Source organism: Pristis pectinata, chromosome 16 (genome assembly GCF_009764475.1).
Source record: "Pristis pectinata isolate sPriPec2 chromosome 16, sPriPec2.1.pri, whole genome shotgun sequence".
NCBI lineage: Eukaryota > Metazoa > Chordata > Chondrichthyes > Rhinopristiformes > Pristidae > Pristis > Pristis pectinata.
This window is the reverse complement of record NC_067420.1, coordinates 40,206,716-40,278,804: the sequence shown is the minus strand read 5'-3', so window position 1 is coordinate 40,278,804 and position 72,089 is coordinate 40,206,716. Positions and strand designations below refer to the sequence as shown.

The 72,089-nt window shown below is 45.4% G+C and overlaps 1 protein-coding gene across 1 annotated transcript; it reads left to right on the top strand.

The window, feature by feature from the left end:
* Window positions 1-16,427: 16,427 nt before the first annotated feature.
* Window positions 16,428-45,978, top strand: LOC127578877 (neurensin-1-like). The gene is made up of 3 exons (XM_052031409.1): window positions 16,428-16,741; window positions 30,903-31,099; window positions 43,332-45,978. Exons 2-3 carry the CDS (start codon window positions 30,911-30,913, stop codon window positions 43,725-43,727), a joined length of 585 nt encoding a protein of 194 aa, XP_051887369.1. The 5' UTR covers window positions 16,428-16,741; window positions 30,903-30,910; the 3' UTR covers window positions 43,728-45,978.
* Window positions 45,979-72,089: the final 26,111 nt, after the last annotated feature.

Below are 72,089 nucleotides of genomic sequence, written 5' to 3'. Positions count from 1 at the left end.
TACAAAGGACCAGATTATTGATCAAATCCCAAATCCCACCACTGAAACAGTGGAATTCGTAACCATGATTGTGGGACTGAAATAAGAATACAGAATGCTGGAAATACTCAGCAGGTCAGGCAGCTTCTGTGGAGAGAGAGATAGTTAACACTTGCATTGATGATCTAATTGATGGACAGTCAACATTTCAGGTCAAGAACCTTCATCTGGACTGGAGTCTTGAAGGGTCTCGACCTGAAACATCTACAGTCCATTTCCCTCCATAGATGCTGCCTGGCCCACTGAGTTCCTCCAGCGTTTTGCGTGTTGTTCCAGATTCCAGCATCTGTAGCCTCTTGTGTCTCCACCCTGCTTTTGAGAGGTTGATTGGGGGATGAATGAGGGCAAGACACCTGAGCAAACTCCCCTGCCCTTTGTAGAACCAGTACCTTGGGATCTTATACATATGCCAGATTCATTTTCAAGTTTCATTTGAAGGAACTGAGTTGTGTGGGTTTTCTAAACTCATTATTCTTATTTTAGTTCCGATGATAAAGCTCAGTGTGTCACAGTCCCTGCCACATTACGGAAATGAAGCTACAACTTCCTGCTTCACTTTTACATTCCTGCTCACCAGCCAAGAACATAATTTTTCAGTGCATTTCAGAGCATTGGCTGCTCTGACTTAATCCCTGTTCTTAAATGTTTTGCATTTTATCACTTCCTTTTTTTGTGTGTGTGTAAAAATGCAGCCCACAGAAATCAAAATTAGTTGGGAGAAGAGAGAAAGGGTGAAGCTTGCATACCTGTGCTATGTTGAGAGGTTTAGCTCGGCACAATGATGTTGCTAGGTGATTCAGACTGATTCAGAGGTGAGTCAGTGTGACCCATGTCCTCCAGCCAGCAATGTTTGAACTGTTGTGAATCCAACAGTCCAGAGGGATGCAGCCTGGTCCTAAATGGGGCCAGTCCTGCAACAGACTGCTGCAATGCACCGCAGAGGGGCGCAACTGGTAGAGATGCCTCACTGCTCCACCAACCTGGGTGCAGTCCTGACCTCAGCTGCTGTCTGTGCGGAGTCTGCCTGTTCTCACTGGGACTGGGTGGGTTTTCACACAGGGACCATCACTATGCTGACTGCCATGGTTTGAGAATGTGACCTCTGGTTTTAGACACCTCTGCCATGTGGGAGAAGTTTCCTTCTACCAACCCTACCGATGTCCCTCAGAATTTGGAAACCTCAGTCAGGTGCTGCCCTGAGCCTTCTCCACTCCAGGGCGAACAAACCCACCCTCAAACATTCCGTCCCAGGCAACATCCTGGTGAATCTCCTCTGCACCGTCTCCCATGAAATCATGTCCTTCCTATAGCGTGGCGACCAGCATTGCACATGGTACTCCTGCTGTGACCTAACTAATGTTTTATAAAGTTGTACCATAACCACCCTGTTCTTATATTCTCTGCCCTTTGGCTGTAGAAAACAAGTATCTCATATGCCTTCTTAACCAACTTATCTCCCTATGTTGCCTCCTTCAGGGATATCCACACTTGTACACCAAGGTCTCTCTCTTCCTTGAAGCTCCCTCGGACCCTGCCATTCATCGTTTATGTCTACTCTTGTTAGCCCTCTCAACCTGCATCATCTCATGTTGATCAGAATTATATTCCATCTGTCCATCTTGCCAATTCATTAATATTATCCTGTAGCTTACAACTACCTTCCTCACTATCAACAACAGCACCAATTTTCATGTCACCTGCTGAACTTACTAATTCTACCTCCTGCAATCACATCCAAATTTTTAATGTATATAACAAATAGTTCGGGTTAAAGCATAATGTTAGATGTCCTGTCCGTCCTTCTGGAGGGTTTTGAACCTCAACAGTTCCTTTCCCCTCACAGATGCTGCTCAACCCACTGAGTTCCTTCAGCAGATTGTTTGTTGCTCCAGATTCCAACATCTGCAGTCTCTTGTGTCTCCAGGGTCAAAGTATTAAACCCTGTGGTAAACCATTGGTCACAGGCTTCCAGTCACAGAAACAACTCTCCGTCATCATGAAGGGTCTCGACCTGAAACGTCGACCGTCCATTTCCCTCCACAGATGCTGCTTGACCCACTGAGTTCCTCCAGCTCCTTTGTGTGTTGCTCCATCATCACCCTCATCTTCCTATTACTAAGCCAATTTTGGATGCAGTTTGCAAAATTGGCTTGGATCCCACGGGTTCTCATCTCTTGGGCTAGTGTTTCGATGGGCCGACTCGATGGGCCGAATGGCCTACTTCTGCTCCCTTGTCTTGTGATCTTGTTTCATGTAAGATCTTGTCAAAGTCCTTACTGAAGTCCATGTTGACTACATCAACCACACTGTCCTCATCAATACACTTTGTTACCTCACTGAAAAATTGGTCAGACAGTACTTTCCCCTAACAATGCCACGTGATTAATCCCTGCCTGTTCAAGTGCAAGTTAATTCTGTCTCTCATTTTTTTTTTCCCAGTAACTTTCCGACCACTAACTTTAGACTCACAGGCCTGTATTTGCCTGGCTCATCCTTGTCACCCTTCTTGACCAAAGTACTGTGCACTTGTCTTCTGTGGCCAGCAAGGGTTTAAAAATCTGTCAGGTCCCCAGTAATACTAGAGAAACAAAGGACTGCAGATGCTGGAATCTAGATGAAAAACATGATGATGCTGGAGGAACTCAGCAGGCCAGGCAGAAAAGCAGGTGGTCAATGTTTCAGGTCAGAACCCTTCTTCAGGACTGAAGATAGGAAAAGGGGAAGCCCAGTATATAAGAGGGAAAAGTGATAGGTGGACAAAAGAGGGGAGGTGGGGTGGAGATGGCGGAAGTGGCGGAGAATGATATGTTGGCTACGTAGGCTGGTGGGATGAAATGTGAGGACAGGGGGGACTCTGGGAGGGGTAGGGGTGAGAGCAGAGGTGTGGAAAATGGCAGAGATACAGGTGCGAGCTCTCTCAACCACTGTCGGGGGGAAGCCCCATTCAGAGAAGAAGTTGGACATCTCGGATGTGCTGGAGTGGAAAGCCTCGTCGTAGGAGCAGATGCGGCGGAGGCGGAGAACTTGAGAAAAAGGGATCGCGTCCTTGCAAGAAGCAGGGTGGGAGGAGCTGTAATCGAGGTAGCTGCGGGTGTCAGTGGGTTTGTAGAGGATGTCGGTGGATAAGGAATCTCCTGAGATGGAGACAGAAAGATCGAGGAAGGAGAGAGAAGTTTGTCAGAGATAGTCCAAGTGAATCGGAGAGCCGGGTGAAAATTTGTGGTGAAGTTTATGGAACTGTCATGTTTGGCACAGTTGAGTTCCCCTGTAATCTCCCCTCTTGCCTTCCATAACAGCCTGGGTTACTTCTCATCAACCCTTGGAATTACTATGGGGAGAGATTAAGTAGGACTGAGCCTGTACTTCCAGAGTTTAGAAGAATGAGAGCAATCTCATTGAAACATAAAATAAACAGGCTTAATGGGGTTACAGCAGGGACAATGTTTCCCTTGGCTGGAGTGACTAAAACAAGGGGTCACCGTCTCAAAACAGGATGAGAAGAAATTTCTTGACACGAAGTATTCTCTTGCCATGAGGGTTATGGAGCTTGAGTCACTGAGTATACTTAAGATAAAGGTCGACAGAGTTTTGGTTATTTAAGGAATCAGGAGACATGGGACCAATGCAAGAAAGTGGGACTGAGGTAGAAGAGCAGCCTACTCCTGCTTCTATTTTTTATGTACTGACTCAGCCACAGCCATAATCTAAAGGCAGCTTCTGTTAAAGAGCTGCCACACAGCCATACTTACCTGCAGGTGGCGAGGTTACCTAATCCTGTTTATCAGTAATTTAAAACGGGTGGAAGTGCTGATTGAACTGACGGATCAGGACAACATTCAAAGGACATCCCAAGCTTCGTCGCATTTGATTCAACTACCATTCTTGTACGTCACTGTCAAAATCCTTTCACTGAAATGTTCTGTACATCTCCCTTCAACTCATCAACCTCTCTCCAGCACAACCAATCACTTTTCTCACTCTATTTCACAAATAATTCTATGATCACTATTTCTTTAGTTTCTTCCACTTAATTCTCCAACAACAAGTACAAACCAAAATGTTGACAATTCTTTCCCCCCCCCCCCCCCCCCCCCCCACAGATGCTGCTCGACCTGCTGAGTTCCCCCAGTGGATGTTTATTGCTCCGGATTCCTGCACCTGCAGTTTCTTGTGTCAGTAAGTACACACCGCTGTGCACTTAAAGATGTAGATAAGAAATTTTCCCTACTTTTTTTCATTGCTGTTCTGCAAATAGGTAAAAGTCTCATTCATCAAAAGCTGTGGGAGATTAATTGGTCACTGTAAATTGCCCCTAGTGTGTAGCTGAGTAGTTGAATCTGGGAGTAGTTGATGGGAAAGCAGGAAGAATAAAATGGAATTAGTGTAAATAGGAGCTTTTAATGGTCAGTGCAAACACAGTGGATCAAAGAACCTGTTTCCGTACTGAAATACTCTATGACCCTGTATTTCTCCAGGTCCATCATGGGCACAACCCTCCCCAGCATCGAGGACATCTTCAAGAGGCGGTGCCTCAAGAAGGCGGCATCCATCATTAAAGGCCCTCACCATCCGGGACATAACCTCTTCTCGTTACTACCATCGGGGAGGAGGTACAGGAGCCTGAAGACCCACACTCAACGATTCAAGAATAGCTTCTTCCCCTCCGCCATCAGATTTCTGAACAGTCCATGAACCCATGAACACTACCTCATTATTCCTTCTTTTTGCACTATATTTATTTGTAATTTATAGTGTTTTTATGTCTTTGCACTGTACTGCTGCCGCAAAACAACAAATTTCACGTCCTATAAGACAGTGATAATAAACCTGATTCTGATTCTATTTATTCACCAACGTTCTTGGTGTACCCCAATGTCAGCAGATGTTTAACAATTGATAAGTAGATCTAGGATTGTCAGTTGACTTTTTCCAATCAACTTGAAAGATGTAAATGATTCCAAACCAATTCATGCATGTTAAAACTGCTTGGTGAGTCTTATCTATTATTGAAAGTAATATTAACACAAAAAATACACTGCAGCACTTTAAACACAGGAATGCCACAAGGAAAAAGCTGGAGACATTCAGCGGGTCTTCAAACTGAAATTCTAATTCTGTTGACAGGAGACACAAGAGGCTGCAGATGCTGGAACCTGGAGCAACAAACAATCTGCTGGAGGAACTCAGCGGGTCAGGCAGCATCTGTGGAGGGACATGGACAGTCAATGTTTGGGGTCGAGATCCTTCCTCTGGACTATTAATTCTGTTTCTCTTTCCACAGATTAGAATTGGAGGTTGCAGAGCTCTTGCTGGGTTGAAGAGCTCACGGGGCTATTGAGATCGGGAGAAGGAGAGGTCATGGAGGGAATTGGCTAAATGTGGTGTAGACATTCTTTTGGTTTCTTGAAGGGTGAAGTAAGATAGGGATCTGTTGCTATGTTGCAGTGGTTCAGGGCTGCAGGCTGAAGCGTCTTCGATGATCAATGATGTGAGCCATGGCAACATGAGTTGAGAGGACGAGAATATAAAAGCAAGAATGTACAGCTGAGGCTTTATAAGGCATTGGTCTGACTGCATTTGGAATATTGTGAGCAATTTTGGGCCCCATATCTAAGGAAAGATGTGCTGGCCCTGGAGAGGGTCCAGAGGAGGTTCACAAGAATGATCCCGGGAATGAAAGGTTTAATGTATGAGGATCACTTGATGTCTCTGGGCCTGTCCCCGATGGAGTTCAGAAGGATGAGGGGGGATCTCATTGAAACCTACAAAATACTGAAAGGCCTGGATAGAGTGGATGTGGAAAGGATGTTTCCATTAGTGGGAGAGTCTTGGATCTGAGGGCACAGCCTTAGAATAAAGGGATGTCCCTTTCGAACTGAGATGAGGAGGAATTTCTTCAGCCAGAGGGTGGTGAATCTGTGGAGTTCATTGCCACAGAGGGCTGTGGAGGGCAAGTTATTGTGTGTATTCAAGGCAGAGATTGATAGATTCTCGATTAGTCAAGGGGTTACAGGGGAAGGCAAGAGAATGAGGTTGAAAAAAAGATCAGCCATGATTGAACGGTGGAGCAGACTCAATGGGTCTAAGGGCCTAATTCTGCTCCTCTACATAGAAACACAGAAACATAGAAACATAGAAAAGCTACAGCACAATTCAGGCCCTTCGGCCCACAAAGCTGTGCCGAACATGTCCCTACCCTAGAAATTACTAGGCTTACCCATAGCTAAAATATTCAGCTCCATGTACCTATCTAACAGTCTCTTGAAAGACCCTATCGTATCCGCCTCCACCACCGTTCCTGGCAGCCCATTCCATGCACTCACCACTCTCTGAGTAAAAAACTTACCCCTGACATCTCCTCTATATCTACTCCCCAGCACCTTAAACCTATGTCCTCTTGTGGCCACCATTTCAGCCCTGGGGAAAAGCCTCTGACTATCTACCCGATCAATACCTCTCATCATCTTATACACCTCTATCAGGTCCCCCCCTCATCCTCCGTCTCTCCAATGAGAAAAGGCCGAGTTCCCTCAGCCTGCTTTCATAAGGCATGCTCCGCATTCCAGGCAGCATCCTTGTAAATCTCCTCTGCACCCACTCTATGGCTTCCACATCTTTCCTGTGGTGAGGCAACCAGAACTGAGCACAATACTCCAAGTGGGGTCTGACCAGGGACCTTATGGTCTTATGTTCTATGAGGTAATGTCAACAACGGACTGAAGGAAATGGATGACAAGTTACAACTGATGTAGTAACTGGACAAAATCCATGGGTTTGAGTAGAGCTTTCTTAATGGATGGACCCTGAAGATAGGGGGCAACTCTGAAGGAAAGAGATGGCTTGTAATTATCATAGAACATAGAACTTTCACTCATCATGGTGGTGATGGGTCAAAGTGGGTTGTCCAGAGCTGGATTGGAAGAGATAGCAAGCCTTTTAGGAGTAAGGTGAGGGTAAAGAGTGAAGAGGGATGATGCAGGGTCTGGACTGAGCGAGCAGAGAGCAGGAGGCAAAGCCAGAGCAGGACTTCACCAGTCAGAGTACACGGTTCTGCCCAGAACCCAATTCAGACACACAAAACTATCCTCAAGGACTGCCCGTTTATCGCCAGACGAACAAAAAATTAAAAACTTTCCACTCTGCAACTGGTGGCCACCTGGAACAGCCCAAGGAGCATTAAGGCCTAATTCATAATTACAGTCAATATTTCTCTCCACAGCTCTTCATCAATAACCTGACTTAATGCACCTGCATGTAAAATTTTAGTTGCTGATTGATATAAATTGGTAACTTGGTTTGTTGGTAAATTGATAAATTGGTTTATTATTGTACCGAGGTACAGTGTATAATTTGTCTAGCATACCGTCCATGCAGATCATTTCATTACAACAGTGCATTGGTAAAACAATAACAAAGTGCAGGATAAAGTGTTACCATTACAGAGAAAGTACAGTGCAGGTCCATCTTATTGTACTGGGGAACCGTTCAATAGTCTTATAACAGCAGGATAGAAGCTGTCCTTGAGCCTGGTGGTACGTGCTTTCAAGCTTTTGTAACTACACCAGTTTCAAGAAAGAGAGGCTACTGAGCCACTCACTGCTGAGAAAAAAAATCCAACTCCATTTTTATAGGCATGGGGTGGGAGAGTGGGTGGGAAAAGCAATGGAAAATGCTCCACTTTTGTGAAATCTAATAGCACCAACACTAGGGAGTATATAACTGAAGCCGTTCAGTGGCTGGCAACAATGTGATAAAAACTCCATTATAAGCTTTTATTATTTCACTGTTCCAAGGAGACTAATCTGGAAGAGAGATTTGATATTTTCTGAGATAAAGAAATATCTCAGCCAGTTCTCCGATGATGTCACCTGGTCTGCAGTCATCATGTACGCTCTGATATGGACCCCAGGGAGAGGCAAGAACACAGATAACACCCACTTAAATTGCAGGACGAACTTCAGAAAATTGCTGCTGAGTTGGGGAGAAGACAAATAAAATCGCGGAGAGGTAATGTTTACTTTTATTGATTGTGGTAATTTACAGAAGTCCGTAGGCTTCTTCATTGCTGGGGGGGGGAGTGAAAAGCAGTTTAAATAATGTACACTTCTTCTACCTTTTTAAAACATTTATGTCTTGCAATTAAATTGTGCCTGCAAAATATTTTACCTCAGTAACTAATTGCATTTCTTTTTCAATGCACGTCTCTTGATGCTTTGCAGTGAGTTAGTCCAGTCCAGGGAGGTGGCTAATTCTTCACTGGGTCTGCAGCAGAAGCAGGTGATCTGGGGCTTGGGGTTGGGTGGGCGGATGGAAAGCCCCGGGAGTGTCCAGGAGGGGAGCAGAGGCCAGAGATGCCGAGGGTGATCGAGAGCAAGGCTGGAGACCCCGGGCATGGCTGAGAGGTATTCCCACAGATGCTGCCCAACCCACTGAGTTCCACCAGCATTTGTTTTTTTATGCTCCAGATTCCAGCCTCTGCAGTCTCTTGTGTCTCCACCTGTAAGAGTTTTATCAGTTTCCTTTGTTCAATGTATCCGAAGGTTACATAGAGGTGGGTGATGGATGTTTGGGCTAAGTGCTGATGCGAGGTTCATCAGTGGATAAAGTACAGATGTGAATGGATCTGTTGATCTTGCGCAGATCACAAGGGGTCTCTCTCAATGTGCAGGGACCAAAACGGGGTTTACTTTGCATGTTTTTCTCTCTTCAGGGTACCAAACTAGTTTTAAACTAGTTTTAGGGTGGAGTACCAAAGCTAGTTTTAGGGTGTTGTGCTCCTGGAGCTCTCCGCCGTCACTCTGGTCTCCTTCTTTGCTCACAAGTACTGGTATTATCAATATACCTATCTCTGAACTGTTAGCATAAGCCATATCCATCATTCCCAGTGTAGCCATAGAAACCATGCACATTAATAATTTGTCCTCACATATGGACTGTGAAGTTAGAGGTAGAATTGTGACCTAAATGTTCTGGGTTAAACAACTCTGAATAACTTAGAGAAAACTGATATCAGAGCCCACTGTACTGTCCCATTGGGAGCAGGTATTCACAGCAACATAAAGTGTGCAGTATTGAGAGGAATCTGTCATAGTCTTTTTAAACATAAGAACATAAGAAGTAGGAGCAGAAGTCGGCCATCTGGCCTGTGGAGCCTGCTCTGCCATTCAATAAGGTCATGGCTGGTCTGGCCGTGGACTCAGATCCACCTACCTGCCGTTTCCCCATAACCCTTAATTCCCCTACTGTGCAAAAATCTATCTGTGTCTTAAATATATTTAATGAGGTAGCCTCCACTGCTTCCCTGGGCAGAGAATTCCACAGATTCACTACTCTCTGGGAAAAGCAGTTCCTCCTCATCTCTGTCCTAAATCTACTCCCCCAAATCTTGAGGCTACGTCCCCTAGTTCTAGTCTCACCTACCAGTGGAAACAACCTTCCTCCTCTATCTTATCTATCCCTTTCATAATTTTGTATATTTCTATAAGATCCCCTCTCATTCTTCTGAATTCCAGCGAGTATAGTCCCAGGCGACTCAATCTCTCCTCATAGGCTAACCCCCTCATCTCCGGGTTCAACCTGGTGAACCTCCTCTGCACCGCCTTCAAAGTATATCTTTCCTCAAGTAAGGAGACCAGAACTGCACGGAGTAGTCCAGGTGTGGCCTCACCAGTACCCTGTACAGTTGCAGCATAATGATTACACTAGGGGTATGGCATAAAGTGGATAAGTTACTGGTCTCTCAATTCACAGCCCTAGACTGAAGATCCAGAGAAACTTGGAAGTTTAGAAGGGGCAGGACAATTGAATTAATTAAACATAAAATCATGGGAAAAACTCATATCAATAAACATGACCAGGAACCTACTAGAATGTCTTAAATACCTATCCAGTTTATTAATATTCTTAAGCAAAGAAAATCTGTCCTTATCCAGTTTGGTATATATGTGACTGAAGTGGCCCAATGTTACTCATTCATTTCAAGAACCACTAAGGCTGGGCAGTAAATACCGACCTTGCTCACATCGCACAAATTACTTTAAAAAAGTTCAGAGAAGGAAAATGGCATCTTTAAAAAGTCCCCAGAAGGACGGGGTGCTTCACACCTTCTATATGGTGGACATTTGCATATTGTCTGTAAGGAGTCGGTATCAGGTTGATGGTTAGGATGCCAAATGTGAAGAGAACATTGTACCCCCATGGAAATTTGGAGCCAAATCTTTCTCAGGCAGTCTTCAATTGGAGTAAAATTTCAATATGGTGCCTCAAGCCATCTTTCGGGGCATTTCATCTGTTCACTCCCAGTTCCAATCTTGGGTTTGGAAAGCTTCCTAATGAAACGGCAATGGTTTGATTCCTCAACTTCCTGTCGCTTGCTCCCTTTCTGATTGGTGTTTACCAAACTGTATCAAATAACTTCTAACTCATTTGCATGCAGTTCTTTAAGCCAACTGACGCCTGGAAGTTTCAGGTGTGCGTCTTTTGAAAGAGAGTGCAAAGGATTCCTACTAAGTGAAAACTCTTCTATTAATAAATGGATATATCAGAATATTAAGATGTAGCGTATTAATCTATCTGCCTGTGTAATCTTGTAAACACAATGTTGATTAGGTATAGGCTGTAAGTGTGATCTTTTTGCCTTGATATATTGCAGAAGTGTCATGTTGAAATTCATAAACATATCACCTGGAAACTAACAGAGAGAATCATTGCTTTTACTTAAACTGAGGTGATTTCATGAACCAGTTACACAAACATAAAATACTGCAGATGCTGGAAATATCAAATAAAAGCAGAAAATGTTGGAAACATTCTGCTGATCAGGCAGCATCTGTGGAGAGAGAAAAATAAGGTTGAAATTTCAGGCTGATGACCCTTTAAGCAGCCAAGTTACACACCAGCAGCTGTAATGGGAGCTTGGGTGGGGATACTGAACCTGACACCAGAAAAGTTTCACAAGAATGATTCCAGAAAGTCAAGCTTAAATCAAATGGAGAAAAATGAAAAGAAATGGGTCTGTTTTCCATGGAAAGGAGAAGGAGTTTTTCGAGGAGGTGATGAAGGCGATTATTGAAGGTAGAGCTGTGGATATCGTCTTCATGGATTTTAGTAAGGCACTTGATGAAGTCCCTCATGGGAGGCTCATCCAGAAAGTTAAGGTGCATGAGATTCATGGTGAGTTGCCCATTTAGATTCAGAATTGGCTTGCCCATGGAAGACAGAGGGCAGTGGTTGATGGGATTCATTCTGGCTGTAGGTCCGTGACTAGTGGTTTCTGCAGAGATCCACACTGGGGCCTCTGCTGTTTGTGATGTATATAAATGACCTGGATGAAAATGTAGGTGGGTGTGCTAGTAAGTTCGCAGATGATACGAGGATTGGTGGTGTTGTGGATAGTGTAGAAGATTGACATAGGATACAGCAGGATATAGATCAGTTGCAGATATAGGATAGGGACAGTACACTATTAACGGCAAGACCCTTAACAGTATTGATGTACTAAGGGATCTTGGGGTCCAAGTCCATAGCTCCCTGAAAGTGGCTGCACAGGTTGATAGGGTGGTAAAGAAACCATATGGCATGCTTGCCCTTGTTAGTCGAGGCATTGAGTTCAAGAGTTGGGAAGTTACATTGCAACTTTATAAAACTCTATTTATGCCACATCTGGAGTATTGCATTCAATTCTAGTCAGCCCACTATAGGAAGGATGTGGAGGTTTTGGAGAGGGTGCAGAAGAGGTTCACCAGGATGCTGCCTGGATTAGAGGGCATGTGCTATGAGGAGAGGTTGGACAAACTTGGGTTGCTTTCTCTTTAGCAGCGGAGGCTGAGGGGAGACCTGATAGACGTTTATAAGATTATAAGAGGCATGGATAGAGTAGACAGCTGGTATCTTTATACCAGGGTCGAAATGTCCAATACTAGAGGGCATGCATTTAAGGTGAGAGGGGGTAAGTTCAAAGGAGATGCGCGGGGCAAATTTTTTACACAGTGGCAGGTGCCTGGAATGCATTGCCATGGGTGGTGGTGGAGGTATATACAACAGAGGAATTTAAGAGAGAAACAAAGGACTGCAAGATGCTGGAATCTAGATGAAAAAACAACAAGATGCTGGAGGAACTCAGCAGGTCAGGCAGCATCCGTGGAGAAAAGCAGACAGTCAACGGTTCAAATAAAGGGGCTCTTAGATAGGCACATGAATGTATGGAGAATGGAGGGATATGGATATTATGCAGGCAGAAGGGATTAGTTTAGTTAGGCATTTAATTCCTGGTTTAATTAGTTCGGCACAACATTGTGGGCCAAAGGGCCAGTTCCTGTGTTGTTCTGTTCTATGTTCTATGGTCTATGTTCTCAGGATGAAGGTGATATGATGGTGATCTTCATAATTACAAAAGAGTTTTTGACAGTATAAACAAAAAAGATATGTCTTCACTTATGGGTATTCCAAAATTTGATCTGTAAAAATTAGATATTGAATAATAAAGTAAGAGCAAATTCACAAGGAACATCTTTCCCCAGAACTAACCCCTGTACAACCAGACCAAAATTTCCTCACTTTCATACTCGAATGATGTTGTGATAAAAGCCAATATGAATGACTTCTGAATGACCTGCTGTAGTTCTCTGTTAATCTTGTGTGCTGCATGAACCAGCACCCTCTATACCAACATTTACTAGTTTCTAATCAGAATCAGGTTTATTATCCCTGACTTAGATGGCGTGAAATGTGTTGTTTTGCGGCAGCAGTACAGCGCAAGACATAAAATTACTATAAATTACAAAATAAATAAATAGTGCAAAAGGAAGGAATAATGAGCTGGTGTTCATGGGTCCCTGGACCAATCAGAAATCTGATGGCAGAGGGGAAGAAGCTGTTTCTAAATTGTTGAGTGTGGGTCTTCAGGCTCCTGTACCTCCTCCCCGATGGTAGTGATGAGAAGAGGGTATGTCCCGGGTGGTGATGTTCCTCAGCGATGGATGCCACCTTCTTGAGGCACTACCTCTTGCAAATGTCCTCAATAGTGCGGAGGGTTGGGTCCATGATGGAGCTGGCTGAGTCTACAACCCCCTGCAGCCTCATGTGATCCTGTACAATGGGAACTCCATACCAGGTGGTGATGCAACCAGTCAGAATGCTCTCCACCGTACATCTATAGAAATTTGTAAGTGTCTTTGATGACATACCGAACCACCATTTGAAAATGTTGTGCTTTTAACTATTCAATGGAGAAAAGTGAATAATCTTACATTTGACATTATCTTTCATCATTTAGCATCTTCCACTGTAGACTCTTTGAGTTCTTCACACATTCACCCTCCCACCTAGCCTTGTAGAAAAGCCCTGGGGTATATGTTCCTCAGCTCTCTCTAAGAAACAAGTAGGCTAGAGCAATTTGTGATTTAAGATACAGAACCCTCTGCACTGTACCTGATCAAGGTCTTCGTGTTATTGTCATCCGCAAGTAGCTACTGTGAAAGAAAATCAATACAAGTGGTTGCTTCTTGTGACAAGTCTTGTCAAAGAACCAACAGAATGTTGATTTGCAATTTGTATCCTGGCAACTTGTTTGATTTGCACTGTTTCATGACCTGATGCTTCAGGGTGAGAGATTGTTTTCTTCCTCTTTATTTTCATAGGCTTAAAGTTAATTGGAAAAATGTAAAGTTAATCGGAAATCAAAACTCTGCCGGCCAATCCTGAATTGCACTAAGTCTACCCTCACCCTCGTTCCTACCAGCACTGGCTCCCTGTCAAGCATTTAAGATTCTCATCTTGTTTTCATGGTTTTGTTCCTCCCAAGCTCCACTTCCTATGTCTAGACTTATGTCCAATCTTCTGAGCTATCTGCAGTTGTCCAGTCATGGTCTCCTAAAGATCTCCAGATTTAATTGTTTTTGTCTTGGCACCCATTCCTTCAAATTGAATTGCCTTATGTTCTAGAATTTCCTTCCTGTGGTTGGCGCTGTTGTTTAATCCTGACCTCTGGTGCTGCCTGTGTGGAGTTTGCACATCCTCCCTGTGGCTGCATAGGTTTCCTCTAGATGCTCCAGTTTCCTCCCATAGCTCAAAGACATGTGGATTCGTAGGTCAATGGGTCACTGTGAATTGCCTCGAGTGTGCAGTGAGCAGTAGAATCTGGGGGTCAGGGTGAGAAGAGGTTACAGAGAGAAAATAGTTAGGAGATGGAATTGCTCTGCGAGCTGGCATTGACTCGTTGGGCTGAAGATCTCATAAGGAAATATGGAAATATGTAAAAAACCTCTACTGCTCTCACCTCTTTTGAGAAGTACCTTAAACCAATTCTTGATTAAGCTTTTAGCCATCTCCCCTAATGTTGTCTTGTGTAATTTGAAGTTGATTTTGTTTGATCACATGCTCAGAGATGAGTTGCTATGTTAAAGGTGCCATATAAATGGAAGTTGTTGTTCTTCTTGCTAGTAAGACATAGAGTGGACTAAGTTGATTGTGACCAAAGTGACAAGGTAACTCCATACACACTCATCTATTCTCCACACCTCTTTGTATCATTTTGGTTAACAAGGGTCTATCAATTACAGAGTTAAAATTAACATTGGCCACGGCAACAAATGCTGTTTGTGGCAAATGGGAGCGGAGTGTAATGGGATATGATGATGCTTGGTTCCTCTGTAATGGGAAAGGGGAAAGTATGTGCAGTGGATGGTTTATCACACTATAATGTGAAGTGGAACGGTAGGGTGAATTAGGTCCCTCTGCAATAAAGATGAAACCTCCTGAAAATGATTTTTAATGAGAAAACATTGTGCTACTAATAAGAGTTGCAACTTTGATCTCTGATTATTAACCAGAGAAAATGTTGATAAAACTAGTGGAGATTATAAGATAAGATTTCTTTACACACAGTGAAATGCATCTTTTGCGTAGAGTGTTCTGGGGGGCAGCCTCTAAGTGTCACCACGCTTCCGACACCAACATAGCATGCCCACAACTTCCTAACCCGTACATCTTTGGAATGTGGGAGGAAACCGGAGCACCCGGAGGAAACCCACGCAGACATGGGGAGAACATACAAGCTCCTTACAGACAGTGGCGGGAATTGAACCCAGGTCGCTTGCACTGTAATAGCATTACGCTAACTGCTACACTACCATACCACCCATATCTCAGATTATCTCAGCAATACACAAGAAATGCTGGAGGAACTCAGCAGGTCAGGCAGCATCCATGGAGGGAAATAAACAGTTGATGTTTCGGGCCAAGACCCTTCATCAGGACTGGAAAGGAAGAGGGCAGAAGCCAGAATAAGAATTTGGGGTCTACCGGGAGTTAAGCAGGAGCACAGCAACTCTGCGTTATCTGGTCACTGGCAGGTTGCTGTTACAGAGACCTTACTGTGTGCAAATTGGTATTGGTTTATTATTATCATTTGTACTGAACATCGAACATCAAACACTACAGCACAGTACAGGCCCTTCGGCCCACAATGTTGTGCTGACATTTTATCCTGCTCTAACATCTATTTACCCCTCCCCTCCCACATGGCCTTCCGTTTCTCTATCATTCGTGTGTCTATCTAAGAGTCTCTTCAATGTCCCTATTGTATCTGCCTCCACAACTTCAGCCGGCAGTGCGTTCCACGCACCCACCACTCTCTGTGTAAAAAAACTTACCCCTGACATCCCCCTTATACTTTCCTCCAATCATCTTACGATTATGCTCCCTCGTGTTAGCCAGTCACCCTTTGGTACAGTGAAAAACTTGTCTCGCATACCGTTCATACAGATCAATTCACTACACAGTGCATTGAGGTAGTACAGGGTAAAAACAATAATGGAATACAGAGTAGAGTGTCACAGCTACAGAGAAAGTGCAGTGCAGGTGGACAATAAGGTGCAAGGTCATAACAAGGTAGATTGTGAGGTCAAGAGTCCATCTCATTGTATAGGGGAACTGTTCAATAGTCTTATCACCGTGGGATAGAAGCTGTCCTTGAGCCTGGTGGTATGTGCCCTCAGGCTGAAAGTCCCAAACAATGCAAACTGTTTCACAACTATTATTTATCACAACTATTATTTAATGATTGCACAATAAATTGATGCTTACCTAACTAAATAGTATGTTAAATAAATAAGCAATTCTAAATTATTACGATTAGTAAAAATGTAAGATATAACCATTACCACCGCCACTTTATATCGTATAATATTTTCACAGGGCAAATTGCAAAGTTTGACTGTAATTGTTACAATACGGAGCATTGTTGTCCTGTTTAACTTTCCCACTTTGCCTGTTGTGTGATTTAATTGCAAACGTTGTGATCCGCTCTGGATTCAGGTGAAGGGTCAGAGAATGCCTGAAAGGTCTGGACAGCGATCTGCAAAATAACCTTTGTAAAAAAAAACGTGCCCAATACTGTATGTGTCAGGCAAGCAGCTGAGGGAAGATCAACGAACAGGAACTGCATAATCTAATTATTTCTGGTGCTTCCTGTCTGCTGGCACAGTTCTCAAGGTTGAAGCAGCGCTGAGTTGCTCACTGTATGTGTGTACGAGGGAGAGTGTGCACGGATCTGGATGGGGGCCGTCAGTGTGAAACTGGCAGGCACTGAGAAGAACCCCAACCCAGGATCCACCGACGCCCGGACCTCAGAACAGGGATTAATCTCGTCGGGCACTGACAGCTGGTGGATGGAATTGCTGTTTTAGAGCTTGTGTTGCAACAGGTAAACGGTTCAGGAGTGTGAGCCTCTCTCCCTCTGACCCGCTCTTTGTTTCACAGTCATTCTCTCTGTCTGATAGTTAACCCCTCTGTGGAGCACGGCTGTGACCTCTCACTACCGAATGTGGAGGTATTATCAGTGATGCAGAAAGCAACAAAGTCCGATTCTGAACCACCTTTCTCCTGGTTAAAGTCTGTATTTGTGGCAGTGTTTCTGCGTTCTAAACAGTTAAAAAAAAATCCTTCAGGTTTAAAGTCGGAGATTGTTTCTTTAATTCTTACCGTTCTCTCTTTCACTCTTATTACACTATTTCTCTGCTTTCTGACGAAATCCTTTGAATTCTGTCCATCCTTTGTTAAATATAACGGAGCAATCTGCTTCAGCTTCCCACAGTTTCTCCACCTTTGTCCTTGAATCGGAATTTTGTTCAAATTCCCTTTCCTGAGGCATCTGCCCTTTGTACCGTTTCCTTCTCTCAGTTTCATTCTCCTATTCTCTCTCTCCCCCCCCCCCCCTCTCTCATTCTTTGGCGCTGTGCTTATACCACATCCAAATTTCCATCTCTCCCCTTCACTCCCCATCTCTCCCCTTCACTCCCATCTCTCCCCTTCACTCCCCATCTCTCCTCTTCACTCCCCATCTCTCCCCTTCACTCCCATCTCTCCCCTTCACTCCCATCTCTCTCCTTCACTCCCCATCTCTCCCCTTCTCTCCCCTTCACTCCCATCTCTCCCCTTCACTCCCATCTCTCCCCTTCACTCCCATCTCTCCCCTTCACTCCCCATCTCTCCCCTTCACTCCCATCTCTCCCCTTCACTCCCCATCTCTCCCCTTCACTCCCATCTCTCCCCTTCTCTCCCCATCTCTCCCCTTCACTCCCATCTCTCCCCTTCTCTCCCCATCTCTCCCCTTCTCTCCCCATCTCTCCCCTTCACTCCCCATCTCTCCCCTTCACTCCCATCTCTCCCCTTCTCTCCCCATCTCTCCCCTTCTCTCCCCATCTCTCCCCTTCACTCCCCATCTCTCCCCTTCACTCCCATCTCTCCCCTTCTCTCCCCATCTCTCCCCTTCACTCCCATCTCTCCCCTTCTCTCCCCATCTCTCCCCTTCACTCCCATCTCTCCCCTTCCATCTCTCCCCTTCTCTCCCCATCTCTCCCCTTCACTCCCATCTCTCCCCTTCTCTCCCCATCTCTCCCCTTCACTCCCATCTCTCCCCTTCACTCCCATCTCTCCCCTTCTCTCCCCATCTCTCCCCTTCACTTCCATCTCTCCCCTTCACTCCCATCTCTCCCCTTCACTCCCCATCTCTCCCCTTCACTCCCCCATCACTCCCTGGTGTAGCTGGCAGAGTTGCTGACTCACAGCTCCAGAGACCCGGGTTCAGTCCTGACCTCCAACGGTGCTTGTGTGGTGTTTGCACGTTTTCCCTGTCACCATGTGGATTACCTCCGGATGCTCCAGTTTCCTCCCATATCTCAAAGATGTGTCAGTTGGCTCCTGCAAAAGAAAGACCCCTCATATGTGGGTGAATGGTAGAATGGGGTGGCAGGAGGGACTAGATAAGAATGTGGGGTGATTAAAATGGAAGCAGTGTAAAATGGGTGCTTGAAGGTTGGTGTAGACTTGGTGTGCTGAAGGGTTTGTTTCTGAGTAGTAAGACCCTCTGACAATCCCCATCTCCCACCTCACCTTCACAAGCTCTTCACCAGATTCATCAGGCTGAAACCATGGCTTAAAGGGTCACATCACGAATACACGTACAGACTCAATGAGCAGAGTGCCAGCCTTCAGTATCATACCCATTTGATGATTCTAGTTTGTGCGAACTAGATTTACATTCTCTTTTGAGTATAAACTGGTTTATGTAACATGATTAAAGTTGGTAGGACAATCAGATAGAAGCTCGTTCCCCTGGCCAGTGGGTCCACACAATCCCTTAAAATTTGAGTCGGGCTTTTCCGTGGTCATGTTGGGAAGCACGTTTTCACACAGGGTAGGGACTTGGAGCCAAAAAGCTAAGGATCGATTGAAAATTCCAAAACTGGGATAGACTTAAAAGGCATCAAGGGATTTGGGAATAAGGCAGATGGATGGTAATTGCCATTGAATACTAGAACAGGCTCAATGGGCTGAATGGTCTCCTCTGTTCTGTGCAGTTCTGAAGTTGGTGGAAGATGATTTTCATCATTCATACTGGGACTAGAGAGATTGAGTTATCAGGAGAGACTGGATAGGTTGGGGCTATTTCCCTGGAGTGGAGGAGGCTGAGGGGTGACCTTATGGGAGAATATAAAATCAAGAGGAGCATAGATAAGGTGGATGGTCACAATCTTTTTCCCCAGGGTTGGGGAGTCTAAAACCAGAGGACAATGATTTAAGGTGAGGGGCAATTTTTTCACAGAGGGTGGTGGGTATGTGGAACGAGCTGCCAGAGGAAGTGGTAGAGATGGGTACAATTACAATGTTTAAAAGACATTTCAAGAGGTGCACGGACAAAAAAGGGTTAGAAGGATATGGGCCAAATACAGGCAAATGGGACTAGCTTGGTCAGCATGGACTAGTTGGGCCGAAGGGCTGTTTCCGTGCTGTGTAACTTTATGAATCTATGACCCTATTCACTATACTCTGTGTACATCTGCTCCTCCCTTCCGATTTACCCATTCTTGGGAAATTGAAGGGATGGACTAGCTGAGTGGTTTAGAAAGGGTTAATTAACAAAGGCTGCTTTGCCAGTTAGTGCATCCAGGCAGCAGTTAAATCTTCCCATTCCAGCTCTTCTCTTATTCAGTTCTCGTTCTCAGCCTGCCTTATCTCTCTTTCCTTTGCATTCTGCTCCGCACTACACATTTTCCCTCAGATTCCTGTTTCTTGTTCAGTAGTTCCTCTGTTAACATCTTTAATCATATTCACTCAACCCCATTCCATCTTTCTGCAAGGCAATTGACCCGAACAACTGTTCTTTTTCCTGCCACTTCCCATCTCCCTTCATTCTCTCCAGCTCTTTCTAATTTTAAATAGTCTAAAATAGCGGGAGCATTGCATAAATCTTCAACTGATTCCTTGATGGTTGATATGAACAATACCGAAAACTGCTGTGATTGTTAGAATTAACCATATACTTTCAACTCATTTTTCATTATCCATTTATGTGTAATTACATATGCACGTGTATATGTGGGTGGTGTGTACAATGGATATACATGTGCACGTGTGTGTGTGTGTGTGTGTGTGTGTGTGTGTGTGTGTGTGTGTGTGTGTGTGTATGCCTGTGTGTGTCTGTGATATACATGTATTTAAATGGATATCTTGCAAGGAAGATTTATATGCTGTAAATATGATTATCGGTATGTGTTTTATTGTGTTTATGTAAATATCTGCCCATATGTCTATCTACCTCTGACTGTGGTCTGACTCACTTGCATTTTTGCTTTAAGAATATTTCTCGTTTTGATGAATGAGAATTATCCCTGTCTGATCATTTTAGTGAAAAATCAAAATAAATGGGAAAAGATTGAAATAAAATGGAAGTATCCCGCCTTGTACTTGCATCTACACTCTCCAAGCACACCAGCTATGGGAATCTTACCCCATTGCCGTTCTTTGTAATGGTGAGGTGCTTAAACCGGCAAACTAGCAAACTAGCAATCAGTATAAAAGCAGACAGTAAATTCCTCTGCAGGTATATGAAAAGGAAGAGAATAAATAAAGTAAACATTGCTTCCCTAAAGGCTGAGACTTTGAAATTAATAATGGGAAACAGAGAAATGGCTGTACTAGTTAATCAACGGGCTATGGAGATGGAGGGATTTAATCTCCATCACTAGAAAAATGTGCCAGGCAAACCAAAGGGGCTGGAGGCCAACCAGCCTTTTGAAGCCTAATGCCTGCATCCTGGGGTCACAAGCTGCAGAGATAGTGATGCATTGCCTCAGTCTAGCTACATTCCCTGTACCCTGGAGAGACCCCCAAAGGACTGGAAGACCATTAAGGTAATGGCACAGTTCACGAAAGGAGCAAAGCAGCAAGTGGGATGCTATATGCCAATAATAGCAGGAAAAATTTAGTGTAGTTCTTTGAGGATGTAACAAGCAGGTGGATAAAGGGGAACAAGTAGATGCCGTCTACTTGGATTTCCAGAAGAGACTCAATAAGCACACCAGTGCCTCCACTTCCTCAGGAGGCTAAAGAGATCAGCTCACCTGCTTTAACCCTCACTAATTGTTATCAATGCACCAAAGAAAACATCCTATCCAGATGCATCATGGCTTGGTATGGCAACTGCTTTGCCCATGACCGCAAGAAACTGCAGAGAGTTGTGGACACAGCTCAGCAGGTCAGGGAAACCAGCCTCCCCTCCAGGGACTCTGTCTACACTTCTTGCTGCCTCAGTAAAGCAGCCAACATAATCAAAGACCCCACCCACCCTGTACATTCTCTCTTCTCCTGCCTCCCATCGGGCAGAAAATACAACAGACTGAAAGCACATACCACCAGGCTCAAGGACAGCTTCTATCCTGCTGCTATAGGACTATTGTACAGTTCCCTAGTACAATAAAGTAGACTTTTGACCTCACAATCTACCTCGTTATGGCCTTGCACCTTATGGTCTACCTGCACTGCACTTTCTCTGTAACTGTAACACTTTATTCTGCATTCTGTTATTGTTTTCCCTTGTACTACCTCAATGCACTGCTGTAATGAAATGATCTGTATGGATGGCATGCAAAACAAAGTTTATCATTGTACCTCGGTACATGTGACAATAATAAACCAAGTTACCAACTAATTAAAGGGGAACCAGCAAATATCGTGTATTTGGATTTCCAGAAGACACTTAATAAAGGGGAACTAGTAGATGTAGCATATTTGGAATCCAGAAGCCACTTGATAAAGGGGAAGTAATAGATGTGGTGCATTTGGATTTCCAGAAGACACTCAATAAAGGAGAACCAGTAAATGTAGTGTATTTGGATTTTGAAAAGATACTCAATAAAAGGGAACCAGTAGATGGAGTGTATTTAGATCTCCAGAAGCCACTTGATAAAATGCCACATCAAACATCACTTCAAAAGAAAAGAATACACAGGATTGGGGTAATATATGGCCATGGATAGGATGTTGGCTGACTAACAGAAAACAGGGAGTAGGGATAAAAAGGTAATCATCATATCGGCAATCAGTAACAACAGAGCACCACAGGGATCAGTACTCAGGCCTCAACCATTTATAACTTACTAGTGACATAGACAAAAGAACCAAATGTATCATAGCCAGATTTGCTGTTTGTGCACAGATGGGTGGGTTAGCAAGTTGTGAGGAAGACACTGAGAACCTGCAAAGGGATATAGATAAATGGATAAGAGGTTAGCAAATGGAGTATAATGTGGGAAAATGTGAGGTCATCCACTTTGAAAGTAAAATTCAAATAGAAAATTATTATTTAAATGGAGTGGGACTATACAATCTTGAAGTGCAAAAGGATCTGGATATCCTAGAGCATAAAACAAAGGTTGCCATACAGATACAGCAAGAAATTAGAAATGCTGAGGGATTGTTGGCCTTCATTGCAAACAGCATGGAGAAGAAAAGTAAGGAAGTTCTGATGTAACTTTAACGAGCACAAGTGAGGCAGAAGCTGGAGTACTGCATGGTCTCCAAGTCTGAGGAACAATATACTTACATTGGAGGCCGTGCAGAGTAGGTTCTCTTGGTTGATACCCAGTATGAAGGGGTTAATGTGTCAGGAGAGGTTGGACCTACTATCATTGGAGCTCAGAAGACTGGGAGGAGACATATATGAAACATATATGATTCTGAGGGACATTTTACAGGGTCAATGGGGAAAGAATGTTTCCCTTTACTCTGAAACTAAGCAGGATCCCCAGACAAAACATAACCCATTCTCTACCTCCACAGACGCTGCTCGACCCAGTGACTTCCTCCAGCAGTTTGCTTTTTGCTCCAGATTCCAGTATCTGAAGTCTCTTGTGTCTCCACAGAAGGAGGGCATTTGGCCCATCAACTCTATTCCAGCTCATAGAACATACAACATAGAACTGGCCCTTCAGCCCATGATGTCTGCGCCAAATTAAACTAAATTTCTTCTGCCTGTACACGATCCATATCCCTCCACTCCCTGCACATTCATGTGTCTATCTAACAGCCACTTAAACGCCTCTATCGTATCTGCTTCCACCACCACCCCTGGCAGCCTGTTACAGGCACCCACCAGTCTCTGTTTATAAAGTTGACCCGCACCAATTTTTACAGATGCACCACGGAAAGCATCCTATCCGGATGCATCACGGCTTGGTATGGCAACTGCTCTGCCCTTGACCGCAAGAAACTGCAGAGAGTTGCGAACACAATCCAGTCCATCACACAAAGCAGCCTCCCCTCCACTGACTCTGTCTACACTTCCCACTCCTTTGACAAAGCAGCCAACATAATCAAAGACCCCTCCCATACTGGTCATTCTCTCTTCACCCCCCTTCCATCAGACAGAAGACACTAAACCTTGAAAACACGCAGCCCCAGGCTCAAGAACAGCTTCTATCCTGCTGTTATAAGAGCAATCCCATCAGTTCCATTCCTTCTATTATCTGCCCGGCATCTTGCATGGCATGTGTTCCGAGGATGCTCACAATCCACCCTCCCCAGTGGTTTACTGTCCAGCATGTAATGGAATCCAGGGCAAAGCTAAATCAGAACTCGGGAAAGGTACCTGCTCAGTCTCAGTACATTCAAAGTGTTCCAACCCCAACACGGTAACAAAAATAAGAATTACAAACAGTTATTAACCCTAACCAAGACATCGCAGGCAGTTAACAAGCAATATTATCAAAACAACACTTCAAGAGGAGGCAAAGAGAGAAAGGTAAATGAGAATATTGAAAAGTGGTGCAGTTAGAAGAGCTGCTTCCTCAAAGCTCCAGAGACCGGGGTTCAATCCTGGCCTTAGGCACTGTTTCAGTTCTTTCTGTGACCACGTGAGTTTCTTCTCACGTACCAAATTTCATCCAGCTAAGTGTGAGGTAATGCACTTTGGGAGGTCAAAGTCGGATTGAACATACAGAGTAAATGACAGGGAACTTCGAGCATTAACGCGCAGAGAGACCTTGAGATGCAAGTCCATAACTCCCTGAAGATGACAACGTAGGTGGATAGGGTAGTGAAAAAGGCATTTGGCTTGCTTCTTACATCAGCCAAGGCATTGAGTATAAGAGTAGGGACGTCATGTTACCACTGTACAAAACATCAGTTAGACTGTGCTTAGAGTATTGTGTACAGTTCTGGTCACCACACCAGGCTGTTTCCTGGAACGGACGGATATAGTTACAAGGAGGGATTGGATAGGCTGGGTTTATTCTCACTGGAATGTAGGAGGCTGAGGGGTGACCTTATAGAAGTTTATAAAATTATGAGGGGCTTGGACAGGATCAATAGTCAGAATTTTTTTCCAAGGATAGGGGACTCTCGAACTAGAAGGCACAGGGGAGAGGGGAGAAATGTAAAGGAGATCTGAGGGATAAGTTTTTCACCCAGAGGGTGGTGAATATCTGGAACGAGCTGCCAGAGGAGGTGGTGGAGGCAGGTATGATCGCAATGTTTAAACGGCATTTGGACAGGTACATGGATGTAGAGGGATACGGGCCTAATGCGGGCAAGTGGGACCAGGATAGATAGGCATGATGGTTGACGTGGACAAGGTGGGCCATAAGGGCCCATTCCTGTGCTGTGTAATCCTATGATTCTATGCCAAAGGATGTGCTCCTTGGTAGGTTAATTGGCTGCTGTGAATTGTCCCAATGTAGGTGAATGGCAGGAGAATTGGGAGGGCTTAATAAAGATGCAAGAGGAAAATTGGGATGAGTGTGTTTGAGTGCTTGACAGTTAGTGCAGGGGACAGTGGGCCAGAGGGTCTGTATGAGTCTGTGATCCATCAATGGAGTGAGATTAAACAGACAGAGAGGAGGCATAAGCACCCAGATAGACACGCTCGGCAAAATGGCCTGTTCCTGTGCTGTAGGTAGCAGGTGTAGGTTCAACATTTCACACTGATTCACATTCAGAAAAGACGACCCCCCCACCCCATCCCCCTCATCAAATGGGGATGGGGGTGGGGTTCAGCAGCACGTTGAAGGGGAAGGGTGCAGAGGCGAATTTCTGGAGCTCGCTGAAGGCAAGGCTGCAAACGATGGAGCGGAAATCATTCAAGGTGACTTGTACCATGATTCAGTCACTGCAGACACATACACGGCAGAGCACAGCTGCAGAAAACAGCAAGAGCCCCAGAGCTGCTAATGAATACTTTACACGTAACCCGAATTAATGACACACTCTCGGAGTGGTTGTACATTCGTACTTGTCTGACTACATGGCATGATCTCCATATCCTTCTCCCAGGATTCCAGAGCAGATTTAATAATGCAGAGATTAAACAGTTCACTGAAATCAAACTCTGATTCCGGAGGTGATGCAGAGAGTCTCCGTGCTGACAAGGTGCATTTGTGTCATCTTTAACGTAGTAAAGAATGTCACAAGGAGATTCAGACCAGCATAGAGACGATAATGTGACTAAGATCCAGGTCTAATCTGGATATTGAAGTGATTAAAGGTGGAGCGAGAGGTGGAGAGACTGGGGAGGGAACTCTCAAGTATGAGACTTGGAGGCACTGAAAGAGCCCAGGGTTCAATAAGCACTGAGGCATTAAGGGGCTTCCTGGCTGGAGTTGGCTACAGAGATGGAACGTGGCAAGGCTACATGTGTGTTGGGGCCAAGACTACAGGTGTATTGGAGCCAAGTCTACAGGTGTGCTGGAGCCAAGACAACAGGCGTATTGGAGCCAAGACTACAGGTGTGTTGGAGCCAAGATCACAGTTGTATTGGAGCCAAGTCTACAGGTCCGTTGGAGCCAAGACAACAGGTGTATTGGAGCCAAGACTACAGGTGTGTTGGAGCCTAGAAAGGCCCATAAATCAGGCCGTTCAACCCAATCAGCCGATGCTGGCTTCAGTCAACCAATCCTCCAGTGCCTTTGTGCATTGCTCCAGATTTCCAGCATCTACAGTCTGTTGTGTCTCCAACCAGCACTGGCATTTGGAACAAAAAACTGCAGAGCCTTCAAACCCAAAACAAAAATAGAAAATGCTGGAAGAGCTCAGCAAATTCAAAACTTAGCAAATTTTAGCAAATTTAGAAATTTCATTAGGGAGAGAAGGAGTCGACGTTTTGGGTCAGGGAACCTACATCAAGAGTGGAAGAGGCAAGCATGTTTTAAATTGCAGAGAGGAGGAGGGGTAGGGAAAGCAGAGGACACATCTGATCAAAGTTGTCAGGGTAACAATTACAATGGAGATAGAAAAGTAAAATGAAACAAATTGAAACAGAAAGGTACAAACCACAACTCTGAAGAGATATAAAGAAAGATTACCCAAAATTGTTAAATATTAAGTGTCGAGGGTTGCAGTGTGCCCAGAGAGAGGATGAAGTGCTGTTCCTCAAACTTTCCTTGGGCATCATCAGGGTAATGTTGAAGGCAAAAGACAGAGAGAGAGGGGGCTGGAGAATTAAAGTCACAGGACACGGGCTCTCTGTTGTGGACTGGGCAGTGGTCCTCAGCAAAGCGGTCACCCAATGTGTTTGGTTTCTCCAGTGTAGAGGAGACCATGTCGTGAGCTCCACAATATCTGGAGGTCGTGTCTATCTTCATGCAAACCTCCTCCTGAATCAGTGTGACTCTCTCCCTCGGGTATTCATCCAACTTCCCCAGAGCTACGCAGGTCATCTTCCTCTTAATGAATCCTACGGGAGAGACTTCCACATCCTCACCATTCCCTGCACTGAGAACTTCCAACTGAATTCCTAACAGGAATGATTAGTGACTGCACTGAATTATCTCCCCTTACTTCAATTACCCTACAAGTGGAGATATCTTCTCTATGTTCACCTCATTGAACGTTCAGGAGGTTGAGGCCTGTGGGGATCAGGGATAGAACAGCCATTATCATATTTAATAGTGGAGCAGGCGTGAAGGACCAGGTGGTTTATTCCTGCTCATCTGCACTTGTGTTCTTGTTATTGGCCTGATATGTTAAAGCTGTTTCTCTCTCCACAGACGCCGCCTGACCTAACGAGTGTTTCTAGCATTTTCTGATTTTATTTCAGATTTCATCATCTGCAGTCCTCTTGGTTTTCAGTATTGTTCATGAAGTTCACTCAGTTAAAATAATAACTCCATGTGGTGTGTACATTTAAAATGACTGTCAGTCATGGAGCATCTTAAGCTGAAATGGAGCACATTTTGTGTCTCAGCCAGATAAATGATGCTCAGTCTGTGTAGCAGCCCAGTTAAAGCTGTGCTCAATCTGTGTCAGGCACTCAGTTAAAATGACACTCATTCTGTGTGGTAAACTCATTTATAATGGTGCTCAGTCCATGGAGCATGTTCACTTAAAATAATGCACAGTTTGCACTGCATGCTCAGTTAAAATTATGCTCCACAACCCTGACTTGCTCAGTTAGATTGATCCTTAATACAAGAAGTTTGCTCAGTTAAAATGATGGCAGAGGCACCAGAGACTGCAGATGCTGGAAATCTGGAGCAACACACAAAATGCTGGAGGAACTCAGCGGGTCAGGCAGCATCTGTGGAGGGAAACGGACAGTTGACACTTCGGGTCGAGACCGTTCATCCGGACTTCATCAGGACACCAATCCAGGTGAAGGGTCACAACCCGACATGTCGACTGCCCATTTCCTTCCACAGATGCTGCCTGACCTGCTGAGTTCCAGCAGCATTTTGTTTGTTGATCCAGATTCCAACATCTGGAGTCTCCAGTTAAAATGATCCACAGTCTGTGTCTCACGTCTGACTGCTTATCCTTGCTGGAAAAATTAGTCTCAAAATGGTGACTTCTTTTGAAATTTGGGTCTAGGAGCTGATACCATGATTCAGTGGGAGTTCATTAAGTGATCATTACTGTTTCCACACAATGTCATTTCCATTTCCTTAACCCCAGGCTTTCTTTATAATCCTTTAAAGTTGATGCACAAATGCTTTGAAACAAATCTCATGTAAAGCATTGCTCGTGTTCTCTGAGGAATGGTCTTTCTCTGTTGGTTGCAGCTCAGCCCTCTCTTCTCCATTAATAGTCGGGTATTCGTGCCTCAGTCCAGGGGTTTGAGTACAAAGTCACAACATAAATGCTGAAGTGTAAAACACAATGATGCTGGAGGAACTCAGCAGGCCAGGCAGCATCCGTGGAGAAAAGCAGGCGGTCAACGTTTCGGGTCAGGACCCTTCTTCAGGACTGAAGATAGGAAAAGGGGAAGACCTGTATGTAGGAGGGAAAAGCAGAGCGGTGATCGGTGGACAAAAGAGGGGAGGCGGGGTGGGCACAAGGTGGTGATAGGTAGATGCAGGTAAGAGATAGTGATGGGCAGGTGCAGGGGAGGTGGGGAGAGCAGATCCACCGGGGGATGGGTCAAAGGTAGGGAGAGAAAAAAAGGGGGTAGAAAAGAGAGAGGCTCGGAAAGGGAAGAAAAGAAGTGGTATGGTTTGGGGGGGGGGGTATGGTGGGGGGGGGGGTGTGGGGAAGGGGTGTGGGGATTACTTAAAGTGGGAGAATTCAACGTTCATGCCGTTAGGCTGCAAGGTTCCAAGACAGAAAATGAGGTGCTTTTCCTCCAGTTTGCGCTTGGAATTCTCCTGGCAGAGGAGGAGGCCGAGGACTGACATATCAGTGATAGTGTGGGGGGAGGGGGAGTTGAAGTGACCGGCAACGGGGAGATGCAGATCGCGGTTACGGACAGAGTGCAGGTGTTCTGCGAAATGGTCACCTAGTCTGCGTTTGGTCTCACCAATGTAGAGGAGGCCACACTTGGAGCACTGAATGCAGTGGATGATATTAAGGGAGGTGCAGGTGAATCTCTGTCTCACCTGAAAGGACTGTTTATTTCTCTGGATGGAGGTGATGGAGGTGGTGTTGGGGCAGGTGTTGCACCTATGGCAGGGGCAGTGGGAAGTCCCCGGGGTGCCACAATAAGAGATATCATCTTTTGAGAGAGGGTTAAAGCAGGACCACATCTGCCCTGGTGGAGAGTGGTAAAAAATTCTACATCGCAGATTCAAAGAACAGAGAAGTTCCACTGAGTGTCTTGGTCAATACCTATCCCATGATTTAAATAACCTCAACACCTCAATCTTTAACCCAACACCTCAACCCACATCCAACCCCCAAATCTTACTTTATTAGGGTGACAAAACCTTACGAGTGTTCACATCGTATTTATCTTAGCCACCAAGAGGCGTAGTTGGATTTGTGCCAGTTAAGCACAGCCTAGTCACAGGTCTAGGCTTACAGCTCAGAACTGGAGAATGTTGTGTCAACTTTATTCTTGAATTTTTGACGGGCTTTCAATATGCTGTGCATTGGACTCTGCCTGTTACACGTGATCCCTGGGAATAGTTGATAACTACTGCCTCTCCCACTTTAGTCCCCAGTCAGAAGTAGGGTTGTAAGGCCATAAGGTATAGGAGTAGAATTAGGCCATTCGGCCCATTGAGTCTGCTCCGCCATTCAAGCATGGCTGATTTTTTTTCTCAACCCCATTCTCCCACCTTCTCCTCATAACCCTTAACCCCCTCACCTATCCAGAACCTATCAATTTCTGCCTTAAATACACCCAATGACTGGGCCTCCACAGCCCTCTGTGGCAACGAATTCCACAGATTCACCACCCTCTGGCTGAAGAAATTCCTCCTCATCTCAGTTTTAAAGGGACATCTCTTTATTCTGAGGCTGTGCCCTCGGACTCTAGACTGATGGAAACATCCTCTCTATGTCCACTTTATCCAGGCCTTTCAGAATCTGGTGGGTTTCAATGGGATCCCACCTCGTCCTTCTGAACTCCATCGAGTACAGGCCTAGAGACGTCAAACGCTCCTCATATGTTAAGCCTTTCATTCCCGAGTTTATTCTAGTGAACCTCCTCTGGTCCTTCTCCAGGTCTAGCACATCTTTCCTCATGATATGAGACCCAAAATGTTATGTAGAAAGGACAATGAGGCTAAAGAGAGGGGCTAAAACAGGAGCTTACTTGGTCTGGGGAAATGCAATATGGTGAAAGAGTGGGTTACTAACACAGCTGAACAGAATAAAAGAGTTTCAAATCATGAAAGGATGGATGTGGTTGATAGAATCAAACTGTTCCCAGCAGCTGGGCTGACAATAGCAGGGAGACCATGGATACAGACTGAATGTGAGAAATGAGGGGGAGTGGAACCTTTTCACACACATTGCTGGAAGCTGTGGACCTTGAAGTCAAGTTACAGTGTGGGGCAGAAACTGGGTGAAGGTTTCACCGTTGTACATCTGTGTGTGTACAGTGTGTGTGTCTGAATATGAACATCTAAGTAGCTGTGAGTCCCTGATTCGGTCTGATTTCTCTGTGTGTGTGTGTGTGTGTGTGTGTGTGTGTGTGTGTGTGTGTGTGTGTGTGTGTGTGTGTGTCTGTGTGTGTCTGTGTGTGTCTGTGTCTTTCTGTCTGTGTGTCCATGTGTCTGTGGACATATGTGTCTGTGTGTGTGGACATGGGTATGCATGTCTGTTTGTATGTCTGTGTATTTCTATGTGTGTATTCCTGTATGTCCTTTTGTATCTGTATGTGTATACCTGATGTATCATTGTGTCTCTGATTTCTGTATATCTTATGTGAGTGCATTTGTGTGTGTGTCTGTCAGTGTGTGTATGTCTGTCTGTGCATGCGTCTGTGTGTGTGCGTCTGTGTGTGTCTGTGTGTGTGTATGTTTGTGTCTGTGTGTGTCTGTGTCTGTGCATGTGTGTGTGTGTGTGTGTGTGTGTGTCTCTCTGTCTGTGTGTGTCTGTGTGTGTATGTTTTTGTGTTTGTGTGTCTGTGTGGCTCTGTACAACGGACACCTGGCTGGGATAAGTATTCCCAAGCTTCCCCCTACTGACGTGGGAGGAATTCTCCCAAGTCTCTCCCTGTAGAGTTAAGTAGGTGTGCAGAGTCAATGATGGAGCCAACTACACACTCAGTGCAGAAGCTGTGGGCAGGATTAACTGGGTGGCTGTTCGGTTTTCCACCCTCCTCGCTGGTTACTGTGGACCAAAGGGATTGTTCGATGCTTTTTTTCCAGGGAACTCCATGGCGGGCTGTGCAGACTTCTGCACGTCCCACACACGGGCTGGTCCAGCGGAGGGGCACCGATATGGGGTGCGCTCCTACCTCCACCTGTTCTATGAGGACTGCACTGGCTCGGTGCTGGAGGACGAGGACCCAGTCGGGCTGAGGACACAGCGCTCACCCAGTAACTGGCGCTCTGCCCTCTGGAAGGTAAGCATTCCCGTCGCAGCCGGCTTCCGGTGAGCTGGGATATACAACAACAACTTGCATTTAAATAATACTTTCACCAGCGTAAAACATCCCCAAGGCATCTTCACAAAATCCAATACAGTGAGATATTTTGGACATATAACTAACAGCTTGTTCAAATGCAAGATGCTGGAGGAACTTAACAGGTCAGGCAGCACCTGGGGAGGGGAATGGAGAGTCGATGTTTCGGGTCGAGACCCTTCATCTGGACACCAGCTGAGTTCCTCCAACAGTTTATTTTTGTCTCCAGCTTCCATCGTCTGCAGTCCTTTGTGTCTCCAGCTTGTTCAAGTAGTAGGTTTCAAGGAGAAGGTTTGGTTATTATTATAATTGTAAGATGTACCAAGATACAGTGAAAAACTTCTGTTTGCCTGCCATCCAGACAGATCATTCCATACATCAGTACATCGAGGTAGTACAAGGGAAAAACAACAGCAGAATGCAGAATATAGTGTTACAGTTACAGAGAAAGTGCAGTGCAGGTAGACAATAAGGTCCAAGGTCATAACAAGGTAGATTGAGAGATGAAGAGTTCGTCTTTATTGTACAAGAGGTCCACTCAGGAGTCCTAAAGCACCGTGATAGAAGCTGTCCTTGAGCCTGGTGGTGTGTGTTTTCAAGCTTTTTTATCTTCTACCTGATGGAAGGGGGGAGAAGGGAGAATGTCCGGGGTGGGAGGGATCCTTGATTATATTGGCTGTTTTCCCAAGACAACGGGAAGGGTAAACAGAGGTATTGGTATTGGAATTGGTTTATTATTGTCACATGTACCGAGGTACAGTGAAAAACTTGTCTTGCATACCGTTCGTACAGATCAATTCATTACACAGTGCATTGAGGTAGTACAGGGTAAAACAATAACAGAATGCAGAATATAGTGTTACAGTTACAGAGAAAGTGCAGAGCAGGCAGACAATAAGGTGCAAGGCCACAACGAGGTAAATTGTGAATCTAGAGTCCATCTTATCGTACGAGGGCACCGTTCAATAGTCTTATAATGGCGGTGGTGGGAAGTGTAGATGGAATGCTAGAATGTAGATGGAGGTGTGGGCTAAAGGAAAAAAAAGGTGGTAGTGTTTAGGGAGGCAATTCTAGAGCTTTGTGGTGGAGTGATGGAAATCTGGGGGACAGACTAGAGGCCAGAGTTACGATCCTCTTTAAAGCCCACCTCTCCAACAAGACTTGTTGTCCCCATTTCTGCTGGCTTTGTGTTTGGGTGAGCTTTCCACGAAGCATATTGGGGTATTTTGGTGCTGTATAAGTGCAAATTGTTGTTGTTAATGAGGAAATGATGGGTCTGAATCCCACCTAAGTCAGAGCCCAGGAGCAGCCGCTGGACGGTTATTGGAGTTATGAATTCGGCAGAGGCACACGCAGACACACAGAAAATCAGGCGTTCACATACTCATGTATAATAAAGGCACACGCAGACACTGTACACAGACACACATACACATAAACACACACTTATATACACGCTGTAGACCACATACCATAAACGCACTACACACAGAAGCACACACATACACGCATAATAGAAATACACAGGCATACAAACAGACATATCCACACACACACGCACAGACACACACATATACAGACATCCAGACACACATCCCCACACACGCACAGACACACACATATACAGACATCCAGACACACATCCCCACACACACACACACACACACACACACACACACACACACACACACACACACACACACACACACACACACACACACACACACACACACACCACAATAGATGCACATGAGCTATGCCACTCATGCTAACTAGATATTAACTAGTCTGCAATGTAGGAGCATGACTCCCTAGCTGGTTAAGTTTAGATCCAGGCATGATTATCAAGTGGCATCTAGGCAAGAGGTTTAGATGGCTCGGAGTGAAGAATAATGTATCCTGGTTTTGTTTATTTGGCATTAATCCGATCAGGAAAGACAGACAGTGGTGTAAAGGTACCAAGAGCAGTGTTGAGGGGTTTCTCATTGACAGAGGGCAGAGATTAGATTTCAGCCTTGATGTTCTTCTGAGCATTATCTGTTATCACAGGAATCCAGTGGGCTGCTTTAATTTCACTACAACAGGGTCTGCACTTGAGAAAAAGTACATAATTGGCTGCAATGGGGCTCAAAGTGCAGAGCAAGATTAAAAATCCGTCTGTTTTTCTCCTTTATTCTTTCATTCCCTCCTTGCTTTCCCTCTTCCTTCTGCTCTTTTCCTTTCTTTCCCCTGGTTGGGACATGAAGGCCAGGGGCAGATTAACACCGGGCTCACAGGGTCTGTGTCCAAGGGTCTTGTGCAGGTGCGTGTCCCTCACTTGCACACCTGTAATCTCTCTCCGGACCTGACCCACTGTCGTCAGGTCTTCATGAAAAATGACCGGGGCTCCCTAAGCTTCGGTGGAGTCTCTGCGTGACTTGCCCTCAGGTCTGGAGGTTCTCGCCCAACTACCAAGCCACAAGCTGCAACTGGAGTATGTGCACCCTACGATGGACACACCTTTCTCTCAGCAACGAACACGATGCTGGAGGAACTCAACTCAATGGGTCAGGCGGCATCTGTGGAGGGAAATGGACAGTCAACATTTTGAGTCAAGGGTCTCCATCAATGCAGATTTCGACTGGAAATGTTGACTGCTGCCTGACCCGCTGAGTTCCTCCAGCACCTTGCTTGTTGCTCCAGATTCCAGCATCTGCAGTCTCTTGTGTCTCCATCTTCCTCTTGACATCGCTGCTCACGTCCATTCCTGCTAACTTGGCATTGATTATTATCGCACAGCCATAGATGGCTGTTTCAACAAGCTGAGCCAGGAAATCCGCTCCCATCTCTGTCAGTTCTCCCTTAAGACACTCATAGAGTCATAGGGTAGCATGGAAACAGGCCCCGCGGCCCAACTCGTCCACGCCAACCAAGGTGCTCACCTAAACTAGGCCCATTTGCCAGCGTTTGGCCCATATCCCTCTAAATCTTTCCTTACCATGTACCTGTCCAAGGGTCTTTTAAATGTTGTTATTGTACCTGCCTCATCCACTTCTTCTGGCAGCTCGTTCCATTTACACACCACCCTCTAGGTGAAGAATTTACGCCTCAGTTCCTGTAAATCTTTCCCCTCTCACCTTAAACCTATGCCCTCTAGTTTTTGATTCCTTTCCCCTGGGAAAAGGACTGAGTGCATTCACTCTATCTATGCCCTCATTATTTTAAACACTTCTATAAGGTCACCCCTCAGTGTCCTACGCTCCAAGGAATAAAGTCCTAGCTTTCCCAATCTCTCCTTATTACTCAGTCTTTAAAACTTCCCCCGTAACCATCTTCCCAATGCTGACACCTTATCAGTTCTCAGATATTAGTTTGAAAGCACCCCCATGGGACTCTTTGGAATTAAAGAACAAGTTGCTGGAGGAACTCAGCGGGTCGGGCAGCATCTGTGGAGGCAAGAGAATAGTTGACGTTTCAGGTTGAGTCCCAATACAGGACTCGAGATTTTGCTTCAGATTCCAGCATCTGCAGTTCCTTCTGTCTCCAAACTCTTCGGAATGTTTCACTACTTCGAAGATGCTATGTAAATGTAAGTTGTTGCTTACTGTTCTTTCTTGGCCTTGGATCCGTTGCACGGCACGGTCAGTTCTGTTTGAGGATGCAGTATGTTAAATCATTTCACGGACCACAGAACATCTCTGACATTGACCCAGGCAGTTGAAAGTTGACACGGAAATTCAGTTTGGATTTTCTAAATCTGCAATACTTAACATTCTTGGTAAGAGTTATTATTCATAGAACTGGGGAGGTTATTGCTGGCTGAATCTGCCTGTTGGGTCCTTGGGCAGTGGGTGGACTGTTTCTTTGGCCAGGGACTGAAGTTGCAACAAGACCAATAGGAATATTACACATTATTCATGAACTGTGTGGAAGAGAGAGAGTGTTCAGTATGTTGCAGTTGTATAAGTCGTTGGTGAGGCCACACCTGGAGTACTGTGTAGAATTTTGTTCACCTTGTTATAGGAAAGATGTGGTCAAACTGGAAAGAGTGCACAGATTTCTGAGAATTTTGCCAGGACTAGAGGGTCTGAGTGATAGGCAGAGGTTGGCCAGGCTAGGACTTTATTCCTTGGAATGTAGGAGAATGAGGGGCAACCTTATAGAAATTTTTGAAATTATGAGAGGCATAGATAAGGTGGACGGTAACAGTCTTTTCCCCAGAGTAGGGGAGTCCAAAACTAGGGGGCATAGGTTTAGGGTAAGAGGGGAAAGATTCAAAAGGGACCTGAGGGGAAACTTTTTCACGCAGAGGGTGGTGACTATATGGAACGGGCTGCCAGAGGGAGTGGGTGAGGCAGGTACAATAGTATCATTTAAGAAGCACTTGGATAGGTACATGGAGGGGCGGGGCGGGGCTTAAAGGAATATGAGCTGAATGCAGGAAATTGGGACTAGCTGGGTGGGCACCGTGGTCGGCATGGACTGGTTGGGCTGAAGGGCATGTATCCGTGCTGTATTGCTCTATGACTCTATGTGTGTCTGTGGGAATGCATTTGGAATTGTGTTTTGTTTACATATGTGAGGCTTCATTGGAATATGAATGAGAGAATATGCGAGCTAATGGATTTGAAATTGGTTCATTATTGTATGATAACTCGGGCCTCTAGTGTATCCCCCAGGTTACCGAGGTACAGTGAAAAATTTAGTTTTGCATGCCATCCATACAGATCATTTCATCACATCGAGGTCATACAAGGGAAAAGCAATAACAGAATGCAAAATAAAGTGTTACAGTTACAGAGAAAGTGCAGTGCAGGCAGACAGTAAGGTGCAAGGGTCATTACGAGGTAGTTTGTGAGGTCAAGAGTCCATCTTTTGTGGTTAGGTAAATGATTTTTATTAAATGGAGCTCCTGGTAGGGCCAGAATTTATTGCCCATCCTTAATTCCACTGAGAAGGTGCTGGTGAACCATCTTGTTGAACTGGTGAAGGTGCTCCCACTGTGATGTTGGGGAGGGAGTTTCAGGACTTAGACCCAGCGATGAAGCAGTGGTGATATATTTCCAAATCAGGTTGGTGTGTGACTTGGAGGGGAACCCACAGGCGGTGGTGTTCCCCTGCAGCTGCTGTCCTCGGGTGGTCAGGTCTCAGGTTTGGGAGGTGCTGTCAGAGCAGCCTAGGCGAGTAACTGCAGGGCATTTTGTAGATGGCACACACTGTCACTATGGGGCACCACTTCTGTCATCCGACTTCTGGCCTTAAGATGGAAGGAATGTCATTGATGAAGCAGTGAAGTTGCTTGGACCTGAAGAGCTCCTGCAGAGATGTCCTGGGACTGGTGTGATTGACTTCCAACAACCTCAACCACCTTCCTTTATCTAAGGCAGCACTCTACTACAGCGACGAGTGCAGAACAACGGAATGGTGCAAAGTACAGCTCAGTAGTGCAGTCTGAAGTAATGCCAAAAAAATGATAAAGTGACAATAGCAGAAGAGGTAGAATTAAGGGTTCGAGACCGTGGCAGCACCACCGGGAAGGGGATGTGAGAGAGGTGACTGGTTCAGGAGTCTGACAGCAGTTGTACAATCGTCAATGATCAGGCTCACACCAGCGTACACACTGCTGCAGACACACTTACCCACACACTCTCTCCCACACACACACAAACACACACACACACACACACACACACACACACACACACACACACACACACACACACACACACAATGGGTATCCTTAGATACCCATTGACTTCATAGAGAGATACAACACAGAAACAGACCCACAGAGTCCGTGCCGACTATCTACCCGCCCATTTACACCAATCCTACATTAATCCCATTTTTCATTCTCCCCACATTCTCATCCACTCCCCCCCAGATTCCACCACCCACCTACACAGTAGGGGAAATTTACAGCGGCCAATTAGCTTGCCAAGGCGCACATCTTTGTGGGATGTGGGAGGAAACCAGAGTGCCTGGGGGAAACCCACGCGGCCACAGGGAGACTGCACAAGTTCCACGCAGACAGCGGCCGAGGTCAGGATTGAACCCGGGTCTCTGGAGCTGTGAGGGCAGCAGCTCCACCGGCTGCACCACTGTGTTTTACCAGAGCTCCTTGATGCCACATCTGTGCAAATGTTGAACCTAGGAATGTTCGAGGAGCCTCCTTCTCCTATTCGCTGAATTGTCCTTCACTCAGCGGAATGCAGAAGATAGAACTGCAAAGTTTTGATCTGATCGTTGGCTGTGGGATTGCTGAACTGCACCTATTGCATGTTGTCCTTGCTGCATGGTTCTGCATTGCTGCTTCATCACATCGGTTCCCCGTTTTTTAGGTACACCCGTTGCTGCTTCCATCCACTCTCTGTATTCCCCACTAAATCCCCTGACGTCCCTGAAGTGCCAGAGAGGGATTCACCAGGCCAAGATTACAGACGGTGGCAGCATGCATTCCTCTGCTGGCCCACCACGCCTCCTAAACACCCATCTTTGAGTTGTTGGATCTGATCTGAGTTTTTCCCATTTAGCAGAAAGGTCGTATCACAGAGGGTGAAGGCAGAACTTTCTCTTCACAAGGATTGTGTGGTGGTCACTTCTATCAATGCTGCCTTAAACAAGTGCAGAGGGTGCACATGTGAGTGTGCAGGAACCTATGTGAATGTGAGCGAGTGTGTGTGTGAGTGTGTGTGTGTTTGTCTGTTTGTGTTTGTGTGTGTGTGTGTGTGTGTGTGTGGTGTGTGTGTGTGTGTGCACGTAATGTGAGGGGGAGAGAGAGAGAGAGGAGAGAAAGCGTGTGGGTAATTGTGTCTGCAGCAGTGTGTATGCTGGTGTGACGACTTGTACAACTGCTGCAGACTCCTGAACCAATCACCTCTGTCACATCCCTTCCCGGTGGTGCTGCCACGGTCTCGAACCCTTAATTTCTACCTCTTCTGTTATTGTCACTTTAGCATTTTTTTCGCATTACTTCAGACTGCACTACTGAGCTGTACTTTGCACCATTCCGTTGTTCTGCACTCGTCGCTGTATTTATTGTGGCATTTATTAATATCCTGTACACTGTTTACTCTGTGAGCTTCACGTGAGCAAGGAATTTCATTGCACCCTGGTGTATATGACAATAAACTAACCTGGATCTGACTTTATTTCAGCTCACTAGCTTTGACCAAGTGCCTGGTATGGTGTTGTGTTCTCCTCCAGTTATTTGGTTCCATTGGAATTAGCCAAGTATCAGGAGGCGAACTTTGCAATCATTCAGCACTTGCAACCTCAGCTGCATCTGTAGTGCAGTGTTAATGTTTTTCAACTTTAATGCAGCTGCTCTATCCTGACTGAGATTGCCCACCTGATTTTCCTACACATTCCTAGCAGCAAAGGCAATAATTGACACCAATGTTCCTTATTCTCTATGTACCAACCTGAAATACTGCTGGGGTAACCAATGTGGTATTGAACCAGGATCCCTATCACCAGTACCAGGTTAATCCCAAAAGAGTTGAGTAGAAAGGTGCAGTCATGCATTAATTCTTTGTTCTTTTATGAGATGAAATTCTCATTAAATCACTCATAATGAGATGTATCATCCCATGTCAAATAAGCAGAGTGGTTCATTTCTGTTGGAAGGGTTAGTGGGGGAGTTGGGTTATTGCTGGGAAGAGGAATAATAGGATGCTAAATGTACCTTTGACAGTGTGAAGCAAACAGTAACCTGTTCAAGGACAGTCTCAGCTGTCAGCAGATCCACAAGCGCCAGTCTTTAACAAGGGAAAATCCATTTACAAACAGCCCCAGTTGCAGACGCACAATGCATTATGATGACTCATATCACTGGATAGATTCTACTCCTGTTGAATTAAATATCAGCACAGCTCCCACTAAAAAAAGGCTGGCTTGAGTCATCCACACGTACAAATGTTGCATCTTTATAATGACTGTAACGTAATGAAATGTCTCAAGGTGCTTCACAGGGGTGTAATCAATCACATGATGTGATCACACGACTGGCTCGTGATACCAAGCCACATGAGGAGGCATTAAGACAGGGGGTATTCAGCTTTGTGAAGGAGCTGGGAATAAGGTAGCACAGTGGAGAGGTTTGGGAAGGAATTCTGTTCCTTTGGCCCTTGGCAGCTGTCGGAACAACTGCCAATGTTGGAATCATTATATCTCGAGACAATCAAGAGACCAGAATCAGAGAGGTGCAAATACCTCTCTGCTTGTTGGAGAAGATCGCAGGGGGAGGAGGGATGGGAGATGGGATGAGGGAGGCACAAGGCCACTGAGGGATTTGCAGACATAAATGAGAAGCTTGTCATCGAGATCTTAGCGGACTGGGAGCCATCGCAGTCAGTGAGCACGGATGCTTCTTGGCGTGGTGCCGGGTATGGGGGCAGATTGTGTCATGTTTCTCTCTGGAGATGCTTCAGAACCAATGAGCAAAGAGCAAACAGGATTGTTTTCTGACGTTGTGCATCCAGCATGAATCTTTGTGCAGGGGAGACCTTACCCAAGTATTGAGTCCTCTCTCCAATCAGCAACGTCAACTGCCATCAACATCAAGTCTCAGAATGCCTGCTTCATTTTGTTAAAAGGATCTAGAATATACAAGCACACCAGACTCTGCAAACCAGCCCAAATCACTCACCCCCATGTTCCTGAACCTTGTCACCAGATACGCACCTGGCCCACACTCCAGACCCTGACTCTGGCTCCGGCCCAGACCCTGACTCTGGCTCTGGCTCCAGATCCGGCTCAGACCCTGACCCCAGCTCCGGCTCAGGACCCTGACTCCGGCTCCAGCCACATTCTAACAACTCAACAGTGTCTTCACTTCAAAACATATTTCATCGACCTTAAGGTGCTTTGGGAAGTTCGGAAAAGGATGTAAAAGATGTTATAGAAATGCAGGATTAGTATCATTGCATTTGGTGTTGGGGCTGAGCATTATACTCACTCTCACTCCCAAATATCGATATTGGTATTGGTTTATTATTGTCACTTGTACCGAGGTACAGTGAAAAACTTGTCTTGCCTACCGATCGTACAGGTCAGTTCATTACACAGCGCAGTTACATTGAGTTAGTACAGAGTGCATTGAGGTAGTACAGGTAAAAACAATAACAGTACAGAGTAAAGTGTCACAGCTACAGAAAGACTCAAATTCATAATGCTTACCTCTCAACATCCCAAAGCCAATATACACTCAACAAGGTCCTTAAAGCAGTAACAAGTGGTGACCTGTTAACCTGGTAGTGGGTGATATTCTCAGGAGGGGGACTCTTGATCAGAAGGAATCTCCTGTTCCTTTTCACAGAGTGCAATGGAAACCATTAACATTTCACTGAACAAACAGATGGGCCTCAGTTTAATGCTTCATCTAAAACAAGAGAACATGACTGAGAGTGTAGCACTCCCCCAGCACTGCAGTGTGGAGTCAGCTGCTAAAGTGTGGGGTGGAAGGGTGGGGAGGATAGGAGTCTTGGGCAGGGAGATGGGGGAGCGAGATTTGAACTCACAACCCTCAGAGGAGAGCGACTAATCCCACTGATCCACGCATAATGTGGTTGGACCTGATTAATATGCTGTTTAGATGGAAATTAGTTTATTCGCAAATATAAAGTTTTGTTTATTGCACATCAATGGAGCAAATATTAACATTAGTTCTAGAGTATGTAGGTATCAAGAGAGAGGATGTGTTGGAGCTGTTAGAAAATATTAGGACAGATAAGTCCCCGGGGCCTGATGGAATATTCCCCAGGCTGCTCCGTGAGGCAAGGGAGGAGATTGCTGAATCGTTGGTTGGGAGCTTTGAGTCCTCGTTGTCCACGGGGATGGTACCGGAGGATTGGAGGGTGGCGAATGTTGTCCCCTTATTCAAAAAAGGTAGTAGGGATAGTCCAGGGAATTACAGACCAGTGAGCCTTATGTCTGTGGTGGGTAAGCTGTTAGAAAGGATTCTAAGAGATAGGATCTATGAGCATTTAGAGAATCATGGACTGATTAGGGGCAGCCAGCATGGCTTTGTGAAGGGGAGATCTTGCCTCACAAACCTGATAGGGTTCTTTGAGGAGGTGACCAGGGAGATTGATGAGGGTAGTGTAGTGGATGTGGTCTACATGGATTTTAGTAAGGCGTTTGACAATGGTCCGCACGGTAGGCTTCTTCAGAAGGTCAGAGGCCAAGGGATCCAGGGAGGCTTGGCAGTGTGGATTCAGAATTGGCTTGCCTGTAGAAAGCAGAGGGTTGTGATGGAGGGAGTGCATTCGGATTGAAGGGCTGTGACTAGTGGTGTCCCACAGGGATCAGTTCTGGGACCTCTACTTTTTGTGATATTTATTAATGACTTAGATGAGGGGGTGGAAGGCTGGGTTAGCAAGTTTGCAGATGACACAAAGATCGGTGGTGCTGTGGATAGTGTGGAGGGCTGTCGAAGCTTACAGAGGGATATTGATAGGATGCAGAGCTGGGCTGACAAGTGGCAGATGGAGTTCAATCCGGAGAAGTGTGAGGTGGTACACTTTGGAAGGACAAACTCTGGGGCAGAGTACAAGGTAAATGGCAGGATTCTGGGCAGTGTAGAGGAGCAGAGGGATCTGGGGGTTCATATCCACAGATCACTGAAAGTCGCCTCACAAGTAGATAGGGTAGTTAAGAAAGCTTATGGGATGTTAGCTTTCATAAGTCGTGGGATCGAGTTTAAGATCCGCGAAGTAATGATGCAGCTTTACAAAGCTCTGGTTAGACCACACTTAGAGTACTGTGTCCAGTTCTGGTCGCCTCATTATAGGAAGGATGTGGAGGCATTGGAGAGGGTTCAGAGGAGATTTACCAGGATGCTGCCTGGATTAGAGAGTGTGGAATATGAGGAGAGACTAAGGGAACTAGGGCTTTACTCATTGGAGAGAAGGAGGATGAGGGGAGACATGATAGAGGTGTACAAGGTATTAAGAGGAATAGATAGAGTGGACAACCAGCACCTCTTTCCCAGGACACCAATGCTCAATACAAGAGGACATGGCTATAAGGTAATGGGTGGGAAGTTCAAGGGAGATGTCAGAGGGAGGTTTTTCACTCAGAGAGTGGTTGGTGCATGGAATGCGCTGCCTGGGATGGTGGTGGAGGCTGATACATTGGTCAAGTTCAAGAGATTGTTAGATAAGCATATGGAGGAATTTAAAATAGAGGGATATGTGGGAGGAAGGGGTTAGATAGCCTTAGGTGTGGTTTGAAGGCCGGCACAACATTGTGGGCCAAAGGGCCTGTATTGTGCTGTATTGTTCTATGGTTCTATGGTTTAAAAATTAATTGGAATCCCTTCATTAATAAGCACACATAGCCTCGTTTTTTTGACTGCGATTTTCCTTGGATAATAATTCCAATATGATCCATAGGGTCATGGAATACAGCATGGATAGAGGCCTGTTTGACCCAACCAGTCCATGCCAACCATATTGTCCACCCAGCTCGTCTCAATTTCCTGTGTTCGGTCCATATCCCTCCAGGCCCCTCCCCTCCATGTACCTATCCAAGTGCTTCCTAAATGATACTATTGTACCTGCCTCAACCACTTCCTCTGGCAGCTCTTTCCATATACTCACCACCCTCTGTGTGAAGAAGTTGCCCCTCAGGTCCCTTTTAAATCCTTCCCCTCTCACCCTAAACCTACAGTATGCCCCCCAGTTTTGGACTCCCCGACCCTGGGGAACAGACTGTTACCGTCCACCTTGCCTATGCTTCTCATAATTTGAAACACTTCTGTAAGGTCGCCCTTCATTCTCCTACGTTCTAAGTATAAAGACCTAGTCTGGCCAACCTCTTCCGATAACTCAGGCCCTCTAGTGCTGGCAACATCCTCGTAAGTCTTCTCTGCACTCTTTCCAGTTTAGCCGCATCTTTCCTATAACAGGGCGACCAAAATTGTACACAATACTCCAAGTGCGGCCTCACCAACGAGTTATACAACTGCAACATTATGTCCCAACTCCTATACTCAATGCCATGCAGTCAAAGAAACAAATCTGTAAAAGATTATCACCACAGAAAGAATGAAGGGAACTGAATACTTGATGTCCTGCCAATTTGAATTGCTCTCCTCTGGTGCTACAAACTAATGAAATTTCCCCATTCCTCTGTTGTGCGAAACTAGAATCAGGGGATGGATCAATATTGTTCCTCTTGTTGTTTCCAGGTAGGCCTGTCAGCGGGGACCATCCTCTTCCTCGTCGGCATGGCAACAGTCACCACCGGATACCTGGTACCCCCGAAGATCGAAGGCATCGGAGAAGACGACTTCCTTGTCGTGGACAAGCGGGCCATCGAGTACAACGAGGCCCTCGAGGTCAGCAAGCTGGTCGGAGCCATCCTCTTCAGCGTGGGTGGCACGGCAATAGCGGCGTGCGTTCTGGTCCTGACCATTTCCAGACACGTCCCCAGGGATGAGGAGAGACAGTTTTCCCCCATCCTGAAGGAAGGGCCGCAGCAGAGGCAACACAGAGCAGTTCTAAAGACTGGGTCGCTGGGGGACGCCCAAATCCCCGTTGGCTTTACGCGGGTACAAAATGTCCAGCCCAAGACAGGAACATGAGGAGACACATCCAAGCCCTTCTGGAACAGGTCAACCCCATGTACGTGAAGTCCTCATCAAATGGCCACATTTCCATACAATGGCTTTGAGAAGGGCTTCTACATTAATGTTGAATCCCAGTACCCACTCCCCTCCACCTTGCCTTTCGTTGACCTAGAGATGTTCCAATCCAATGCCTAGCACTGCCAAACCTGCTGTGGTAATGTCACGTCTTTTCTGGCCTTTTCTCCCCTTTGATGTCTCTCACACCACCATCGGTTGCTTTGCCTTCAGTAGCCCAAGCCCCAAGCTCTGAAACCTCTATCCTCCTCTCTATCTCCTTTAAGGTGCTCCTCAATAACCGTACCTTGTTGACCGAATTTTTGGTCACCTGGACTGAGATGTCATGGGAGATGTGACATGGGAGTCAACGTTTCTCCCCCGTCTTTTCTTGCAACATAGAAGGAAGCCATTTTGTTCGGCCCATCGTGTCTATTCCGGCTCACAGAGCAATCCCATTCTCCCACTAATTTTCCCTCTAATCAATTCTTCCCAGATTCCCATCAATAGCTCCCTGGATTCTACCTATCAGTCATAAACTAGGGGGAACTTACAGTTACCAATTAACCTATTAACCTACCAACCCGTACATCTTTGGGATGTGGGAGGAAACCAGAGCACCTTGAGGAAACCCACACGGCCACAAACTCCACACAGACAGCACCGGAGGTCGGGATTGAACCCGGGTCTCCAGAGCTGTGAGGCAGCGGCTCTACCAGCTGTGCTACTGTGCTGTTTGATGAAGTACCATTTGTTATGTTGAGGAAATACTTGGTGACCTGATCTCATCAGCGGCATCATGGAGTGCTGATCCACGTCTAAAGCAAGAGAGTCGATGGGCACTCTGCTTTTATCTTAGCAAATTAAGTCAAAAGGATCTTTATCCACCCCATCTGCTGCCCCCTTTGTTAATATAATTGCAATAAGTGTGATCATTTGGGAGGTTAAATGAAAATCAGTTCTTCCACAAAGGAGACGTCGTCTCAATTTTACTCAGAAATCTCAATTCTTTAATTTCATTTCAGATATTTCCCAAGAGCAAAGTAGTGAAGTGCGGAGCAGGGAAAAATGATTCCATGCATCCAAGTGGAGGGAGCAAAGACTGAAAATCATCCCCTCTTCCCAACACCCACCTTCCCAACCCCAAGTGAGACACTTCAATGGACTCACAGGTGCATCCTGGAGGTTCTTCCTTATCTCCAGGAGACCAGGGTGTGGAGTTACCACCTTTCACCCTACCCACAGGCTGTTTTGAGTTGATTAACTGCTCTTGGAGTTGAAGTTACCATGAACTTGTTAAGTCATCCACGGGACATGGGTGTCACGAGGAAGGCCAGCATTTCTTACCTCTCCCTAACTGCTCTTGAACTGTCTCTTGCTAAGTCACTTCAAAGCCGACACACTCTGTCTTCCTTCTCCCAAAGGCCTCAATGAAACCGACATTTCAGACCATAAAGTACAAGATATAGGAGCAGAATTAGGCCATTCGGCCCATCGAGTCTGCTCCGCCATTCAATCATGGCTGATTTTTTTTAACCCCACTCTCCCGCCTTCTCTCAGTAACCCTTAACCCCCTTACCAGTCAAGAACCTATCAATCTCTGCCCTAAATGCACCCAATGACTTGGCCTCCACAGCCCTCTGTGGCAACAAATTCCACAGATTCACCACCCTCTGGCTGAAGAAATTCCTCCTCATCTCAGTTCTAAAGGGACGTCCCTTTATTCTGAGGCTGTGCCCTCGAATCCTAGACTTTCCTCCTGATGGGAACATCCTCTCCACGTCCACTCTATCCAGGTATTTTAATGATAACCTGCAGTTTTCACAGAGCTTATCACTAGCTTTTTAAATTCTAGATTTATTTTATGAATAGAATTTTGACTCTCCAGCCATTGTGTTGGGATTTGAACTCAGATCCCTAGGTTGTTAGTCCAACCCCATACACTACAAGCCTAGCAACAGGACTACAATGCATCCCATGACCTGTTCCACAAGGGCTGTGGAAATGCCTTCCGAAGGTGCAGTGTACTGAACCCACCCAATCATGATGGAGTCCACCTTCATCCCAAAATGATTTTGTCACAACTTCATGAGATATAAGCAACTGAAATACATGAATAAAAGAACCACATCACTACCCACTGCAGGCACAGAGTGTTTGTGAACATTTACTGAAACTCTCTCTACTCACTGTATAAATTCTCTTCTTCTTTTAAGTTGGTAAATTGGTTTATTATTGTCACATGTACTGAGGTACAATGAAAAACTTTGTTTTACATGCCATCCATACAGATCATTTCATTACAACAGTGCATTGAGGTAGTACAAGGGAAAACAATAACAGAATGCAGAATAAAGTGTTACAGTTACAGAGAAAGTGCAGTGCAGGTAGACAATAAGGTGCAAGGCCATGACGAGGGAGATTGTGTGGTCAAGAGTCCATCTTATCATACAATGGGACCATTCAAGAGTCTTATAACAGTGGGATAGAAGTTGTCCTTAAGCCTGGTTGTACATGTTCTCAAGCTTTTGTATCTTCTGCCCGATGGGAGGGGGGGGGAAGAGAGAATGATCGGGGTGAGAGGGGTCTTTGATTATGTTGGCTGCTTTCCCGAGGCAGCAGGAAGTGCATGGAGGGGAGGCTGGTTTGCGTGACGGACTGGGCAGTGTGCACAACTCTCTGCAATTTCTTGCGGTCTTGGGCAGAGCAGTTGCCAAACCAAGGTAGATTGATGGAATTTAAGGTGGGAGGGGGAAAGTTTGAAAGAGATGTGTGGGGCAAGTTTTTTACACAGAGAGTGGTGGGACGCTGGAACAGGCTGCCAGGGGTATTGGGGGAAGCAGATACAATAGTAACATTTAAGAAGCATCTAAACAGAGACAAGGGACAGGAAATATAGACCACGTACAGGCAGAAGAGATTTAGTTTAATTCAGCATCATGTTTGGCACTGTTCTATGTTCTATGTTCATAACATAAGGACAGGATAGGATTGTTTATAAAACATATCTCCTCAGTCTCTCAAAGAAGAAGAAGCTTGCTGCACAATTATGGTGGCAGGAAGGTAGAATGTCATTTGTGCACAGCAAGACCCCATGGAAGGTCATCAATCTAAAACATTAACTCTGCTTCTCTTTCCACAGATGCTGACTGACTTGCTGTGTGTTTCAATCACTTTTTGTTTTATTGTCCACAGCAGCAAGGAGATAATTCACAGGTAAACCATTGGCGTTAATAGTTGATGGATAAATTTTGGTCAGAGGACCAGGAAACTACCCCATCCCCAATCCCCAAAGCTCACTCCTCCTTGAAACCATCCCCTAATGGAAAAATATTCAGGATTCGGGAAGACAAACATCACCTTGGGAATTGCAATCAAATAACTTAATGGAGTTAATGCATCCTTTCTTTGCCAAGAACACCTCCATGAAGGATGTGCTCCACTTTAAAGTTATTCTTAAGTCTTGCTGACTTCAGATGGAGTCAGGACTTGAAGGGAAACATCAGTTGCAGTAATCACGCATTACCAGTGGGTGGCGATGCATTGCCACTATTTCTTGCCCTAGCATTATAATCATTCCCACTTCACCTTTGTGGCAGTCCCAGAGAATACAAACTGAAACTGTGTTATAAAGGAGAAAATGACAAAATAACTTGGCTTAAGTTGTCATTATCAATAATAGTAAAAAAAATTCAAGAGATACAGTCTGGAGTACTGTGTGCAGTTCTGGTCGTCCCATTGCAGGGAGGATGTGGAGGCTTTGGAGAGGGTGCAGAAGAGGTTCACCAGGATGCTGCCTGGATTAGAGGGTATGAGCTATTAGGAGAGGTTGGACAAACTTGAGTTGTTTTCTCTGGACTGTCGTACACTGAGGGGAGACCTGATAGAAGTTTATAAAATTATGAGAGGAATAGATAGGGTAGACAGTCCACCTTTTTCCCAGGGTAGAAATGTCAAATACTGGAGAACATGCATTTAAGGTGAGGGAGGAAAGTTTAAAGGGAGTGTGCAGGGCAAGTTTTTCACACAGAGCGCGGTGGGTGCCTGGAACAGGCTGCCAGGGGGTGGTGGTGGAGGCAGATACGACAGAGGCGTTTATGAGGCTTTTAGACAGACACATGAATCTGCAGAGAGTGGAGGGATGTGGATCATGTGCAGGCAGAAGGGATTTAATTTAAGTTAGCACCATGTCCAGCGCAGATATTGTGGGCCGAAGGGCCTGTTCCTGTGCTGTACTGCCCTCTGTGCTGTGTTCCCTGAGTGTTCCTATGTTAAAGGTCGCCGTCAATATGTTTATCATTGGGATAATCCATTCAGCTCAATGTGGGAAATTGCTGTGCACTTCCTAACTGGGCCAAGAGGGGGAGCAAGTGGCTAGTCGTCAGCTTCAGACCGACGTCAGCACTCCTGGAGTTTGAAGCAAGTATTGTGCAACACGGAATTCTTACTAATGCCTTGGTCTGAATTCCTGTAAATAAGTAATTAAAAGATTGCAATTGCTCTCTGGAATTCTCAACAACTGGCGAAGTACCTCAAAAAGAGTGATTTCCTTGAATTCACTCTCTATAATTAAATGCTTTGAAAAGCAAAATGACTGCAGTTGCTGGAAATCTGAATTAAAAGCAGAAAATGCAGGGGATATTCCACAGGTCAACATCCTTCTTCAGATGTGGAGTCATTGATCTGAAATGTTAACTGTTTCCCGCCACAGACGCTTCCTGACCTGCAGAGTGTTTCCACCATTTTCTAATTTTGTTTGAATGGTTCCCTATTCAGAACCCCACATTCCTTCTTAACATTCTGTAAAATTTCAGCTCATCTGAGTCATACCTGCCCATTTCCCAATCCAATCTTCACTGCTGTCTTTACAGGAATCTTAAGACACATTTATAGCTCCATGGGGTCTGGAGCAACACACAAAATGCTGGAGGAACTCAGCTGGTCAGGCAGCGCCTATGGAGGGAAATGATCAGTCGACGTTTCGGGTCGAGACCCTTCAGCGGGACTGGAAAGGAAGCTTCCCCTCCGGTTCCCCTCCCCATCTCCTTCCCATCTCCGGTCCACTGTCCTCTCCTACCAGATTCCAGCTTCTTCAGCCCTTTACCTCTTCCACCCATCACCTTCCAGCTTCTGACATCATTCCGAATCTCCCCCTCCCTAACCTGCCTATCAGCCCCCCCCCCAACACCAGGATCCACCCATCACCTGCCAGCTCTTGCTTCACCCCTTCCCCTCACCGCTTTATCCCAGCTATCTCCTCTCTTTCTTTCCAGTCCAGAAGAAGGGTCTCGACCTGAAATGGCGACTGTCCATTTCCCTCCACGGATGCTCCCTAACCCGCTGAGTTGCTCTAGTATTTTGTGAGCTGCTCCAGATTTCCAGCATCTGTAGTCTCTCTTGGGACCTGGTGCTGTCTCTCAGTCGGGGAGTGGTGGGTTCAAGACCCACCCCAGACATCTAGACTGGCGTTCCAGTGCATTACTGAGGGAGTGCTGCACTGCCAGAAGAGCTGCTTTTTGGGTGAGACCTTAAAATAGAAGACCCTTCTGCCTTCTCAGACTCCTGGTCAGAGCCTCCACATCATGAAAGCAATCGAACCAGCTAGCCCAGATGTCATCAGTCAACAACTTTAATCAACCTGTACATTTTCTGTCAATCCCCTGACATTTGAAGAAAAATGATTAGTTCTAAAAATATCACTCATCAGATTAATATGCAGCCAACAGATTAGCGTGCCTCAGATTAATCTGTCCCAGATCTGAAATATGAACTGTTTCTCTATGCACAACCACTGCCTGATCTCCAGTTTCTAACATTTCCTGTTTCTAGTTCAGATTTCCAGCATCTACAGTCTTTTGATTCTGAGAATGATGTACATATTTTATCAAAGATAAAGGGTAGGAAATGTAATCATTCATTTGATGACAACATTGCATAGCCAATTATATTACAGTGCAACTTGAGATTCTTCAATTTCATAATCCATGTCACTTTAATTATTTTCTTTCAAAACACCAACCTGGTTTCAATTGGAACCACCATTGTTCTCAGTTATAAGATATCAGATTGTTTGTTGCTCAAGGGAGCTGTCATCCAAACAGAAGCACGAGTAGTTGGTTTAATAATTGGATTAATAGTGGTGGAAAGGGTTAGTGAGGGAACTCCCAAGCTCTGGTCCTTGGCAGTTGAAGGCGTGGATCCCATTGCTGCAGCCATAAAAATCATAGATGTGCAAGTCATAGCGAGATACAGCAAGGAAACAGGCCCTTCGGCCCACGATGTCTGTGCTGACCATGATGCCAATCTAAACCAATCCCAGCTACCTGCACATGGTCTCTGTCCCTCCATCCCCTGCCTGTTCGGGTCTCTGACTAGATGCTTCTCAAATGTTGCTTTTGTATCTGCTTCCACCACCTTCCCTGGAAATGTGTTCCAGGCATCTCTGTGGAGCAAAATCCCTCATAAATCTCCTTTAAACTTATCCCCTCTCACCTTAAACCTAGGCCCTGTAGCATTTGACATTTCCATCTGGGAAAAAGATTCTCACTGTCTACCCTATTTTATAAACTTCCATCAGGTCTCCCCCCAGCCTCTGATGCTCCAGAGAAAACAAGCCAATTATGTTCAACCTCTCCTTATAGTTAACACTCCAAACAATGCAATGTCCTGGTAAATCTCTTCTGCACCCTCTCCAAAGCCTCCATATCCTTCCTGTAATGCAGTGACCAGAAATGCACACAATTCTCCAAAAGTGTCCCAACCAAAGTTTTATACAGATGCTACATGACTGGCCAACTTTTATAGTCAATGCCCCAACCGATGAAGGCAAGTACGTTGTACGCCTTCTTTACCACCCTAACCTGCACTAATCCCATTTTATTCCCCCCATAGTCCCATCAACTCCCCCTTCCCCCCGCCACCCGAATCTACCACTCACCTACACACTAAGGGCAATTTACCCAACCAATTAACCCTCCAACCCATAAATTTTTTGGTGTGGGAGGAAACCAGAGCACCCAGAGGAAAACCCACGCAGTCACAGGAAGAAGGCACAAACTCTACAAGGCAACGCCAGGGGCCGGGATCGAATCCAGATCACTGGAGCCATGAGACGGTGGGTCTACTAGCGACGTCTCAGTGCTGCGCAGTCCTCCAGTCCTCCTGGGATCTGCAGGAATTATTGCTGTGAGCAGCCAGGGGAAAAATTCATTGAGGCATTAAAAAAAAATTGGTATTTTGGTTGCCTTGAACTTTTTCTTATCACAGTCCATCTGATTCATACCAACGTTTGATGTCTCTGGGCCTGTACTGGATGGAGTTCAGAAAGATGAGGGGGGGATCTCATTGAAACCTTCCGAATACTGAAAGGGCAGTAGTGTAGTGGTTAGCGTAATGCTATTACAGCGCCAGCGACCCGGGTTCAATTCCGGCCGCTGTCTGTAAGGAGTTTGTACATTCTCCCCGTGTCTGCGTGGGTTTCCTCCGGGTACTCCGGTTTCCTCCCACATTCCAAAGACGTACGGGTTAGGAAGTTGTGGGCATGCTGTGTTGGCACCAGAAGCGTAGTGACACTTGCGGGCTGCCCCCAGAACACTCTACACAGAAGATGCATTTCATTGTGTGTTTCAATGTACATGTGACTAATAAAGATATCCTATCTTATAAAGTGGGCATGGAGAGGACGTTTCCATCAGGAGGAGAGTCTAGGATCTGAGGGCACAGCCTCAGAATAAAGGGATGTCCCTTTAGAACTGAGATGAGGAGGAATTTCTTTAGCCAGAGGGTGCTGAATCTGTGGAATTTGTTGCCACAAATGGCTGTGGAGGCCAAGTCACTGGGTGTATTTAAGGCAGAGATTGATAGGTTCTTGATTGGTAAATGGGTTAAAGGTTACAAGGAGGAGGCAGGAGAATGGGGTTGAAAAAAAAACAGCTATGGTCGAATGGTGGAGCAAACTCGATGGGCTGAATGGCCTAATTCTGCTCCTATATCTTATGGTCTTACCAGAATGTATTGTTCATCCATTCAACTGGGTGTGCACTGGTATACATTTGCCCACCCCTAGTTTTCCCAGAACTGAAGGGGCAGCTAAGAGTCAACAACGTTAGTGTCCTGGAGTCACATGTAGACCCAAATGGGTTAGGATGGCAAAGTTCCTTCACTCAGTAAACCAGATGGGTTTTTACAATTCAATTGTTTTATAGTTATTATTGAGACTGTCTCTTAAACACTTATACACCAATTTATTTAGTTTCTTCAATCTTAATTCCTCATTTGTCATAGTGGGATTTGAACTCATGTCTCTGGATCAATGGCCCAGGATTCTGGCTGCTGATCCAGTGTCTTAACCATTACACTACTATACCACACAATACTCCCTATGAGATTCCTCTCACCCTGAGCTGTTGAGCAAGAGAACATGACATAAATGACAGGGTTGATAAGGTGGTGAAGAAGACATTGGGCATTCTTGCCTTCATAGCTCAGGACACAGAATATAGAGGTTGGGAGATGATGTTATAACTTTACAAATCACTGGCTAGACTGAACTTGGAATATTGTGTGCAGTTCAGGTTGCCACACTATAGAAAGGACGTCTGGTTGTGCTGGAGAGAGTGCAGAGGAGATTCACCAGGACGTTGCCTGGATTGGAGGACTTCAGTTATGGGGAGGGACCGGACTTGTTTTCCCTGGAGCGTTGATGGATGAGGGGTGACCTGATGGAGATATATAAAAATAGAAGAGGCGCAGATGGGGATGGTAGTTAGAATCTTTTTCCCCTAGTAAAGGTGTCAAAAACAAGAGGACATGGGTTGAAGATGAAAGGAAGGAGCTCAGGGGATTTTAGGGGAAAGTTTTTTTTACACAGTGAGTGGTTGATATCTGGAATGGGCTGCCAGAGGAAGTCGTGGAACCAGATACAATCAATAGGTTTAAGAAACATTTAAACAGGCACTGAAAAGGACAAGGCATAGAAGAATATGGACTTTGGGCAGGCAAATGGGATTAGTGTAGTTGGGCAAAAATGTTGACATGTGCTGTACAACTCCACGTTTCTATGATTACAACCTTATGTCCAGGCAGAGAATGGAGAGGCGTAAAGGTTCTGAGATATGTTAGGGCAATTAGAACAATGTCAGTGGAAAAAGTATATAGACAGGGAAACAAAGGACTGCAGATGCTGGAATCTAGATGAAAATCACGATGATGCTGAAGGAACTCAGCAGGCCAGGCAGCATCCATGGAGAAAAGCAGGCGGTCAATGTTTCGGGTCCTGAACCGAAACATTGACCTCCTGCTTTTCTCCACGGATGCTGCCTGGTCTGCTGAGTTCCTCCAGCATCATAGTGTTTTTCATTTAGATGGGGAATAGGCACATTTATTTACTCCAAAGAGCGACTGAGTTTAGGAGGCATTTCTGCATAGTCCCCTGGGAGGATATCACAGTTACCACAGCATCCATTTAGACTGTACCTTTTCTGTGGCACAGTGCTTTGCAGAAGTGCTATCAAACTAAAATTGATGCAGAGAGACGCACAGGGGGATATCTGGACGGGTGACCTAAAGTTTGGTCAAAGATGTCAAAACCACATCAAACATAACAGAAGCAAACCCTCCTCCAAATCAGAGATCATGTTCAGGTTTCACTCAGAATTGAAACATTCTCAGTAACCAATAATTCTTCAAATCTGAGCCAGATCTGAGAGTTAAGTCCTTAGTATGTTAAGAAGTGTTGAAGCAAGCGCATTACATATTAACAGGACTGACAGTGCAATGCCGGCTTTTGTTCTGGGAAGGTTCAAAAATTCCCATTCTCGTACTTTGCCTGGTGTGAATGATGGAGAGGTTCTGATATCCTGTCCCAGTTTTGGAATCTTTCCAAAGGAATTATGGTTGGCTGGTGACCGACCCCTGGACCTCCAGCCTCCCCACCCTGCATGCACACATCCTCTTCTCTCAGGTCAGAGAGCATTGCACAATCTGCCCAGTGCCATGTTGTAATATGAACTACAGGCAAACCACACAGGAAGAGGCCCTGTTTACTGAGGTAAAGCAAAACAGAGACATGAATAAAGGCTTATTTTTAAAGAATGCTGCAATTCTTCTTCAAAATCCCGAAGGTTTCTGTCAAAGTAAGTGAGCAGAAACTTTTCCCAATGGTCAAAGGGGGAGGTTTGATGACTAGAGGTAGGAATTAAATGTGACCAGTAAGAAGAACCAGAGGGAAGGTTAGCAGATCTTTTTTCTGCAAAGAGTTGTCCAGATTTGCAACGCTCTTCCTCAAAGGCTTAATCGGAACTTAGGAAGGGAAATGGAGAAATTCTTGAATGGGACTGAGTGCTTGTAAAGAAAGGACAAGGGAACTGATTAGACAATATGGATACTCTGGGCCAAATGGCCTCCCTCACCACCGGATCTTCTGATGATTCTCACTGTTCCCTCTGCAGTTACACAACCGTTCGACACTCAGAATGAATTCTGTCAAAACCAGACCAATGGGATACGAAGGCAGGTGTCTAAAAGCTTGGCCAGGCAGTTACATGTTGAGGTGTCTCTTGGAAGGGAGAGAAGTGGGAAAACAGAGTGGTTTAGGGAGGTTTGAAAACCAGGGATGCGTAGGAGGACGGAATGCAAGCAGCACAGGAATCTTGGAGCATTTCAAGTTGGGAGGATGTTACAGAGGTAGTAGCGACAAGCTTATGGATGAATTGGAACACAAGAATCACAGTTTTAAAGCCAAAGCATTGGTGGACTGGACAAGTAATAGGGGATGATTGGTCTATGCGGCTTGAAGCAAGTTACGATATTTAGGAAGGGATTTGGCAAGGCTTTGCATGAAGAGACATCAAAGATCTCCTTCTGTGCTTTTTTCAAGCCTACCCATGGACCAGAGATGTTTGGATGAATCAGTGGAGGTTCTGATTCACAACAGGACTGGCTTTGTGGCTTTCATGTCCAACTGATTAGGGAGCAGCACATGCAGAATAGAATAGTGTGTTTATATCCATGCTCTGTAGTAGATTACAACAGGAAATGCTGACTTAATAGTTTAATTCCTGGTATTCCAATGCCTGAAATCATTTTGAGTAATCAAAACCTTTCATTATTTTGATTTTGCAATCAAATCTGGCTACACCGAATGTTGCACAATCAAACACACTTCAAAAAAAATTAGTTACATTGGTGGAAGTCAAGCCATTGGATAACAAGTACACTGGATTAGAAATTGGGTTCATTTGCTCCTGTTTTGAAGTGCTTGCTCCCAGCTATTCTTAGTGTCCATTGGGAGACTGGACCTGTCATTTACAGAAACAGTTCAGCCCCAGAATCAGAAACAGATTTATTATCACTGACTTATAGGGCGTGAGATTTGTTGTGGCAGCAAGACAGCGCAAAGAGATAAAATTACTATGAATTACAAATAAACAGTACAAAAAAAAGTAATAACGAGGTAGTGTTCATGGGTTCATGGACCGTTCAGAAATCTGATGGCAGAGGGGAAGAAGCTGTTCCTGAATCGTTGAGTGTGGGTCTTCAGGCTCCTGTACCTCCTCCCTGATGGTAGTAACGAGAAGAGGGCACGTCCCGAGTGGTGAGAGTCCTTGATGATGGGTGTTGCCTTCTTGAGGTTCCTGGTCATACAGGTGACCCTTGCGTTACAGTGATTCAGGCAACGGAAATTTGCCCTTACAGAATTCACAAATCACTACCAAAAAAATCTGAGAAAGGGAATAAAAATTCACTCTCATTGAATTTATGTGAAAATAAAACCAAGAAAACAACACAAAACTAATTTTTTTACAACTTACATTTCCTTACACATGCGCAGATGATGTGGTTTCACAAAACGGAAAATTGCCAATACGGATGGTTTTCCAGAACGCAAACCTCCCCCTGTAATGCACTGACCGCCTGTATTTTTTGCATTTGATAATGACATCAATGTGTGCAACTTGAGTACTTAATGACTGAAGTTGGATCCAAAAGGTTGCAACTCAGAATAAAATGAGTGCACCTTTCTGAAACGAGGGAACCGTACTCAAGCTAAAAGTGGTGCAAAGGGTCATTGACATTTATTCATTCAAGGGATTTTGATTTCGCAGGCTGAGCCAGCATTTAATTGCCCATCCCTAATTGCCCTTGAGAAGGTGGTGGTGAGCTGCCTTCTTGAACCACTGCAGTCCTTGAGGTGTGGGTGGACCCACAGTGCTGGTAGGGAGGGAGCTCCAGGATTGTGACCCAGCGACGGTGTATTGTGGAGAGTCGTGGCTGTCACGTGACAGCACTGCCCTTTACCTGGTCAGAAGACACACCACTGCCAATCAAGGTTTGGCCCCACCCCACCCATCAGTGCACACCTGACCATTGGTCACTTTAAATGCCTTTGTACTTGGCCTTGAGCCATTGGCCTTTGTAATCGATTAGTCCTTGCTGGCACCGAGCCATTGGCCTTTGTAAATTACCTGGGCTGGACCCCCCTGCCCTCCAGCACTATAAAGGGTGCCACGTGTGCTCGGCTCTTCCTCTTTGCGACCTTCTAGGGACCACCCTGCTTCACTCCAGGCCAAGTACCGTGGGACGGCGCTGGAGAAATCATTGGTGAGGTGTGCACTGTTTAAAGGTTGGGAGCGTTTTAGTTAGTGTCCCTAGTAGCAGAGAGCCATGCCTGCACTGAGTCAAGGGGTGGAAGGTATCGTATTGCTTTTCCTTGATTGTATGTACCTAGTTTGTTATGTGTGTGTGTGTGTGTGTGTGTGTGTGTGTATTTTACCCCGTTGCAATTTTCCCACGCTTGCTATAAACCATGCACGTGTGTATGTGTGTGTGTGTTATTCCCGTTATCATTTTCCCCGTTTGCCTTTTATAATAAATCATTTATTGCCAGACTGTGTTCAGAGTCCTTGCCTTTTGAGACCCTAAATCTGTTTCACAACAGACGGTGAAGGAACGGCGATATGTTTCCAAGTCGAGATGGTTTGTGGCTTGGAGAGCAACTCCCAGGGGGTGGTGTTCCCTGTGCTGTGGCTGCCCTTGTCCTTCTAGCTGGTAGAGGTGGTGGGTTTGGAAGGTGCTGTCTAATTAACTCTGTTACTTCCTCCACAGATGCCTCCTGACCTGCTGAACGTTTCTAACATGTTCTGTTTTATTTAAGAACAGCTGATGGCCTTCTCTGAAGAACATTTGTGAACAGGATGAGTTTTTATAAAAGTCTGTTGGATGTTTAATGAAAGAGTAATTCCATCTACCATGTGGAATCTGAACTCGTGACTTCAGCCCATCAGTGTAGAATCAGTAACCAAGCCCATCACACTTCTCACACCATTGCTTGCAGGACAGAACAATGCAGATAACACCCCAGATACAAATCCTTCACACCCACCTGACGCAGGATGCAAACTTCAATTTAATGTCTCATCAGCAAGATGTGAAAAAAAAACGCAGAACTGGTGAAAATGTAAAAACTGTTAAACAAGCCGAGGCTGATTCATCCCATCTGTGGGTGTATATGTAACTATCACCGAGCTGCTTTCTTAACCTACAAGCTGGAACACCAACCAGCACAACAATACCTAACCACTGCTATTTTGTCTGCTCGGCACAATTCTGTGTTCCACAGGAGGCTCTGAGTCACATTGGGTCACTGAAGACCAACAGATCTCCAGCTGAAGCTGCTGGCCAGAAATGTGTGTGTGTGTGGGACAAGTAATTTGCTAGCTGCTGGAAGGGCTTCACTAACATCAAGGGACAAGACCCTGAGTGTTGCATCCATGGGGAGATTGGGTGAGTGCCTTTGTTTGCCTCTGCTGCTGGGATGTGGCTGTGTCATTGTTAGGGTGTTAGACCAGTGTTCTGTTGATGTGATTCACACCAGGGCAAGGTGTGAAGTTGGACACGATCTATGGCACTCATCCAACTGGGCAGAACAAGATTCTCAGTTTAGCATTTCACCCAGAGCACCTCCCATTCTGATAGAAGCTGACCATAAGACCATAAGATATAGGAGCGGAATTAGTCCATTTGGCCCATCGAGTCTGCTCCGCCATTCAGTCACACCTGATTGGTATATAAATGTTAAAGAGCCAGTCCCAATAATGGTGACTATGGTTTACTCAGTGAAGGACCTATGCCATCCTGATCCATTTGGGTCTACATGTGACTCCAGCACACCAACAATGTTGACTCTTAGCTACACCTTCAGTTCTGGGAAAACTGATGCCCACCCAGTGAATAGATGAACAATATATTCTGGTAAGACCATAAGATAGAAGAGAGAATTAGGCCATTTGGCCCATCAAGTCTGCTCCAGCATTCAATCATGGCTCATTTTTTTCAACCCCATTCTCCTGCCTTCTCCCCATAACCCTTAACCCCCTTACCAATCAGGGACCTATCAATCTCTGCCTTAAACACGCCCAATGACTTGGCCTCTGTGGCAACGTATTCAACAGCTTCACCACCCTCTAGTTGAAGAAATTCCCCCTCACCTCAGTTCTAAAGGGACGACCTTTATTCTGAGGCTGTGCCCTCTGGTCCTAGACTCTCCTACTAATGGAAACATCCTCTCCACATCCACTCTATCCAGGCCTTTCAGTATCTGGTAGGTTTCGATGAAATCCCCCCTCATCCTTCTGAACTCCATTGAGTACAGGCCCAGGGGTGCTTTGGATGTGGAAGGAGAAACAGTAAGTGTTTTAGGTGTGGGATCCTGCATCAGAACTAAGTTGTTGTTCCGTAGTGCTAGCTGATCAGGTCTGTGCTGGGGTCAGGAAAGGTCAAGCACTGTAACCTGGCAGTTTGGACAGCTTTGGAGATGGGATCAGAGCACATTAGCTCAGATGGTCAGGCAGGCATGGAAAACAGCGAGGGATCAGGGTCGGCAGATCAAGCATCGAGCTTGGGACGTGGACAATCTCAGGGTCTGAGTGTCGGGAGAGAGATCAGAGATTGGAGAAGGTTGGGATTGGAATTGGTTTATTATTGTCACTTGTGAAGTGAAAAGCTTGTCTTGCATACCGTTCGTACAGATCAATTCATTGCACGGTAGTGTAGCGGTTAGCGTAACGCTTTACAGCGCCAGCGAGCCAGATTCAGTTCTGGCCACTGTCTGTAAGGAGTTTGTACGTTCTCCCTGTGTCTGCCTGGGTTTCCTCCGGGTGCTCCGGTTTCCTCCCACATTCCAAAGACGTACTGGTTAGGAAGTTGTGGGCATGCTATGTTGGTGCCACTTGTGGGCTGCCCCCAGAACACTCTACACAAAAGATGCATTTCACTGTGTGTTTTGATGTACATGTGACTAATAAAGATACCTTATCTTATTACACAGTGCATTGAGGTAGTACAAGGTAAAACAATAACAGGATGCAGAATAAAGTGTCACAGCTACAGAAAAAGTGCAGTGCAGGCAGACAATCGGGTGCAAGCCCATAATGAGGTAGATTGTGAACTCGAGTCCATTTTATCATATTAGGGAACCATTTAATAGTCTTATAACAGCGGGATAGAAGCTGTCCTTGAGCCTGGTGGTACGTGCTTTCAAGCTTTTGTATCTTCTGCCTGATGGGAGAAGGGAGAAGAGAGAACATTCTGGGTGGGTGGGGTCTTTGATTATGTTGGCTGCTTTACTGAGGCAGTGAGGAGTGTAGACAGAGTCCATGGAGGGGAGACTGGTTTCCCTGATGTGCTGAGCTGTGTCCACAACTCTCTGCAGTTTCTTGCGATCATGGAAGAGCAGTTGCCATACCAAGCCGTGATATATCCAGTTAGGATGCTTTCTATGGTGCACCATAAAAATTGGTGAGGGTCAACAGGGACATGCCGGATTTCTTATCCTCCTGAGGAAGTAGAGGCATTGGTGAGCTTTCTTGGCTGTGGCGTCTACGTGGTTGGACCAGGACAGGCTATGGGTGATGTTCACTCCTAGGAACTTGAAGCTCTCAGCCATCTAGACCTCAGCATCATTGATGTAAACAGGAGCGTGTGCACTACCCCACTTCCTGAAATCAATGACCAGCTCTTTTGTTTTGCTGACAAAATCCGTCAATCTCTGTTTATGGAGACACAAGAGACTGCAGATGCTGGAATCTGGAGCAACAGATAATCTGCAGGAGGAACTTGATGACTGAGCACTCATATCCCTAGGGTTTTGAGAATTCCATAGATTGACCATCCTATGAATTGACAAACTTCTCCTCTTCACTGTCCTAAAGGTCTGACCCCTATTCTGAGACAGTGACCTGTGGTCCTAGACTCCTCAGTTAGGGGAAATATTCTCCCTATATCTAGCCTGTTGAGCCCTGTAAGAATTCTGTGTGTTACCCTGAGAACTCCTGTGACTCTTTGATTCCCTAGAGAAGTACTGGCCCAGTCCGCGTAATCCTTCCTCATACAGGAAGCTTGCCATCCAAGGAACCAGTCCAGCGAATCTTCACTGAACTCTCTCTAAGGCAAGGACATCCTTTATTTAAGTGAGGAGACCAAAACTGTGCACAAACACTCCAGGTACAGTCTCACCGCAGCTAAGACATCTTTACTCCTGTACTCAATTCCTCCCATAATAAAGGCCAACATACCACTTGCCTTCTTAATTGCTTACTACATCTTCACATTGGCTTGTAGACAAGGACAATTAGGACATCAACCTTACCCAATCTCTCACCATTTAAAAAAGATCCACATTTCTGTTTGTGCACAGTAGATAACCCTGTACTTTCCGCATTATATTGCGTCTGCCACATTCTCGCCCATTCATTCATCTTGTCTATGTTCTCGCGAAGCCTATTTACACCTACCTCTCTATTCACAGTCCCTCTAGTTTTGTATCATTGGTAAATGGGAAATATGACTCTTGGCGGCATTGACCATAAATAGCTGGGGCTCAAGCACCAATCTCTGTGCAACCCCATTAGGAACATCCAAGTCAAGTTAAGTCAAGTTTATTGTCATGTGCGTAAGTACGGTGAGGTACAGGTACAGTGAAAAACATGGATTCAGACAACACAGAGAACGTAAATAATTTATAAATTATAGAAGACAGTGAAGAAAAGAACGTGCGAAAATCAGTCTTTTCAGAAAACACAATCAGAGACAAGTCAATGGTAGTGCAAGAGGTCATGCATTTGAATTGCCATCCCAGGCTATGATGCAACCAGTCAGGATTGGTATTGGTATTGGTTTATTATTGTCACTTGTACCGAGATACAGTGAAAAGCTTGTCTTACAAACCAATCGTACAGGTCAATTCCTTACACAGTGCAGTTACATTGGGTTAGTACAGAGTGCATTGATGTAGTACAGGTAAAAACAATAACAGTACAGAGTAAAGTGTCACAGCTACAGAGAAAGTGCAGTGCAATAAGGTGCAAGGTCACAACAAGGTAGATTGTGAGGTCAGAGTCCATCTCATTGTATAAGGGAACTGTTCAATAGGATACTTTCAACAGTGCATCTGTAGAAGTTTGTTGGAGTATTTGGTGACAGGACAAATCTTCTTAAACTTCTAAGAAAGTGGAGGGGGTGTTGAACCTGGGAAACCTGGGAAAGATCTATTTATTCCCACTCTTTGCTGTCTGTCTAATAACCAGATCTTAATCCACATCAATATATTACTCACCAATTCCATTTGCTCTAACCTTTTGACCAACCACTTGTACAGGACTTTATCAAGAGCCACCTAAAAGTTCAAATACACCAAATCTGCTGGTTCCCTTTGTCTATTCCACTAGTCCTACTAGTCACTTTCTCCAAGAGATGAGAGTCATAAGGTCATACAGCACGGAAACAGGCCCTTCGGCCCAACTGGTCTATGCCGACCAAGATTCCGATCTAAGCTAGTCCCATTTGCCCTTGTTTGGCCTGTATCCCTCTAAACATTTCCTATCCCTGAACCTGTCCAAGTACCTGTTAAATGTTGTGAATCAAACGTGGCAGGTGCTTTGCCTGTGACCACAAGAAACTGCAGAGAGTCGTGGACACAGCTCAGCACTTCACAGAAACCAGCCTCCCCTCCATGGACTCTGTTTACACTTCTCATTCCCTCAGTAAAGCAGCCAACATAATCAAATACCCCTCCCACCCCAGATATTCTCCCTTCTCCCCCCTTCCAATGAGCAGAAGATACAAAAGCCTGAAAGCACGTACCACCAGGCTCGAGGACAGCTTCTACCCCGCTGTTATAAGACTATTGAACGGTTCCCTAGTACAATAAGATGGACTCTTGACCACACAATCTACCTCATTATGGCCTTGCACCTTATTGTCTGCCTGCACTGCACTTTCTCTGTAACTGTAACACTTTATTCTGCATTCTGTTATTGTTTTCCCTTGTACTACCTCAATGCACTGTTGCAATGAAATGATCTGTATGGATGACATGCAAAACAAAGTTTTTCATTGTACCTGGGTACAGGTGACAATAATAAACCAATTTACCAAATTTATTTTACTTTCATAAATCTGTGCTCACCTCTGATATTCTTCTCAGGACATTCTGTTATAACATCCTCGTTATAGGTATTGGTTTATTATTGTCACTTGTACCGAGGTACAGTGAAAACCTTGTCTTGCATACCATTCGTACAGATCAATTCATTACACAGCGCACTGAGGTAGTACAGGGTAAGAACAATAACAGAGTAGAGAGTAACATGCAAAGTATTATTGATTCCAGCATTTCCCCTGCTACTGACTGGAGCCTGACATATCAGCAGTTCTTTATTTCCTCCCACCCTCCTTTCTTAATTAGCGAGGTCACATTTGCTATCCTCCAAACCACAAGAGCAATTCCAGAGTTTACAGACGTTTGGACGTGAGAGCCAACAAGAACACCTGAATGACACCCATGTGGTCACAGGAAGAACTCAGATAGACAGCACCCGAGTTTGGAATTGAACCCATCTCTGGCACTGAGGCAGTGGCCCCACTAGCTGCTCCACTCTGCCTTGGAACCAATAGATAATTGTCTCACCAGCTTCTCCAGTGTTTTTTTTTTCACTTATACAATTACATTCACTTCCTCGTTGTCACCGACCCTTCGTCCACGGGTAGTTCTGGTAGCTTTAATTGTGCCTTCCTCTGTGAAGACAGATTATAAAGTGGCCGTTCAGTTCTTCTGCTAGTTTTCTTATTCCACATTATAAGTTCTCCCATCTCTGTGTGTAAGGCACCCACACTTGCCCAGGCTAGTCTTTTCCATTTTAGATACCTCTGGAAGAATATGCATACTTGAGTTCAAATCCCACAGCTGGGAAATGTAAAACGGTTAACTGAATAAGGAGCAATTAATTAAAACTGTGGTATCAGCAACCAATCTTCTTTACTGGTCCAGATATAAGGTCTTGACCCGAAACGTCGACTGTCCATCTCCCTCAATAGATGCCGCCTGACCTGTTGAGTTCCTCCAGCATTTTGCGCGTTGCTCCAGATTCCAGCATCTGCAGTCTCTTGTGCCTCAACAACCAATCTGTTTTCTTATGTTCTTCGGAGAAGGACGTACATTGTCCCTACCTGGTTTGACAAACACTAGGTGACATTGAGCCACCACTCTCAAATGCCCTCTGAAATAGCCCTACAAGGCACAGCCCCCAACCCCAACAACCTTCACCAGCACTTCAGTGGCTTTAGCAGGCAGTTCATGACTGCCTTCTCCAGACACTTTGCCAGCGTTGTCCACAACCTTTGAGAGAATTAAAAAGGAACAGCTTGACTTCCAACCCAGGTAATTGACCTTTTGTGATTGTGTAACATTTCACAACGCTAAGCAACCTTCTTTGATTACAAAACCAGTGTATTTCCAGCACATGATTATGAATAGCTGGCCTCGGGAGAATGTTTAAAGCTGGATTAATTTCAGGGAATGGAAGCACAGTAATTAACCTCTTGAGTAATTACTTTCCTGTTGTAATACAAATATTAACTCATGAGTCTATTCCCTTTAAACACAGAAATTTGGCATTTCACAACACACAGACAGTAAATGTGCTCTGACTGAAGAGTATCTGCAAAGGAGTTTTAGTTTCAGTGGTATAAAGTGGCTGCCCTGAATCAGAATTTCCCATTCAGTGAGAAAGTTGAAATTGCAGGGACAGGCCCTTCACAGTCAGTGGGTAGTAAACGTTCCTGAAAGAGTAATGGCCTGTTTACTGATGCACCCGCTTACTGATGTGCAAATAGTTTCCTTTGTTTTGATATATATTAATATTTTAGACTTGGAGGTCTGTTTCGGGACCCTGGTGTTGGGCGTGCAAAGTATCTGGCCTCCTTCACGTGGTCAGTGGATTGTCAATCGGGCTTCAGCACTGGGACTGAGACATATCTTTCCAGTGAAGTTGGAGGATTTTTCAAAGCCAATGTTGATGGTATTTCTCCAGTGCATTGAGATGCCTGCTGTAAGTAGTCCATCAGTCCCCTGAAACAGACACTCCATCCTGAGCTCTGCGGGAAGAGATTACCAAGGAGACAGAGGCAGGAGGTACAGAAGCCTGAAGGCCCACACCACCAGGTTCAGGAACAGCTTCTTTCCTACATCAGGTTCCTTAACTGACCTGCAAAACCCTAACCCTACCTCAGCAATGGAACATGACGGACCACCTCTTGCACTACATGGATTTGTGATTTTTTTGTATGAATTGTCTTGATTTGCACAGTCTTTTTTCTTTACAGTCTCGTATAACTTATGTATTATTTATGTTCTGTGTTGTTGTCTGAATCTACGTGCCTGTGATGCTGTTGCAAGCAAGTCTTTCATTGTACATGTACCTCAGCATACTTGTGCACATGACAATAAGCTCGACTTGACTTGATGACTTGACTGGACTTGACTTGACTTGAGAAAAGTTTTCAAGGATGTGATCAAGGCATCCTTAAAGAAGATTCACTGACTCCTGGGAACTTGTGGCCCATGACCACCCAAAGCCAGAGAAGAAGAATTTGGGTTCTTCTTGAGAACTTTGGGTCTATGCATCAGCAACAGACACAAGTAATGGAAGAAGTACACCACCTCACAATCTAACCCCGCTCGCCCCATCAGACACCTCCTGCCTCATCTGTGACTGAGGAGAAATTTCTTTTACCCAGTGGGTGATGAACCTTTGGAACTCTCTATCCCAGAGTGCTGTGAGGCCCAGTCATTGAGTTCATTTGAAACAGAGTTCAAGGGATATAGTGATAGTCAATAAATATGGTGACAGCACAAGGAAATGGCGCTGAGGTGAAACAGCCATGGTCTTAATGAATAGTAGACAAGGCTCAAAGGGCCAAATGGCCTACTCCTATTCCTATTTCTTATATTCTTATAAGCCAGATGCACCTCACTGGGATAGGCTCTGCTGTTCCATTTGCTGAACAATTAGAAAGATAAGTTGTTCTTTATTTCCCTTAATATTAATGTCTCATTAATTCCTGGACACTTAAAAGCGGTTCAAAGGCCTTTGACAGCACAAGCTGTCAGAAGGCCGTCAAGGTGCTCTGGGGGCAGGGGGGAGTTCTCAGAATCTGCCATCTGAGGACTAGTCTCCATCTGTGGCCCACTCTGCCTCACTGATGGCTGTGGCAGTGAAACCTCCAACTTGTTTGGAGGCAAAAGGTGGCTAAAAGTAAGTGTAACCATGGGAAAGATGGTGGGATGGGGTTGGCTGGGCCCAGCACATAGATGTAATCCCAGCACCTCTACTTGCTGAGAAACCTTAAGGAGATTTGGCATGTCACCAAATACTCGAACAAACTTCTACTGATGCACCATGAAAGCATCCTGACTGGTTGCATTATGGCCTGGTATGGCAATTACAACACACAGGAATGCAAAAGGCTGCAGAAAGTAGTGGACACAGCCCAGTCCATCATGGGAACAGCCCTCCCCACCACTGACAGCATCTACAGGAGGTGCTGCCTCAAGAAGGTGGCATCTATCCTCAACGATCCACACCATCTGGGCCATGCCCTCTTCTCGCTGCCACTGTCGGGCAGGAGGTACAAAAGCCTGAAGTCTCACACCACCAGGTTCAGGAACAGCTACTTTCCCACAGCCATCAGGTTCTTGAACTGACCTGCATAACTCTAACCCTCCCTCAGCAATGGAACACTACGGACCACCTCTTGCATTGCCATGGACTTGTGGGTTTTTTTGCACTGATGTCTTGTTTTGTCCAGTCTTTTCTCTTCAAGTCTGGTATAATTTATGTATAAGTTATGTATAATTTATGTTCTGTGTGTTGTCTCAATCTACGTGCCTGTGATGTTGCTGCAAGCAAGCTCTTCATTGTACCTGCACCTCACCGTACTTGTGCACATGACAATAAACTCGACTTGACTTAAACTCGGGTGAACCTAGGAAAGTTTTTGTGTGGACCTCTGCCTACCGCCCCTCCCACTCCCCTGCCCCTCCCACCGTGCCACACACTATCCACCCTTCTTCCCCCATTTCTTTCAATGTTCTTTCCCCTGCTGCAATCACACTTCACTCCCGTTAAATAAATGGGACACTACATGACCTCATTCCTGCATCAAAAGAAAATCAAAAACCTGCAGATGCTGGAAATCCGGAACAAAAAAAAGAAAAAATTGGAAATACTCAGCAGGTCAGGCAGCATCTGTGGAGAGAGAAACTGTCTCCTCGGTTCTGATGAAGAGACCCAGACCTGAAGCAATGTAAACTGCACATCTGCCTGCACATGGTCTATATCCTTCCATTCCCTGCATGTTCATGTATCTGTCTAAGTGCCTCTTAATCATTGCTATCGTAACCACTTCCACCATTCCACTCTCTTTGTGAAAAGAAGTACATGTTTCTCTCTCCACAGATGCTGCCTGACCTGCTGAGTGTTTCCAACACTTACTGTTTTTCTTTGCCTTCTACATCTCTGGGGAAGAAGAACGCCTCTGTGCAAGTAGAGATAAGTACCGTGTCATGCAATGAACTGTCCCCATCCAACTCCCCATCCCAATCTCCCCCTCCCTGATGAGTAGCACTGTGGTCATTCCCAGATAATGGCCTGGATCTTCCCATTACCTGTATAAAGGCACAGAAATTCAGAGCTCTGCAGATGAAGGTGGAGATTCCAGACTTGAATAAGCTGATGGTCAATCTCAGGGTAACCCTGCTCCATCATTGCATCCTTTAAGTCAGAGCTTGCAACTCTTGACTTGCAACAGTAAGTGGCAGGGCCCTTAGGAGCATTGATGTGCAGAGGGATCTTGGGGTGCAAGTCCATAGCTCCCTGAAAGTGGCAACACAAGTAGACAGGGTGGTGAAGAAGGCATATGGCATGGTTGCCTTCATTGGTCGGGGCACTGAGTATAAAAGTCAAGAAGTCATGTTACAGCTGTATAAAATAGGCCACGTTTGGAGTATTGTGTGCAGTTCTGGTCGCCCCATTACAGGAAGGATGTGAAGGCTTTGGAGAGGGTGCAGAAGAGATTCACCAGGATGTTGCCTGGATTAGAGAGCACTAGCTATAAAGAGAGGTTGGACAAACCTGGTATGTTTTTTCAGGAGTGCTGGAGGCTGAGGGGAGACCTGATAGAAGTGTATAAAATTATGAAAGGCATAGATAGTGTGGATGGTCAGAATCTTTTTCTCAATTTAGAAACGTCAACTACGAGCGGGCCATAGGTTTAGGGTGAGAAGGGGAAAGTCTAAAGGAGATTTACATGGTAAATGTTTTATGCAGAGAGGGGTAGGTCCCGGGAATATGTTACCAGGGGAAGTGGTGGAAGTAGATACAATAGCAATATTTAAGAGGCATTCAGACAGGCACATGAATAGGCAGGGAATGGAAGGATGTGGACCATGTACAGGCAGATGTGCAGTTTAAATTGGTTTCATGGTCGGCACAGACATGGTGGGCTGAAGGGCCTGTTCCTGTGCTGTACTGTTCTATGTTCTATGTGAATGATGTTCCTCACCATCTTATCACACACTTTACCCATTTACAGGAAATGACAGGTAGATGAAGTGGAGAGAGGGAGGAATTCATGAACAATAGGAATGGGAGAGGTTGCCAGTGGGAATTTGGTTTCACACTTCAACCATCCAGTGTCTTATGGTCTATAAATTGATCATTTAGGGGATTTCTGCCTGCTGCCAATTCTTCCTTCCTCCTCCCCACACCCGTACTTCCCATTCCCTCAGTCAGTGCTAAGCTCTGACAACCCCTTACTGAGTGTAGGCAATCCCAGCAAGTTACAAAAAGTTTTGATTTCCGCAAATGGGGAAATAAAAAGTTTTCAGAAAGATATTCCGTCACCAGCTGTCACCCCCTGACACGTTAGTGTCTAAAATAACTTGGCCAATTTTTGCCCAGCATTGCATCTTATCAGCCTTGCCTGCTGTGGTGGAGTTAAAATAAGGAAACGCACTTGTAGCCTTCCTGAAGCCCACAGGGGCTGGGAGGGTTTCTCCGCAGTCACCCAGCACAGCAGATGACCAGCGCAAAAACACCAGTGGTACAGCCTGCTGACTGCATCAGGGAAACCACTTTGCCTCCCCCTCACCCCTCAAGCAACCCCCCCCCCCAACCCTGAATCATCTCCAGAGCTACATTGGTAAGGCCCTGTCTATGTACTCAGCTTGTGGAAGGAAAATGTGGGCTGTGTAAGACTGACTCACCACTGACACACAGCTTATTTTTAACTCTTCCATCATCAGGCGTTATTTGCAAATTACATAAGAACTAGGAGCAAGAACAGGCTTTGCATCCTCTCTCAAGCCTGTTCTGCCACTTAATAAGGTCGTGCCTGATCTCAGTTTCCTGCCCAGAGCCCCTACACCTTGAACCTCACTCTAGTCCAAAGATTTCACTGCACTAGAAGGCTAAACCTCCACAAGGATTTGTGGAACCTAATCCCAAGATAAAACAGCTCTCTGGGCAAAGAAATTCCTCTGCATCCCCATTTTACCCTGAGACTGTTCTCACTAATTTTACATTCCCGCAACAGGGAAAACAAGCACTTTACACCTACTCTGTCAAGTCCCCTCAGGATTATGCATCTCTCAAAAAAATCACCTGCCAGCTCTCACTTCACCCCTTCCCTCCACCTTTTTATACTGGCTATCTCCTCCTTTCTTTCCAGTCCAGATGAAGGGTCTCCACCCAAAATGTCGACTGTCCATTTCCCTCCATAGATGCTGCCTGACCCGCTGAGATCCTCCAGCTTTTTCTGTGTTGCTCCAGATTCCAGTGTCTGCAGTCTCGTTTTTCAAAGAAATCAGCTCTATTTTTCTATAAAGGCCCAAGCTGCTCAATTAGAGGTTCCCATTATCACTTTTTCTATACCGCAGACAGTCTGACAATTAGTTTTACACTTCAGTAGGGTCACCCCTTATTGTCAGCACCCTTATAAAGGCAACCCCCAGACTAGGATGAGATTGAGGCGATCAGCATTAGTCTAGGTATTAGCCCTGAGCTAAGGTAAGAACAACAAGACAGTGTGGCGATCTCTGTCAGAAGATGTAGGCTGAGATGTGATTCTTGCTGCAGTAAAATAGCTCGCTGCCCCCGAAGATGCAGGTGAGGGATGGAATGGGGTCCGTATCCCAGTGAGGGAAGGGGGAACTTGAAACATGAAAGGGAGTCTTGCTATCACTTTTTGAAAAAATCCAAGTTTTTTGCAGTGAAAGTGCAAAGATCTTGCTGGCAATGCAAGATCAGAGACCCAAACAGTGACCGAGCCCAGATCTCATGGTGCGCTTGCCCAGTGAGGGTGACTCATTAATCCACTCGCTGCAGCCATGGCCCGACCAACCTCAGTCACTGATCCAACTCCGCTTCCAGCATGTCAAGAAATATGCAGAGCATTCTCCACACAGCACTGAGCAAACATTGGAGTTTTAGTCTTGTTTTGTCTGGTTTTTGCAATGGGGTCAGTGTCAATTGCTGCTCAGTGGGCAGCACTTTAGCCTTGGAGTCAGAATTTTGTGGGTTCAGGTCTTGGTCCATGGGTGATGACTCCAATTCAGTGCTGCAGCATTGAAAGTGCTTTTTTATTGAGGTATTCTACAGGGGTAACTTACCTTATAACTGTTTCTATCATCTACAAGTCACCAGTCAGGAATGTGAGGGATTACGCTCCAGTTGCCTGGATGCGTGTAACGCACAATGCACATAGAGATCAATGCTATCCAAGAGAATGCAGCAACTTAACTGGCACCCATCCAGCACTCAAAACATTAGTCCTTGGCTGAAGTGCGTACTGTCCACTGTTACTCACCCAGGCTACGTCATCAGCACCTCCAAGTATGTGACCTCTATCACCAAGAATGTCAAGGGCAGCAGGTGTATGGGAACACCATCACCTAAACACCCCTTTCCAAGTCACACACCATCCTCGCTTGGAAACATATTTTTCCTTCATTGTCACAGGGTCTGAATGCTGGAACGCCCTTCCCAATTGTGGGAGCATCTGTACCAGAAGAAGTCATCAGTACTTGATTCAACAAGGCAGCTCACCACCACCTTCCCATGGGCAGATAGGGGCAGGCAATAAACAATGGTCTGGACAGCAATACATAAATAAATTGGTATTGGTATTGGTATTGGTTTATTATTGTCACTTGTACCGAGGTACAGTGAAAAACTTGTCTTGCATACCAATCATACAGGTCAATTCATTACACAGGGCAGTTACATGAGTTAGTACAGAGTGCATTGAGGTAGTACAGGTAGAAACAATAACAGTACAGAGTAAAGTGTCACAGCTACAGAGAAAGTGCAGTGCACTAGACAATAAGGTGCAAGGTCTCAACAAGGTAGATTGTGAGGTCAGGGTCCATTTGACAGATAAATAAATTGAAAAGAAACATGATGGCACGGTCTGTTTTCCTCTTTCAGCTGGACATGGAATTATTTTGAAAAAGAGTGAGAGAATTGTCTCCCGTGTTTTGGCCAATCGATGCCATCACTAGAACTAAATGCCCCCAGATGCCATCACTGAAACATTGTCATTTTGCTGTGGGTGGGATCTTTCTGCCCACAAATTGCATTCCCACCCACCACTGCAGACTCCCCACTTTGAAAAACCCATTGGGATGTCTTCAGGTGTGGAATGGATTGTTAAACACAGGATGCTCCTGGATGACAACGCTCTTTCAACAAACTGTGCACGTATGCCACCAGGTCTCCCCGTTCTTATACCAACTTTAGAATCATGCCCTCGACTTTACTTTGCTTCTTTTCATTCTTTCTACCAAAACACAACACTTCGCATTTATCAGCATTGAACTTCATCTGCCACACATCTGCCCATTGCCAACTCTGCCAACTCCACTGTACCCTTCCATCCAGCCTGAAAACCAAGTCAGTTCTCTATCCATGCTGTTACAGTCCCTCTTGTGCCATGACCTTTGATCTTGATGACAAACCTACAATGTAGCACCTTATCAATTGTCTCTTAGAAATCCATATAATACACATCAAATGCATCTCCCTTCACAAATCATAGTGTTATTTCACCAAAAAAAAATCTCGACCAGGTTAGTTAGACATGATTTGTCTTTAACAAATCCAGTTGACCATATTTACCCTGGAGTGGTCTTTACTCTCTTCCATAGATATTTAAACCCCATTAAATTATGATCACTGTTTCCTAGCTGCTCCCCCACTGCTGCATGCTCCAGTTGGTCCGACTTATTTCCCAGAAGCAGGCCTACTTAACAGGTCAAGCAGCATCTGTCAATGGAAAGAAATTGTCAACATTTCAGGTTGAAAACCTGCAACAGACTCCTTGGGTTCATCCAGCAGATGTTTTGTTGCTCCATATTCTAGCATCTGCAGTCCCTTGTGTCTGCTTGTTGAATACATCTCTTGCAGTTACGCACATGCACTGTCAACCTATCTTATATCTTTTTGTACCCTTTCTAGAAAGCTAGTGGGCCTAAAGGTAGATAGGTCCCCTGGTCCTGATGGGATGCATCCCAAGGTACTGAAAGAAATGGCAGTAGTAAAGGCATTTGTGATAATTTAGCAAAATTCTCTGGACTCTGGGCAGGTCCCGGCAGATTGGAAGACAGCGAATGTCATGCCACTGTTTAAAAAAGGATGTAGGCAAAAGGCAGGTAACTATAAGTCAGTTAGTTTAACGTCTGTTGTCAGGAAAATGCTTGAAGCTAAGGAAGAAATAGCAAGACATCTGGATAGAAGTGGTTCCATCAGGCAGACACAGTGTGGATTCAGGAAGGGCAGGTCCTGTTTGACAAACTTACTGGAGTTCTTTGAGGATATAATGAGCGCAGTGGATAGTGGGGAACAGGTGGATGTGGTATACTTGGATTTCCAGAAGGCGTTCGATAAGGTGCCGCATAAAAGACTTATCCATAAGATAAAGATGCATGGA

Coding starts and splice junctions, on each gene's coding strand:
- LOC127578877 (XM_052031409.1), top strand. CDS start 30,911: ATGGCGGGCTGTGCAGACTTCTGCACGTCCCACACACGGGCTGGTCCA. Junction 31,100..43,331: donor GGCGCTCTGCCCTCTGGAAG/GTAAGCATTCCC, acceptor TGTTGTTTCCAG/GTAGGCCTGTCAGCGGGGAC.